General features: G+C 51.5%; 1 protein-coding gene across 2 annotated transcripts; it reads left to right on the top strand.

Moving 5' to 3' along the window:
• Positions 1-20433: 20433 nt before the first annotated feature.
• Positions 20434-38675, top strand: Pdgfb (platelet derived growth factor subunit B). Of its 2 annotated transcripts, none has more exons than XM_051160009.1 (7): positions 20434-20586; positions 29234-29330; positions 31499-31588; positions 32838-33043; positions 34267-34411; positions 37502-37648; positions 37964-38675. In XM_051160009.1, the coding sequence occupies exons 1-6, from the start codon at positions 20524-20526 to the stop codon at positions 37624-37626; spliced, it is 726 nt and encodes a 241-aa protein (XP_051015966.1). In that variant the 5' UTR covers positions 20434-20523; the 3' UTR covers positions 37627-37648; positions 37964-38675. The 2 variants fall into 2 exon arrangements, with proteins under 2 accessions (XP_051015966.1, XP_051015965.1); XM_051160008.1 differs by lacking the exon at positions 20434-20586 and adding an exon at positions 21180-21457.
• The last annotated feature ends 31930 nt before the right edge of the window (positions 38676-70605 follow it).

Below are 70605 nucleotides of genomic sequence, written 5' to 3'. Positions count from 1 at the left end.
TTGTGAGGACACTCAACCATCAGTGGTACCCTGGTTTCTTGTTCTGGCACAGTGCCCAACATTTATGCCTGATTGGACTGATTGGACTTGAGTCCATGTCTCTCCACTCTGTCTGTCCATCCTTCCCTCCACCAACACACTTCTCAGAGACCAGCCCTGTGCCAGTCCTCGGGGTACAGAGGAAGGTAAGACTTACTCTCTGCTCCTACCCCAGGATGCCCAGGGGACAGTGCAGGAAGGACTGGGGTGAGTTCTCTGTGTGGCAGGTCCTGGGGTCCTAGGAAGAGCAAGAGAAGGAGCTGCAGAGACAGTGGTCGCTGGGACCAGTCTGAGGGTCAGTTGCTGGGTCCTCATGCCTCGGGAAGAATGAGTGATGCCACCTGCATCTAGGAAAGGATGTGGCCTTTGCCTTCTCACCCACGATGGGAAGGGTAAGCCGAGGCTAGAGCAAGGAGTAGGTGGGGCCAAGGTCATAAGTGGGGAGGGTAGGGGGAAGCAAGCAGTAGGACCCTGTCATCTTTGACATATCTCCTGCCATTGGCCTTCTCACTCACTTCCCCCTTTTCTTTTTCGTTAATGAGCAAACTGGTTCCCATCACTGGGCCTCTGTACTTGCTCCTCCTCCAGCCTGGAATGGCTTTCTCTCTTAACCATTGTTGTGAAGTCGACTTTTTTTTTTTTTAGTTGGTAACACTGATTGGTCTGGAACTTACAAGATAAACCAGGCTGACTTGGAATTTATGGCGAACCTCCTGGTCTGCCTGATCCGCTTCCTAAGTTCTGGGGTTAAGGGCTGTGACATCACACCCAGAACAACGGCAGATCACTGTCAATTTGTCACACCCAGGAGACAGGCACACCTCTGGGTGCCTGTGTGTAGATGTTGTCAGAGAGAATTAACACAGGCGAGACCTGAATAAAGAAAGTCCCATGAGCTCTAGAGATGCCCTTTCCTGTATCCTGAGTCAAGTGTTTTCTGCTCCTCCTATCTAGACAGGATGGGCTGAACTCTCTGAAACCATGAACAAAAAGAAATCTCAAGCTGGGCGTGGTGGTGTACGCCTTTAGTGCCAGCAGAGGCTGGCGGATCTTTTGTGAGTTCAAAGCCAGCCTGCTCTACAAAGTGAGTTCCAGGACAGCCGGGGCTATACAGAGAAACCCTGTCTCAAAACAAAACAGAACAAAAGCTCTTTTAAGTTATGTGTGTCAGGCTACTTTGTCACAGACACACACACACACACACACACACACACAAAAGAAAAAAGAAAAAAAAGAAAAGCTAACAGAGTTTATGCCCTTCAGTGTCATTTTCACAGAGTCTCTTGACCCCTCTAAGGGGCCTCTGTTGTGGAATGTCCTTTAAGTGAGCCAGCTGGGTTCAGAGTTCAAGTCAGTTACTTGGGAAGTAGCACCAGGGGTCATGAATGGTTGCCTGCAGGGCATACCGTGTCATTCCAATGTTAGACATGAGGAATCTAAGGCACAGAGAGGCAAGCCACCTGTCCCCTTGGCCTGCGCGGTGACTCTGGGCTTTGACCCTGGGTTCTGTGCTCAAACACTGAAACCATGAACAAAAAGAAATCTCAAGCTGGGCGTGGTGGTGTACGCCTTTAGTGCCAGCAGAGGCTGGCGGATCTTTTGTGAGTTCAAAGCCTATGGCTGCTCTCTTTTTGTTTTGTTTTGTTTTTTCAAGACAGGGTTTCTCTGTGTAGCCTTGGCTGTCCTGGACTCACTTTGTAGACCAGCCTGGCCTCGAACTCATAGTGATCTGCCTGCCTCTGCCTCCCGAGTGCTGGGATTACAGGTGTGTGCCACTGCGCCTGGCCTTGGCTGCTCTTGCTCCGGCATTTGTAGACTGTGTGGATGAGTGGGAAGCCTCCTACAGATGATGCCTGCCCCAGGCTTCTTTTCCTCATCTTGTACCTAAATGTCAATATTTCTTTGTTTTTCCTTTCTCCTAGTAGGGATGGAATCCAGGGCCTCAGACACACGAGGCAAGCACTGCATCACTGAGCTGTGCCCTCTAGCCCTTTCTTCACTTAAATATTATTTTATTAATTATTAGTGTTGTGTGTGGATATATATGCATGTGCCCCTGGGCATCTGTGGAGGTCAGAGGTCAGCTTTCAGGAGTCAGAGCTCTCTATTCACTGTGGGTTCCAGGGATCCAACATAGATCTTCGGGTTTAAACAGCAAGTTTGATAGGTTTTTCACTAAGTCAGTCATCCCGGCCGTACACTGCAGACCAGGCAGGCCCTGAATTCTCATCCTCCCTGCCTCAGCCCCTCAAGTAGCTGGAATTGCAAGCCTGGATTTAAATGCTAATTTTTAATTGCCACTGGTTGCTCACAAATATGTATGGGCTGGTGGGATAGTTCAATGCATGTATACACTATGTGCCAATCAGAGCAGGCTGGTTAGTGTACTCACGAAACACATCCAACAGCCGTTAGTTCTTTGTGCAAGGAACATATAAAAGCCTCCCCATGAGGTATTTGTTTTTTGTTTTGTTCTTTCTTTCTTTCTTTCTTTCTTTCTTTCTTTCTTTCTTTCTTTCTTTCTTTCTTTCTTTCTTTCTTTTCCAAGGAAGGGTTTCTCTTATAGTCCTGGCTGTCCTAGACATGATTTGTAGACCAGTCTGGTCTTAAACTCACAGAGATCTGCCTGCCTCTGCTTCCTGAGTGCAGGGATTACGACAGGCATGTGGCAGCATGCCTGCCTTGTTGTTTTGCTTTTCCAGACATATTCCCCTGCATAGGCCTGGCTGTCCTGGAACTCACTATAAAGACCAGGCCAGCCTTGAATTCAGAGATCTGCCTGTCTCTGCCTCCTGGGTGCTGGGAGTACAGGCACGTGCCACAATTTCTGGCCTTTGTTTAAATTGTTGTTGTTGTTGTTGTTGTAGTAGACAGGGTCTCACTCTGTAGACCAGGCTGTCCTTAAACTCAAAGAATCTACTTGCCTCTGCCTCTGCCTCCTGAGTGCTGGGATTAAAAGAGTACATCACCACTGCCCAGCTTTAGCTTTTAAATAGTTGTTTATTCAATTTTATGTGTGCATGTGTGTGCCTGAGAGTGTGTCTGTGTACCACATCCACTCAGGAGCTCACAGAGCACAGAGGAGGTATTGGGGCTCCTGGAACTGGAGTTATAGATAGCTGTGAGCCATCAAGTTGGTGCTGGGACTCAAACCTGAGGAACCAGGGGTCTTAATGGCTAAGGCATCTCTCTGGCCAATAAGTGTGTGTGTGTGTGTGTGTGTATGTGTGTGTTCTGTTCTGTCTGTTTCTGTCTATATATGTCTGTGTCTCATTGTGTGTGTCTGTGTGTGTGTGTCCATGTGTGTCTGTGTGGGTTTGCACACACGAGTGTAGTGCTGCTGGAGGCCAGAAGAGAGCGTTGTATCTCTTGGAGCTGGGTTTGCAGGGGATAAGGTAAGGCACTGGAAACTGCTCTCAGGTCCTCTGGAAGAAAACTATGTGCTCTTGATCGGTGAGCCATCTCTCCTGCCTTGCTTCATCTTTTTTCTTTTTCTTTCTTTTCTTTTCCTTCTTTCTTCCTTTCTGAGACAGGGTTTCTCTGTGCTATCTTGACTGTCCTGGACTCATTTTGTAGACCAGGCTGGCCTTGAAGTCACAGCGATCCACCTGCCTCTGCTGGGATTAAAGGCGTGCGCCACCAGCCACCACCGCCTGGCACCTTGCTTCATCTTAATTGTCAATCTGATGGGATTTAGAATCACCTTGGAAACACGTCTGTGGGCGTGTCTGTGAGGGCTTAGGTTAGCGGAGATGGGAAAACCTACCCCATAAGTGGGTAGTAGCTCCAATGCATGGGCTGGAGTAAAGGAATAAAAAGGACGAGAGCAAGCTGAGCACCAGTGCCCATCTGTCTCCAGCTTCCTTACTGAGGAGGCAGTGCGAGCAGCTTCCTCAAGCTCCGCCCACCACGCCTCTGCACCGTGATAGACAGACCATACCCGGGAACCACGGGCCAGGATGAGCCCTTCCTTCCTTAAACTGCTTTTGTCGGGGGATTTTGTCACAGCCAGGAGTCACTAATAAACCCCACTGTGCGGTCCAAAATTAGAAGCCTTTCTTCCTGTCCAGCTGAACTCCCCGGACCTATTAACCATCCTCCCTCTCCCCTCGGTCTCCTCCCCCAGCCCAGTCTCTGAAGCACTCCTAATTTCTACTCCCACGAGATCCACTTTTTCAACTTCCCCACGGAAGTGAGAACCTGTGGCGTTTGTCTCGGCCCAGCTCATCATCGCACATCACGTAATGACCTCCAGGCTTCTCTGTGCTTGACAAGTCCTCGGCAGCACACAGGTGCCGCCGCTCTTTCCAGACATCAGCTGATGGTACCTGGCTGCCGGCCCTGGGGTTGGTTCCTTGCTCTGGCGATGGTGAATAGAGGCTCAAGGGAGCCCACAAGTCTTCTCTGGCACACTGTTTCCCCTCCTGTGGGCATGTGCACCTAGTGATGGGCTGGCTGCACCGCAAAGTAGGGCCTTGCTGGTTTCCGAGGAACTGCCACACTAGTTCCATGATACTGGCACGAACTCACAGTCCCACCTACTGCGGCTGTCTGTTGGGTTTCTCTCTCTCCATCCCTGGCCAGCATCCATCACATTTTGGGTTTATTTTAGTACGTATGTGTCTGTGTGGTTGGGGGTATAGAGGTGCGTATGCACATGTATGTAGATATCAGGAGGTTGGCAATATGTGTCTCTTCCTCAATTTTGTTGTTGTTGTTTTGGTTTGGATTTTCAAGGCAGGGTTTTTTGGGCTGGAGAGATGGCTCAGAGGTCAAGAACAGTGGCTGCTCTTGCAAAGGTCCTGAGTTCAATTCCCAGCAACCACATGGTGGCTCATAACTATCTATAATGAGATCTGGTGTCTTTTTCTGGCATGCAGGTGTTGCATGCGGGCAGAACCCTGTATACATAATAATTAAAATCTTAAAAAAAAAAAAAAAAAAGACAGGATTTCTTTGTATAGCCCCGGCTGTCCTGGAACTCACTTTGTAGACCAGGCTGGCCTCGAACTCAGAGATTCATCTGCCTCTGCCTATCAAGTGCTGGGATGAAAGGCATGTGCCATCATGCCTGGCTCTATCTTGTTTTTAGAGTGTCTCTCACTGAACTTGAAGTGCATTGGTTTGTCTAGACGAGGTAGCCAGACAGTTGCAGGGATTATCCTGTTTCTAACACGCCAACACTGGGATTACAGACATGCATGGCTTTTACATGGATCCTGGGGAGTCAAATGCAGTTCCTCATGTATTTTATCAGCTCAGCCATCTCTCCAATTAAGAAATTAACTAACCAATTCTGTGTGGTTGTGGTGCAGGTGTGCCTAGGTACGACCATGAAGGTCAGAGGACAACTTTAGGGAGCTGGTTCTCTCTTCCCTTGTTGAAATAGGGTCCATCTTGTTTTGGGTTATGTATTCCAGAATGGCTGGCCTTAGGATTTCTGGAAGATTCTCCTGTCTTTGCCTTGTTTTCACTGTAGGAGTGCTGGGGTTCTTACTGGTTGGGAAAAGTAACCCCAATACCACCAAGAGAAAAATAGGTGATGGATGGACAGATAGATAAAAAGACAGATAGATAGCTGTTTAAAAAAAAAAAAAAAAAGGCAAAACTTGGCTGAAGAGATGGCTCGGTGGTGGTACCGAGCCTGTCGTACATGTGTGAGAGCGTCAGTTCCCCATAACAGAAGGCCAGATGTGGTAGCATGAACATCTGTAATCTCAGTACTCCTATGGTGAGAGTGGAGGTGAGGGGACAGCACACAGGCAAGAGAATAACCACAGGATGTACTGTTTGCAGCAAGGCCAAGAATGTGAAGGGGAGCACAGAAGTGAGGAAGATGGGACCTGCTCCCATTGGCACATCGTCTGTGCCCCGTCTCCTCTCCTCCTCCTGGGGTCCCTTTGGAGGCTGGGTCCCCTAGGTGCCAATGGTGAAGCCAGGCTCCACACAGAGAGGTCCTTGCTGTCTCAGCCCAAGATACCAATAAGGAGGACCTCCCCCTTGTCTGGCTCTCAGGGACGGCTGCTTCTGGCCACCTTTGGGGACAATGTCACCTATCCCCAAATTTTATGCTAGACTGTGAGCAAGGGAGTCACGAAGCGGCAATTGTGGGCATCCTGGGTGCTGGGTGGGTGGGCTCCTCAAGGCTGTCTGTCTCTCCTCCTCAGGAGGTTGTAAAGGATGGAAGGGGTACTGGTCAATTCTTCCCAGGTGCCCAATGTCCACTGTGATACATATATGTCTAGTGTGTATGCCAGCCAGGGGGATGGCAGCTGGCTCTAGACTCTGAACATTAGAGGAGTGAAGGGCTAAGTTGAACGGGAGGGGTGGCATAGGCTCTATGCCTCTCTTGGAGGGAGGGCAGGGCCCCCTGGGCACCAGCGCTGGCCTGGCAAGGGTGACTCCCCTCCCTTTCACCGTCTCTATCTTCTGCAGAGGCTGTGTCCTACCAGCCATTGTTCAAAGGTTTAAAAATAAAGGTTTCTTGGCCTGGGCCCTGCTGGGGATCAGAGGGGCAGTGTTGGCCCAGGGCTGGAGGGCATCTGGCAGGATAAAGGAGCCTTACCTAGCTCTACCACCAGCATCGATCGCTGGGAACGTGGAGGTCCCTTAGCCTCTTTTGGGCTGGCATTTTGAGGGGCTGTGCTTCTTACTGTGGCTGTTGGGGTGGGTGGACCAAGGGTGGAGACGTGCCCTCCTCTATCTAGCAGCTAATGGTTTTATAAGAATGGCCACGGCCCACAAGCCCTGGTGTAGGCGCTGTCACTGTTCCCACTACTCACAAGAGGAAAAAGGCTCAGAAAGGGTTAGCAACTTGCCACGGTCACACAGCTGGACAGTGGGAGAGCCGGCGGGGTCACCCTGAAGTCTGTTGGGCCTGTGAGCTGATGACTTTCATCAATTAACTTGTCACCTCCTGCAACCCAAAGACCATTGCGTTCCCTGGACTCCTCTCATTCTGCACCCTCTCTTAGGAAGATTTCAACCTCTCCTAAGCAGACCAAGGAGAGGAGGCACAAAGTGGGGTGGTGGGGACAGAGCCAACAGGGCAGGGGCACTGGAATGTGCCAAGGCCAGGGCAAAAGCCTGCTGTTCAGTGCTCACCCAGAACCTTGGGGCAGCCTTGGGGAAACAAGGTCAGACAGATGCTCACTGCTCAGGTGGGATCTACGCCCAAAGCATTCTTCTGTAGACAGTGTCTAGAACAACAGTTCTCAACTTGTGGATTGAGACCCCTTTGTGGGTTGAATAACCCTTTCCCAGGGGCCACATATCAGATGTCCTGCATATCAGATATTTATATCATGATTCATAACAGTAGCAAGGGGGCTGGAGAGATGGCTCAGAGGTTAAGAGCACTGACTGGTCTTCCACAGGTCATGAGTTCAATTCCCAGCAACCACATTGTGGCTCACAACCATCTATTAACGTGATCTGATGCCCTCCTCTGGCCTGCAGATGTACATGCAGGCAGAGCACTGTATACATAACAGTAGCAAAATGACAGTAATGGCCAGGCGTAATGATGCACACCTTTAATCCCAGCACTCGAGAGGCAGGCGGATCTCTATGAGTTCAAGGCCAGCCTAGTCTACAAAATGAGTCCAGGACAGCCACGGCTACACAGAGAAACCCTGTCTTGAAAAACCTAAGGGCAGGGGGGCGGGGAGACAGTAATGAAGTAGCAACAAAAATAAGTTTATGGTGTGTGTGTGTGGTGGGGGGACACCACACATGAGGAACTGTATTAAAGGGGTCACAGCATTAGGAAGGTTGAGAATGTTTACTGGGCTCCTTCAGGTGAACCAAGGGACACTGAGGCGCTCCGGGAGTCACCCTACATGGTGAGCAGGAGTGGTCAGGTGGGCCGGTTCCAAAAGGGGACGTCTCTACACGAGTTTCATTCAGCAGGCAAGCAGGGCCCTGCCTTCCTATGGTGGCACGGCTGCCAGCTCCCCATTCCAGACAAGGTCTGGTGATCCCCCATCCGCCCCCGAGGCCTCTGGCGATGCTGACACGTTGGTGCTGGCACCAGAAAGCAACATTCCAGAGCCCCCCCACATTCCTGTTAACCCCTAGATTCTTGGCAACCCAGGAGAGCAGGGTCTTCAGGATATTGGGGTGATAATGTGAGGGGGGAGGGGGATGGGGCAGACCCCTCCCACCCATCAGAGACTAGGCCTCAGGGGCTGCCACTGCCCCCAACCAAGTAATTAAAACCTGCAGGATCAGCAGCACTGGGCAGGTGGCCAAAGCGTTCCAGGGAGACACTGACTCACTGTGTGACTCTGAGCAAGACACATGCCCTCTCTGGTCAGTGATTCAATGAACAACTGATGCAGATACCTGACAAGGTGCCTTCCATCAGCCGGTATAGAAGGCCAGATGCTGTTGGTCCGAGTTTCAGGGACTTACGCTTGCCCAGCCTGTCACCATAGCAACCCTGCAACCTCATCATGGGGGTGACCCTCTCTCCCCTTGACATCCCACCAGTCTACTAGCTGGGCCTCAACCAGGCAAGTGTCTCCCTCCTAGAATCTCCACTTACCCTCCTGTGGCCTTCAGGGAGTGACCCAGCCTAGGACTTCAGCTTTCTGGTCCTTCAGGCCTCAGCTCAAATGTCGCCCTCACAGAAGCCTGCTCTGACCTCTTTCTTAGGCCAAGGCCTCCACCCACTCTGTGTCTGTCGATCAGATTTCTGATTTGTGTCCTCTATGCCACCCTGACACTGCTGAGATAGCCCTGTTCATTCCTTGTTTATTTGCTGACTGTCCTTTCCTTCGGGCTGTCACCTCCCAGGGCGGGGACAAAGCCTGGCTTTCGCTCCCCCCCCAACCCCCCATGCTGGCTTCTGCAAGCATGGGTTATCCCTAAGTCACTTTGGAGAGGTTCCTGAGATTCAGCGGGGTGGGGCCAGAGGAAAGACTCAGGCCCTCCGATGATCCCCGTGGTCCATTTCCCAAGAGCAAGAGACTGCTCGGAACCTGGAAACCCCCTGGGTCTGGCTGCCAAGGCATGCAGTTCCGGGGTGACCTCATCGCCTTGAAAGGAGGGCAACAGGGGCAGGAAGCAGAGGGTGCATCAGACAGACTAAATTTAGAGTGTTTGATTCAGTCCGGGTAGACAATAATTCCTGGAGTCCCTATTGTTTGTGAGGGGCCAGAGGGCAAGCTGCTTGCTAAATGGCAGATCCTGATCCATGCCAACTTGTCTGGGCACATGGGGGGAGGGTGGTGGCTGAGGCAGGAGCAGGGTTAGGGGCCAAGATGGAGCTGGAGAAGAAGTGGGTGGAAGTTAGGTAGGCTCTGGCAGGAGTACCCTTTGGACTAAGGTCAAAGGTGAGAATGAGGGGCCCTGGGATAAAGAAAGGAGCCCTGAGGGTTCTCACCACCAGCTTTTAGCTTGTGCCCTCCCAGCTAGGAAGGTCACGATTCTCCACTCTCTTCTGCCATTGTCCAGGTGGAAGACCTCAGGCTCAGTTCCAGGGACACTGTACCCAAGGTCTCATGGATACCTTGGTGTCCTGCTTGGCCTAGGATTGACTATAGCAACTGTGCCCTAGACTGACATTTGCCTCCTAGTGGGCAGGTGCTGGCTGCTTCCCTGACCCCAAGGTCCTATTGCCCCGTCCAGGGCTGCCTGTCAGGAGGACAGGAGAAACTAGGCCTTCCTAGGCTCCAAACCCATTGCCATGGTAACAAGGATCCAGACCTGTGTGGCTCTGGAGATGGGGGAGGCTGGGGCTGGGATGCCTCTGACCTGGCCTGCCGAAGCTGAGGACTGGGCCTCAGCCCAGCGGGCTATCCAAGCTAATCCCACTGCTGGGCTACATATCCCTCAGGGTGTCCTGTTTCTGTACCCACACAGCAGCCAGCCTCTGAAGGAAGGTGGTCATCGGGGCTGTTCTCATTTAGAGCTAACCTAGTGGGTGATACCTCAGCAGGCCAAGTATGGAGAGCCCAAGACCCACACTCCCACCCTACAAGCCCCACTGAGGACCAGAGATCTATTTGGCCCAGTTGCCCTGGAAATAGGGGAGGGGACCAGAACTTTTTAAAAGCAGATTTGTTTTGTACCCTGTTGTGTGACATGCAGAGGGAGGGGACCTGGTGATGCTCATGAGCTTGGTCCTGCCTCTCTTCACCTCCCTGGCACAGACAGAGCCTTGAAAATGAAGCCACTCCCCTCAGAGTCCTAGTGAGGAATCACCAGGGTCTGACACCACACACTGCTCAGAGGCTTTGCCAGGCAGGGCCTTCTCTAGTGCAGGGTCCTGGGTACCACCCTGCCCAGGGTGGCTCTTAAGTTGTTCGCTGTTCCTCTTGATTTCACGTGGTGACTCACATTATCATGTTCGCAGGGCTGAGTAACCACCTGAGTTATTTATACCCAGGCTAAGCAGGCTTCCTTCCCTCCTCCCAGAGCCTGGCTGGCCAGAGGATGGGTGGGGGTGGGGAGGAACCTGGAAGGGGGAAGGGGGACTGGAAGGAGGCAGCTGAGGCACCCCCACATCCCCTCCCCTGAGGCGCCACCCCCATAAAACACCCAAAAATAGCTAGGACTGTCCCAGCACAACAGGATGGGCCGGACCTATGGCATCAATGCATAGGGTGACAAGGGACTGGGGAGGGGGGAATTCCTCTCCTGAGCGAGTCACCCGTCTGGAAAAATAAAGAAGGAAAAAGCTGAAAATTTTTTCCTTCCATCAAAACAGGAAGGAGTTGGGGAGCTGGGGGGTGGCGGGAGATGAAGGGGAGTTGACTGGAGGTTGAGGTGTTGTTCTCCACCCTGGGGTGGTCTTCTGGGATTGGAAGCCCTTCGGTGCCTGCACACAGGAACCCACCAGCCAGCCTGACCCCCCGACTCCCACCCCAGGTATCTTGGTCTTACCTCTTCCCAAAGTATACATTGATGCACACGTCCCAGGGGCACACTTATCCTCCCAACACTCCCCAACCATATTCCACACAGGGAAAGATCTCATCTAGAGAAGAAAGGTCTATCATTCTGGCAAGATGTGGTGGGGAAGGCTGGTAGTCCCAGCAATCAGGTGGTTGAGGCAGGAGGATCAAAAGTTTGAGGATAGCCGTGGCTACCCAACTAGACTATCACAACCATATTGTTTCCAAACCCTGTTATGAGCCCTGTCAGTGAAGCTTGCCATCCTTGGTGAGGGGTAGCGACTCCTCCCACATACCCTAGTGCCACACACTTGCCTTCACTTACTGCATTAACCCAGGGTCATGACCTAATGTGGCTAGCTTCAGGACAGGACAAACCCAAGTGACACAGATGGGACCTGAGACATGCCACTTGTCACCATGGTAGGATGAAGGAGGTCCCAGAGAGCCCTTGGCACAAGGAGGGCCAAGGGAGAGAGACAGGAGAAGCCCATCTTCCTGGGACTTCCTTTTCTGGGGCCACTGATGGCGGCTCACTGTGGCTTGGTAGCTTGGGCAGGGTGTGTTGGATGGCTAGGATGCATCTTCAGCCACGGAGCTCTGCTCTGCAGCCCTGGGGTTGAGTGCTACTGAGACCACCAGTCACTGGACAGACCTCTACCAGGTCACTGCTACCTGAGTCTAACCGTACAATCATCTAGACCTGTCTTCCTGGGTCTATAAACTGCAGGCCTCCCCGGCCAGGCACCAACACAAAGCAGAAAGCTCTGAGAGGTGAGCTGGCAGTGTCATGCCCAAGCTTTATGAGGAAGCCCATGGTACCACATTCCTGGCACTCACACTGGGTCTGCATTTCCATCCTACAGAGGAGGGCATGGAGGCCTTTGGCATTGCTTCTCTGAGTCAAGATTCCATTTTCCTGCCTGTTCAACAGGGACAGTATACTTGCCCCACAAGGCTGAGAAGTTGAGAGTGTTGATAAATGGAGATAAAGCATATATAATTAGTGTGTTTCACATGTGCTGAGTTTCACACTTGTAATCTCAACATTTGGGAGGCAGAGGCAGGCAGATTCCAAGTTCTTTTGTTTTTTAATTTTTATTTATTTTTTATGTATGAGTGCTCTATTTGCATATACACCTGTATGTCAGATTCCATTATAGATGGTTGTGAGCCACCATGTGGTTGCTGGGAATTGAACTGAGGACCTCTAGAAGAATAGACAGTGCTCTTATCTGCTGAGCCATCTCTCCAGCCCCCTGGATTCCAAGTTTGAGAAAGTCCTGAGTGACATAGTTAATTCCAGGCCAGTCTGGGATATTTACCTGCAGACTGCAAGACTCCGTATCCCCAGAACCTTAGCCCTCAAATAAAAATGCCATGCTTAGCGGCCCAGGCCTTTAATCCCAGCACTGGGAAGTAAAGCCAAGACTGAGATTTCAAAGGTCTTTTGGCTCCACAGTGAGTTAAATCCATTTGTCAGGGCTCCTTGAGACCCTGTCTCAAACCAACCAATCTTCCTAAAAAGGGAAATCAATTTTACTTCTTGAAAAACAATAACAAATCTTCAGGAAGGTATAATGGTAACACTCCCCACCCCCCCACCCCACCCCAGCCCCCGGCCCCAACAAACACACACCTCCCCAGAGACAGAGTTTCTCTGTGTAGCAGCCCTGGCTGTCCTGTAACTAACTCTGTAGCCCAGGCTGGCCTCGAACTCACTGAGATCTACCTGCCTCTGCCTCCCTAGTGCTGGGATTAAAAATATGTGTCATCACTCCCCAGCATGGTGGTGAGTACCTTTAATCCCAGCACTGAAGACCTAAGAAGCCAGGGGCAGGGAGAGCTCTAGGAGTTCAAGACCAGCCTGGGCTACATAAGACGACTTTTGTCTCTGAAAAGAAGAGAGAGAGAGAAAGAAAAAAGACTTTAGAGGCTGGAGAGATGACTCAGCAGTTAAGAGTGGCTACTGCTCTTGCAGAGGACCTGGGTTCAGTTCCCAGCACCCACGTCAGGTGGCTAACACATGCCTTAATTCCAGCTGCAAGGAATCTGATGCCTCGGGCCTTCAAGGACATGGACATTCAAACACACACACACACACACACACACATCTTTAAAAAGGGCTCCACTTACTTGTTTATTCGCTGCACATCCAAGGGAAAGAACAGAGACTAACCATCCATAAAAGTTGAGGGGGGACACACAGTGGTAGAGGTATGTTTTCCTCTTTGCCCTCTGGCATAGGCAGGGCATAGGCTGCACTTTGTCAGAGCTGCTGGAGGCCTTGCTGTCCTCACCTGGGAGAACACCTTGCTCTTGCAGACACAGTGCACCCTAAACGAGTGACTGCACAGAGCAGTCAGGGCAAGCTGCCTGCTGAGCACTGGGCGCCTTCGATGAGAAGCTGGTGACTTCTGTGTCATAGCAAATTTCCTGCTCTTCTCACAGGCCCATCACAGTTACAAATAGTTCTATCAAGCAAGCTGGTACCCCACCGAGAGGGGCCACCTGCTACCTCCTTGTGCCATTGCCTCCTGCCCCGTCCCTACCAGAGTGCTCAGAACATGGCTGAATGAAACTGACTTACGCATCCCCAGAACACAGCTTTTCTCTGGGTGCCTCTCTCCGCAAATGACTCCCTGCCCTAGGTGAGGTGGGTCCTGGGGTACTCTGAATCCTTGGCCTTTCACCTCCAGCTCCCTCCATGGAGTTCATGTTTTCCATACCCCCCATAACACACCGAAGCTGGGCTCCGCTGATCCAGGCAACTTGGGAGGCACAGAACAGAGAGACTGCAAACGAAGGGGCCTTGGGTCACGTTGGCACTGGTACGTCCTTGCTGGGTGATACTGGGCAAGCTACAAGCCTCTCTCTCTGAGCCTTAGTGTCCTCTTTCCTATGAGTGAAGTCAGTCTGCAGCCTTCCAAGGGGCTCAGGGGGGATGCAGCCATCTCCTTGTCCTTGCTTTCTTTTTTTTTATTTTTTTATTTTTTTTTGTCCTTGCTTTCAAAGGGAGTGACTGTCCTATTCCTGCAGTGGGCTCAGGCAAGACAGTTTGCCCAGGAAGTACCTCCAGGCTGACCTGAGCCTGGCGAGAGTGCTGTCAGGAGCAGTCTTCTTCAGAAGGACCCTTTGCACATTCCCAGTGGCAGTGGGCGGATCCCCACCCGGCCATCTGGCCCAGGTCTGTGACACACTGAGGACTCCCTTCCAGACATTTCCAGGTAGGTTGATCCGAGTTGCTGGTCCAAACATCCACATCCTCTTCCTTGTCTGGAGCCTGGAGGATCTAAAAATGTTTCGACTTTGCCTGGTGGGGTAAACAAACACCAGCTTCCCTCACCCTGTGTTCCTGACAGGCCTAAGGCAGCAGGGTGGGCGCCTGTGGGTAGCCTAGACTCATGGTTCATCTGTTTGGTCATCCTGGGCTCTCCCTAAGGCTTGCAGCACTGGGGCCAGCCAGGTGTGGTGGCGCACGCCTTTAATCCCAGTACTCGGGAGGTAGAGGCAGGCCGATGGATGTGAGTTTGAGGCCAGCCTGGTCTACAAAGCGAATCCAGGACAGCCAAAGCTACACAGAGAAACCCTGTCTTGAATAAACCAACACTGGGGCCAGAGCCTCATGGAGGAATCGGTTCTCTCTCCAAAAGGCTCAACAGGAGGAAAAGCCACTCCCAGTACTGAAGGCTTAGGATCCTTCCAGCCTCCTGGGTTTAGAGGTGGGTGTGTGCACGCACGCACCTTGTAGTATTATAAAGGCCAGCATTTGCATAGCGCTCATTCAAACCGGGGAGGGGGTTACTACTACCTCACCACCGATACAGCTACAGATGAGTTAATCAAAGCTCAGAAAGGTTAAGTAATTTCCCCAAGGTCACACAGCTAGCTAAGTCTTTAGATCCAGGCAGTCTTTCACTGCGTGCGAGAGAGAGAGAGAGAGAGAGAGAGAGAGAGAGAGAGAGAGAGAGAGAGAGAGAGAGAGAGAGAGAGAGAGAGAGAGAGAGAGACAGAGAGAGAGACAGAGACAGAGAGAGAGACAGAGAGAGAGAGAGACAGAGACAGATAGAGAGATAGAGAGACTTTCTGGCCTTTCTGGTCTGTAAAACGAGTGTGTGATGACATTCTCTCTCCATCTGGCAGGTCTGAGGTGAAGGAGGACAGCGAGGAGGCCTACCACAGGTCTCCTCCTCAACGAGGTAGGGGATGACTGCCCCACACAGCAGGTAGCTCACGGGCATGGCTGTTACACGGCCCAGGGCTTGAGTGCAAGGTCAACTTGTGGCAGGGGAAAGCAAGCTGGTTAACAGTAGAGATACCAGGATGGACCCCGGGAAGGAACCACCTCTAGCTCCAGCCAGGACCTAGGCAACCACACCCAGGTGAAGATGGTGTGCCGGTTTTTTTTTTTTTTTTTTTTGTCAACATGACATAAGGTGGGGTCACGAGGGAAGGTAGACTATGGAGCATACTCTTGGTTCACGTTTCATGTGAGAGGGTCCAGCCCACTGTGGGTGGTGCTACCCTAGAGCAGGTGGGCCTGGGTTCTATAAGCAAGCAGGTTGAGCAAGATATAGAGGAGCAAGGCAGTGAGCAGCACGCCTCCGTGGCCTCTGCTTCAGTTTCTGCCTCCAGGTTCTCGGTTTACCGTCTTCTCTCTGATGGGCCGTGATCAGGATGTGTAGGCCAGACAAACCTTTTCCTCCCCATAATCCTTTTGGCTACAGTGCTTCATCACAGCAATAGAAACCAATTGCTTTGTAGACCAGGCTGGCCTTGAATTCACAGCAATCCACTCTGCCTCCCCAGTGCTGGGATTAAAGGCGTGTGCCACCACACCTGACTCACAACCCCTTCTTATGGGTCAGAGTGTGGGGTGGAGAGCTGTCGGGGAAGAGGTCCCCACTCCAAAGCCACATGCCATTTCTAGCCTGCGCTCACAGGGAGAATCGGATTCCTTCCTGTCCCTGATGCAGAATTCAGGCCTGACCTTGCCAGGTCAGCGACCTCCAGGTCCTCCACTGTAACAGTGGGAGGGCAGGATGCATCCTGTGCTTGGCTTTTGTATCAAGCCCCTTTTAGGAAAGATCTGATGTCTCTACACAAGCTGGCCAGCGTTAAGAGGAAGAAACAGGCACAGTGTCTGCTCATTTATTTACAGTACCAGCAAATAACTTACCAAGCAATTATTGCATGCTGGGAGCCGAGGCTTCCTTTCACTCTCAGCTCAGATACAAGAACAATGTCAAGTCAACTCTGTGGGGGTGCTCAGAGAGAGAGAGAGAGAGACAGAGAGAGAGAGAGAGAGACAGACAGACAGACAGACAGACAGACAGACAGACAGAGAACAAGCCTTGATCAAGTAAATACCAAGCCTGACAGGCTTCCGGGAAGGCTGCACCAATCCTGGTGGGAGGGAGAAGAGTCCCCTGCAAGGAGGCGCAAGAGGGGCTCTCCCAGCATGCATCTCAGCACCCGCAGTCCCCGTTGCCACTCCTGCTCCTGCCCCATCAGATTTTCAAAATTTTATTTTTACTCTGTAATTTGAGGGGCGGGGCAGTGCCTATGGAATGTCGTATCTCCTGGAGCTGGGGTGACAACATTAAACATTGTATTTTATGTACACTGGTATTGTTGCCTGCACGTATGTATGTCAGTGTGAGGGTATCAGGTCTTGGAGTTCCAGACAGTTGTGAGTTGCCATGTGGGTGTTGGGAATTGAACCTAGGTCCTTTGGAAGAACAGTCTTAACAGTGGAGCCATCTCTCCAGCCCTGGAGTGACACTTTTATGAGCTGTCCACTGTGGGTGGACTGAGAACTAAATTTGGTGAACCATCTCTTCAGTGGGCGTGTACACACATCCTGTTACTTTTTTGTATGGTTGGGTTTTTTCTTTTTTCTTTTTTTGAGAGAAGGATTTCTCTGTGTAGCCTTGGCTGTCCTGGAACTCACCCTGTAGACCAGGCTAGCTTCAAACTCAGAGATCTGCCTATTTCTTCCTCCTGAGTGCTGGAATTAAAGGTGTGTGCCACCACTGCCTGGCTCGGCCCGTCACTTTTAACCTGCATACAGACATTAAGGTCTCTCATTCGGGTCCTGCAGTTGGGTCTCCTCATTCTATTTATTTAAGTGCTTTACCCACAGCCTGCACATAGTAGGTGCTCAAGGTATCTGTCCTGTGTGGGCTCTGTAGCCAGACCCCTGGAGCCCAAGTCGTAGCCCCATCACTTACTGGATTGTGTGACCTGGTCCAAGTTGCTCTCTGCCCCTCTGTGCTCCAGTCTCCACGCTGGTAATACAAGACTAACATACCTTACAGAACACTGACAGGGTGCCCGGGGTCAGCTCGATGGTGATTCCATCACGTACTCACAGATAACAAAATAGGGGAAGAGTTAGGCCAAGCTTACCCAGCTGCCTGGAGAAGTCCTTGTAAATCTCAGAGCCTTTTATTTTTTGGTTTGTAGACCAAGCTGGCCTCGAACTTACAGCGATCCTCCTGTCTCTGCTTCCAGAGTTCTGGGATTAAAGGTGGCTCTCTAAGCTTTTTGGCTCGGGGGTGGGGGGGGTTGGGGGTAGGGGGTGGGGGGTGGGGGGTGGGCAGGGCTTAGTATGTTAGATTATCTCAACACCATCAGGCTTGCTGTCTTGTCTTCCAACACATCTGTCTGTCCTGGATGATTGCTCCTATGGAGGAGTATCATTTGTGAACTTCCCACCACTCTGTGTCACAAGGAGAGCTGCACTGAGGCACAACCAACCGCATGTATGCATCAGTGAAAAACAAAGTCAATGTGTGTGCACACGTATGTGTGCATGTGTGCATGTGTGCACACGTGTAGGTGACTGGAGAACCTTGGGTATCGTCCTTAGAAACACTGTCACCTCCTTTGAGACAAAGTCTCTTATTGGGCCGGGCGTGGTGGCGCACGCCTTTAATCCCAGCACTTGGGAGGCAGAGGCAGGTGGATTGACGTGAGTTTGAGGCCAGCCTGGACTACAAAGGGAGTCCAGGACAGCCAAGGCTACACAGAGAAACCCTGTCTCAAAAAACAAAACAAAACAAAACAAAACAAAAAAAAAAACCCACAAAAAAACAAAGTCTCTCATTGGATTGAAGCTCGCAGATTGGTCTAGTCTCCACCTCACCAACACTGGGATCACAGCATATGCCACTATACCTGGCTGTTTAGATGGATACTGGGGATTGGACTCAGGTCCTGACCTATCTCCTCAGACACGACACCCCTCCCCCAACCCAACCTATGAACCCCATGGTCACAAAGATGGCAAATATGTCCAAAGCCCTAGGATTTTCCTAAGTTCCTTCGAAATTTCTCGTCTTCCAACTGTGTCTCCAAGTTTCAGGAGAGGAGATTAAGGTACCACTGGAAGGCTTAAATAAGCTTCCTAGAGGCCACCTGCCCGAGGCCACTCTGCTAGCTGGAAAAGTGGGTACCTGGGGCCACGTGTAAAGAGGCCTAGGAGGTTCTCTCTCATCCGGCACCACCCTGTCCAGGTCCATGAGAGGCACCAGCACCACTGAGTGTACATGAGGTTGCAGGCTGACATGGTGACCAAGGGTAGATGACAGGCAGCACAAGTGACTGAGGCCAAGGTGCCCTAAAGGAAGGAGGCAATGCAGTGGGTGAGCCTGCCGGTCTTGTGGTGGGTGCTGGGCCAGCAAGCGTGTGCGTGTGTGACTGTGTCACTGTGACAGTGTGACTGCTGAAGGCAGGGACACAGCAGCTCCCTGAGCTGGGGGTGGAAGGCGTTAACTGTGAGAGTGCTGGTGTGGGTGGGTAGCCTCTGGGCCTGGAACTGAGGGGGCATAGGGAGGTAGTAAACACCCTGGGGACGCAGCATCTTGGTGGCAGCGTTGGGAGGATGCTGCCGGGCTGGGGTTGGAGGTGGGGGGTGGGGTGGGGGCTGTGTGACTTTGCATTTCAACAAATTCAAATTCAGCCCATGCTGGCGCATGGCAGCGCTTGCTGTATGCCAGGCAACCAGCAAGGAGAGGCAGACCCAGCTTGTAGCTGAAGGGCTCCTACTGTGGATTTAGTAGCTTCAACCTTGGGGCTGGCCTATATGGCTGGATGCTTCCTGATCGGTCTGACGTTTAATCCACACAGTACTCCGTCCCCCACTTAGAGAATGTATGGTTAAGCACAAAGGAAAGTGACTTGCCCAAGGTGACCCAACTACTCCATTAGACAGAGACTGAATCTACGCTGCCAGGCCGCAGAGCCTCAGACTTTCAGCCTCATGCCTTTGCCAGGCTGCAGATGTCCGGTTCTGGGGTTCAGGGGCCACACTCCTGATCTTGGTCCTGACTCTGCAGACATGCTCCTAAATACAGGTCACTAGGCCATGGTTCCCCTCCAGTTCTTGCCAAGGAGCTAAATTCGCAGCTAGAGGGGGTGCCTGGTTCTCAGAGACCCCTAAAGCTGCAGCCCTTGCCCAAGAACCTCCCTTGGTTCCTGCCCCCCCCCCCCCTCCCGGCGCTGACTCGGGGCCAGGAGAGGAAAGGCTGTCTCCACCCACCTCTTGCACTCTCCCTTCTCCTTTATAAAGGCCGGAACAGCTGAAGGGTGGCAACTTCTCCTGCAGCCGGGAGCAGCCTGCCTGCCTCCCCCGCTGCCTCCTTGAGGGCTCTCCTCCGGCCGCCAGCGCCCATCTTTCTTTCTCCAGAGAGATATTTTGCGCACACACATAGACACACACGCGCAAAAGGGAAAGGAGAAAAAAAAAAAAAAAGCCCACCCTCTATCCTCGTTGCAACAAGAAAACCGGAGCAGCCGCAGCTCGAAACCCGCAGAGGACGCCCAGAGCGGCGAGCGGGTGGGCGGATAGACCGACTGACCCGCGCCGCGTCCACCTGTCGGCCCGGGCCGGCCCAGAGTGCAGTGGGCGCGCCGCGCGCTCGGAACAGCCGTGCCCGCCGCTCGGGCCCCGCGCCAGGGCGCACACGCTCCCGCCCCGCCACCCGGCCCGGGCGGGAGTTTGCACCTCTCCCTGCCCGGGTATTCGGGCCGCTGCTGCAAAGACAACTTTGGAAAAAGTTTTTTTGCGGGGAGACTTGGGCTTGGAGGTGCCCAGCCCTGCGTCTTCTGATCTGGGGGCCCTTTCCAGAAAATGTTGCAAAAAAGCTAAGCCAGCGGGCACAGGAACACGCCTTTAGCGGGCGAGTGAAGAAGAACCATCGACTGCCGTGTTCCTTTTCCTCTCGGAGGTTGGAGTCCCCTGCGCGCCCCCACACGGCTAGACGCCTTGGCTGGTTCGCGACGCAGCCCCCAGGCCGTGGATGCTCGCGTGGGCTCGGGATCCGCCCAGGTAGCGGCCTCGGACCCTGGTCCCGTGTCCAGGTCCTCCCCAGCCCCCCAGCGACGGAGCCGGGGCCGGGGGCGGCGGCGCCCGGGGGCCATGCGGGTGAGCCGTGGCGGCGGCTGCAACGGCCTGAGCGCCTGATCGCGGCGGACCCGAGCGGAGCCCACCCTCCTCCCCAGCCCCCCACCCTGGCCGCGGGGGCGGCGCGCTCGGTCTACGCGTCCGGGGCCCCGCGGGGCCGGGCCCGGAGTCGGCATGAATCGCTGCTGGGCGCTCTTCCTGCCTCTCTGCTGCTACCTGCGTCTGGTCAGCGCCGAGGTGAGTTGCGACGGCGGCTGGGGCTGGGCTGGATCCTTCCCTCGTTGCCCCAGCCCCCACTCCTCGCTGCCCCCTCCTTTCCCTGCAGTGAACTTTGGAGCCCCGCAGCGCGTGAGCCAGGCTCTGGGCAATGGGTGGCCCCGAGGGCTGGGAGGCCAGGTCCGGGGTGCTGTGGTATGGGGAGGCGGCAGCGGTAGGTTCTCTTTCCAGTGGACCAACCCAGATCTCTAAATCTTTTAGCGTCCTGGGTGGTGTGTGTGTTGCCCTGCCCCCTGCCTCAGAAGCCAGAGCTCTTAAGCCCTTCCAGGTCAGGGGAGAAAGTGTGAGGTGGTATCCAAGGTGCTTAAGGCATTGAGACCTCCTAAGTCCACTTCGGAACCAGCCTGGGCTTTGGTTCTGCCTAGGAACCTGGCTTGTCCTAGAAGTGTGTGCCCTAGAACTCAGAATATCCAGAGACCTTTGGAGAGGGTTCTGGTCCCACCCTAGCTTCTGCTCTGGGCTGGGGTGGGCACCTGGAGGTCGTGCTGGGCGGTCCAAAAGCACCTTGTATCTTGGCGCAGGGAGCCCAGAGATAAGACATTAGAGAGACAGGCAGACAGACATACGGTAGGTTCAGACGCTTGAAGTAGAGACAAGACTGGAGGGGAGGGGGCGGGCGGTTCAAAGAATCCAGCCCCCCGGGGGGTGTATGTCTAAGGCTGGGCCATACCTGCGTCCGCGCCCTGCGAGAGGAAGTACCTCTCTCCCGCGCAAGCTGGGTGCGGAGCGCGCGCCTGCAGAAGCCTAGCTGCAAGGGCGGTAGGGTATGGAAAAGTCTGCGGGAACGATCAGGTCAGATCGGTGCCCCTACCCCTCCCAGCCTCACGTAGCAGTGAGTTGGCAAGTCTACCGGGAATCCAGGTGGGAAGGGGGCGGGGCAGGAGGAGGCGCAAGCTGGAGCTAGGCGAGGGCCGGGAGAGCGGTGTGCCCTGGTCCCGTCCTGCCTCCACCCGCTGAGGTCCAGAGCCCACACCTAGTCGACTGCGGGCAGGGCCAGCCGGGTCGCCCGTAGCCAAGCGCAGGGGAGAGGCGGCGGCAGGGAAGGGGTTAAAGCCGAGGGCTCCGAGGCCGCGGCCCGACCTTGGGCCGCCGCCAGCGCAGGTTGTTTTGACCACGAAGGAGCCGTCGCCGTCTCCTTTTGTTCTTGGGGCTCCTCGAGGGCCGCCGACCGACCGCCCTGGGGGCCCCGCCCTTCCGCGGCTGCCCCCCGTGGCCGGAGCCCGAAAGAGAGCAAGCTGGGCTTGGCCAGGCCGCTGCAGGCCCCTTGCGACGCCCCCTCCCCGCCTCGCCTGCAGTCCCCCGGGCCGCGGCCAGCTGTTGGGAAGGGGGACGCCGAGAGGCCCCAGCTGCCACCTCGCTGCGCCGCGCCTCGGGGACCTGGAGGCTGGCCGGGTGCCAGGGCGTCCTGAGAACGGCGGCACCCCGCGGCTGCTCTCTGCAGCCCACCCCGCCCGGCCCCCGACTCGCTCACTCACCCCACGCATGCACACTCCTGGCCGGAGGCGATGCTGCGCTCCCGCGGGCGGGCGCGCTGAGCGACGGGCACGCACTAAGGCGACCAGGTCGCGCGCCCGCCGCCACGCCCGTGCACACGCGGGACACACGCGCACGCGGCCCGAGTACACGTGCGCTCACACACCCACGCACGCACAGAGGCACGCACAATCCCTCTGTACACTCAGTGCCAGGTGCCCGCCCCCACGCAACAGGTGGGCCCTGGCACCTCACCGCCTCTATAACTACCATATTTCCTTCCTGGGGTTGTCTGGAAGGGAAGGACAGACAACCCAGGATCCTGATCTGGACTCTGCAGCACCCATTTTTGGCCTGGTTAGAGTAGTTTGGCCCCCCTCAAACTTTACCTCTCTGTAACGGCTTTTCAATCACACCCCACCCCCACCCGGCCTGGCCAATGGTGATGTTGGAGTGACCCCAGAGTGCAGGCTAGCCTGACATTTTCCCTTTCAAATAAACACACATTTGACCATCAAGACATTGGGATGGATGTTGCTTACCTCATGAGCGTGTCCCCAATACCCGCCCCTTGGCTAATCGTGGCAGGTGTGTGAAGCCCTGCATTCTGCTGGGCGCTGCTGCGTACGGTACTGAACATCTGGATGAGGTTTCCTAGGCCTTCTCTGAACCATTCCAGCTTCCTCCAGCAGCACCCCACCACTCTCATGAGTATTATCATTGAGGGCTGAGGCTCTTGTTCCTCAGGAGCGAGGAGCCTTGTTCCTCTACAGACTATTCTGGGACCCCGGTTACACTGTGTTTTGCATGTTGATGGAGGTCTTTCCTGATAAGCTTGGGAATTATTATTACACTGAAATCATGCAGACATGTCCGGATGGAGGCCAGACCAGGCAAGCTCCAAATCACCAGTGCAGTGAGACTTTAGTAGGACTTATTCTTGGGGAGACCCCGAAGCTGGCTGTGTTTGGATGGAAGCTTAGGGTTTGGAAGCACACTGGAAACTTTGCCGTATACTGGAGGAGAGGCTGAACGGGCTGCTAAGGCCCCATCTCCATCAGCTGAGCTGGCTTCCCAGAAGGTGACTGTCATGTGACTATCTGTCTGCCTCAGCACCCTTCTGCCGGGAAGGAGTGGAGCCCCCACCCCCACCCCCAGCCACCAACTACTTGCTAATGGTCACAGGGGGTGGGGAAACCCACTTGCTGGAATCCCCCTGCCCGGAAGTGTGAAAGTCAAGGTCAGATAGATTCTGGAGGCCCTAGAACAAGAGTCAGGATGTACAAGCGTGGAGGAATGGAGGAATTACCTCAAGCTGTTTACTTGAGGCTCATGATGCCCTTCTTTGTTATTGATGCCCCCTCCCCCCCTTTTTTGTTTGTTTTTCAAGACAGGGTTTCTTTCTTTTTTTCTTTTTGCTTTTTCGAGAGGGGGTCTCTCTGTGTAGTCTTGGCTGTCCTGGAATCACGTTGTAGACCAGGCTGGCCTCAAACTCACAGCCATCCACCAGCCTCTGCCTCCCGAGTGCTGGGATTAAAGGTGTGCGCCACCATGCCCGCCTAAGACATGGTTTCTTTGTGTGACAGCCCTGGCTGTCCTGGATTAATGTGTGCCACCACTCCAGCTCTTTTAATGTTCTTTTTGTGATGTATTTTTCTTGTTCTTCCTGCCCCTAGAGTTACAGGTGCACACTGCTATGCCTGACTAGGACAACTTTTTAAGTTTGGATTTATTTAGCTGATTATTACCCACTTTCTTCCGCCAATCTCAAACTATACCAAAGAGACTTTTTGTCTTGTTTCCCACTGTGTTTAGGGTGGGTGCTGGTAGCCTGATCGCCAAATAAATATGAAAAGAACTGTGAATAGTGGGGTAGGCCCAGACCAGGGATGGTTTTTTTTTTTTTTTTTTTTTTTCGTTTTTTGTTTTTAGGGGGGGGGGAGTCTCTCTGTGTAGCCCTGGCTGTCCTGAAACTCACTCTGTAGACCAGGCTGGCCTTGATCTCAGAGATCAGCTTGCCTCTGCCTCCCAAATGCTGGGATCAAAGGCGTGTACCACCACCACCACCACCTAGCTCTGGGATGCTTCATTAGCATGGCCTCCATGAACCCCAGCTGAGGGCAGCCAGCCACAATACAATCCTTTGTGAGCATGGGGCTTGTAAGCCTGCCTTTCCCCATGGTGAGATAGCAGCTTATACTCTCCTCTGTCTTGCGACCCCGACTGTAAAAAGGGAAGAAAGAAGTGGAAAGTCAAAGAAGTAGGCCGGGGCTCCATTTCTCCTAAAATATGGAGCAGATTGCTCAGTGCTACCAATAATAGGGGACTCGGCACCTTTTGACTTGAGTGGGGCAGGGTGTGTGTGTGTGATTGCAATGGGCCACCAGGATGACACACCTGGGAGACAGGTCCTTTCTTTCAGCTTTGACACTTTTCTCTTGCTGGGCTGGGCAGCAGCACGAGGGGGGAAGCTGAACAGGAGAGTCATCCCAGGAACCAGGAAGGGAAATGCTGGGTAGAAAAGCCGGCTCCAGAGGCCTCCGCTTTGTGCCCAGAGAGCGCTTCTTCAAAGAGCTTGTCTTTGCTATCTCATCTAAATAAGGCCTGAGACGCAACCAGGCAAGCAGGCAAGGCTCTAGGAGGCCTCGTCAGCTTCTGCCTCTGCCAGCCACAGACAACGCCCTGGGTGCTGGGCAGAGAGCCCGTCTGCCTCATTGCAGTGGCAGCAGGCTGTGGAGTGTGTGTTTCTGTGTGTGTGTGTGTGTGTGTGCTGGGCCCAGGTGGAGGGTGGGGTTTGAGCCCTTTTGATCTGCCAGCCTGGCTGGGAGCAGGTAACTCACCTGGCCTCACGCTTGCTCGTGCCTCCCGCAGCTGGCTTTGGGGGGCGGGGCAGGGAGGAGGCTGTTTCTCTTGGCTGCCAGGCTGGCTTGGGCCCAACTGCTTCCACGCCACACCCTTTGCCTACCAGGAGCGCAGGTCTGAGATCTGGGGCAGCTTCTTCAGGCTGCCAGGTGTCCTTTCCTATGTATGGGGATAATCTGCGGGTGTCCACCTAGAGGCTTCCAGAACATGTGGCAGAAAAATCAGGCTTGAGCAGCTCCAAATATAAGGGTTAGGGGGTGGGGGTGTTACAGACAGACACATGGACTCTGTCTGCAAACAGGTGCTTCAGAGTCTCCCCAGAACACTGCATCCTGGAGTGGACCTCGGGCTAACTGTTCACGCCCCCGGACCCGGAAGAGACCCATCAGCCCACAGGGCACCTGGTGGTGTCAGTGCGGGGCTAGGTGCCATTTCCTGTGGCCCAGGGGACAGCAGCTCTCCATCCACCTGTCACCATCCTTGAAAATGTTCTGAGCCAGGACATATGTGTCATTTGCTGCCTTCGTGGGAGCCATAGGAAAGAATTGACAATAATGGCAACAACAGCTTGTTAAATGCCTTTTATTTGGGGCTGCTCTGCTGTGTACAGTTACATTTACCAGGAACCCCTGGACCAGCTGTGGTTAACCCCATTTAAAGGATGAAGAAGACATTCCCCCCCCCCCTTTTTTTGGTTTTGTTTTGTTTTTTTCAAGACAGTGTTTCTCTGTGTAGCCATGGCTGTCCTGGACTCTATAGACCAGGCTGGCCTGGAACTCACAGTGATCTGCCTGCCTCTGCCTCTCACGTGCTGGGATTAAAGGTGTGTGCCACTACACCTGGCCAAAGAAGACATCCTTTGTTCCTTTTTCAGTGGCACTGAGGGCTGAACCTCACCAATGCTAGGCACTTGTTCTGCCACTGAGCTACACACTCAAATCCTTCCACCTCCCCTTTTGTTTTTAGTCTGTGACAGGGTATTGCTAAGTTTCCGAGGCTAGCCTTGCGATCCTTCTGTCTCAGCCTGCCCACTAGCCAGAGGATAGGCCTGTGCTATTACGTCCAGCTGAAAGTAAGGTTTTGATGATGACATTTATTTTGAGCACCCTAGATCTCACTACATGGGGAGCCCTGGCTTTCTTCTGTTGTGGGCTCCTCACCTCTGACCTTGGGGTATTTGGGACTGGTGACGTTGTATCCTGTGTGACATCCTGTATACTGTGGGATAGTGAGTAGCATCTCTGCCTCCACCCACTGATGCCAGCAGCCAGTCCCTAGCCATGACCCACCTCTGCCACTGGCTGGTCATCTAGACCGGGGACTGTGCGTTTCATTTCTCTTAAGCACCAGTTTTCCCATCTGGAAGGTGGGACTAATGATAACGTGTGCCTCAGCATTTCATTGCAGTGGCATGAAGGATCACCCCTGACAGGACCCCACAGGGAAAGGGACAGTCCTTCATGTGTTTTACCAGGTTGAGCTTTTCCCGCCTCCTCCACAGTCCGCATCTGGGGTCTTTCCCCACTCAGCCTAAGGCGTGAGATTGTTTCCGTTTGATGGTCTCCCATTATTTTTTGGCTAAGGCTTGGGGTGTCTGTCCAGGGCTCCGCTTGCTTTGCCTCACTGTCAGCTCCGGCCATCCTGCCACAGACATGTCTTATTCCCTTTGGGCAAGCAAGCCACCATACACATCCTGGCTCTGGCTACCCTCTGCTCCTTTTGCCACCCCCTAGGAAGAGTTAGAATGGAATCAAATCTTCTCTAACCTCCTTGATCCATAGATGTGAGAGAGACAGTGACCAGCTAGCGGCCACACAGCAGACGGTGGCACTGTGAAGCATGGAGTCTAAATCTCTTGAATACCAGTTCTGAGTCTGCGAAAACTCAGGAGCAATGGTCTTCTCCAGACGTACTTGTTTCAGACCGGCTTCTAGACATTGTCCTGCTATCTCTCTGCCCGTCTTTCCTAGTTCCTAGGTTGACCTTGGGCACCAGAGGTGGGCATAGCTAAACCCCTGAAGAGGTTTTCCCAAATATCACCATAAGTGTCAAGGACCACAAAGTGTTTGGGTTTTTCGAGTTGTTTTGTTTTGTTTTGGGTGACACTGGGTCTCTCTCTGTTGCCCAGGCTAGCCTGGACCTCCTGGGCTCAAAAGATCTTCCTGCTATGCATGATGGCTCACATCTTTAATCTCAGCACTTTGTAATAGAGGCAGGTGGATCGAAGAGTTCAAGGCTAGCTTGGTCTATATATCAAGTTCCGGGATAGCCGTCTGGAGACAACATAAGACCATGTCTCAAAAAGACAAAACCAAACTGTCTTAGATTTTTCTGTTGCTGTGGCCAAAAGCAGTTTGGGGAAGAAAGATTCTATTTCAGCTTACGGTCCCACACCATGGTCCATCACTGAGGGAAGGCAGGGCAGGAACCTGAAAGTAGGAACTGAAATACAGGCCACGGAGAGGTGCTGCTCAGGGGTTTGACACCCTGCTTTCTTACACCACCTAGGTCCACTAGCCCAGGGGTGGCACCAGGCACAGTGATCTAGGCTCTCTCACATCAGTCAGTCAATCAAGAAAATGTACCCCAGGTTTGCCCACAGGCCAGTCTGATGGGTGTATTTTCTCAATTGAGATTTCCTCCTCACAGTTGACTAGTTTGTCTCGGATTGACATAAAAAGCAGCCAGCACACAGAGATCTGCCTGCCTCAGCCTTCAGAATAGGGACTACAGGTGGGCACCTGGGCACTATGCACCTGGATCTCAACTAGTACCTGAGACACACACACATACACATCCCAGCTGGCCACGGGCAGGAGCCTCTTTTCCACCTTAGACAGTGAGAGAGCAGCCCCCAGCCCATACACAAGCCGGTGCTCAGTTACTCAAAGCTCCTATCTCAGGGTGGTTCAGTGAACCTAAGGCAGGGCTTCTTTCTTTCTCAGTCCAGGGAAACTGAGGCACAGAGTGGTGCAGACCTCTCAACTTCTCTCAAGCTTTGTGGTCTTGTCACAAGCCTGAATGTGTGCACATGAATTCATGTGCATACTCACACTGACATATGTATGTACTACGTGTGTACACACTCGTCATGATGCCAGGCTTCAGAGGCGCTATGGCACCCTGCACCTTTCCTTTGCTAGGGTAATTTTCCAGTCCCCTCTCTGCCCTCACCTCTCCCCTGGGGCCTTTGGCACCAGGCCCCTGGGACTCCTGGGTCTGTGGGGAAGGTTGCAGCTGTGTGTGTGTGATTGTGGGACCTGTGGTTTCCCTGGAGGAAACTGGCTTATAGTGAAGCCTGTTAAGGTTCTAACTAAGTTTCAAGTGTTTGGTGACAGGCCAGAGGGGTTCTAAAAATAGAATTTGGTTGGGCATGGGGCATGGGTAAGCTTTCAGGTTTCCCGGTTGGGCCTGAGGATTCCCTTATTTCCTCTTTGGCAGGGACTAAGTCAGTAGCACTGGGATACACGGCCTTCTGAGACCATGCAACTCGGCAAGCGTTGTTGAGCACCTCTTGGGTTAGGAGGCTGGACTCCACACCTCACTGTCATTGAGTGAAGCCTTTGCTCACATTGGGTTTGGGGGCTCTGGACAAAGGATGTTACCTATTTGAGCCTCCTATTTTTTTTTTTTTAATCTGTGATGAATTGATAATTAGGTCAGAATGAGTGTGTGTGTCCATGTGGTGTGTGTACACACTTGCAAGAGTAAGTCTTTTTGTTGTTGTTGTTGTTGTTGTTTGTTGTTTTTTTTGGGGGGGGGGTTTCAAGACAGGGTATCTCTGTGTAGCCCTGGCTGTCCTGGACTCACTCTGTAGAGCAGGCTGGCCTTGAACTCACAGAGATCCACCTGCTTCTGCCTCCCAAGTGCTGGGATTAAAAGTGTGTGCTACTACCACCTTGCACAAGAGTTAAGTCTTAGCTACCAGATGCGGAGGGAGCAGTAGTGAGAAATGAGGTTGTTAGAATTTCTTCAGGATCTGCGATCTGATGAGGGAGACAGATGTAGACAAGCAGGTGGAGCTGAGCACAAGCCTGGACATTGTGGAGGGCTAAAGTGCAGTGTCTCAGCCTGGTTTTGCGATTCAAGCCTTTGGGCCCCTGTGTTCCTGGTTCAGCCTTGAATCTCACCTACTCCAGCCTTACGGTCTTACTTGTTGGAACCAGGTTGGGTTGTAGGAGCTTTGTGCAAGAGAAAGCATGTGGTTGGTAAGAGAGCCATGCCTGGTGAGACTTCACCCCAGTTTACTCAGTCCCTGGTGTCTGCCCAACAGGGGGACCCCATCCCTGAGGAACTCTACGAAATGTTGAGTAACCGCTCCATCCGCTCCTTTGATGACCTTCAGCGCCTGCTGCACGGAGACTCCGTAGGTAAATTGGACCCTCCTCCAGAACCTCAGCCTCCACTGGTACTTGAGAAAGTGGGGTGGGGTGGGGGCCAGGTAGGAACACCCCTCTTGACATATAGGGAGCAAGATCCATGGCACATCCCAGTGAAGGCCTGGCCACACCTACCCAGGGTAGACAGACGTGTTGGGGTTGGTACCTGGGACTTGGGGTGTGGCAGAAGCAGCCCCCACGTGCAGCCCTGGCTTGATGCAGAGGGTGGGGTTCCTGGGGCAGGGCAGGCTGGAGAAAGCACTCCAGGCATGCCCTGAGTACTTATCCAGGTGTGGGCCCAGCTGAAGAGGGTAGGGCTAGAGGAGCTATCTCCCTGTCCTTCTGGCCCAGGGCCTGGTCTGCAAGGTCTCCTGGGGACACCTGGCTGGAACCAGCTGGCAGCCCTGCCCGTGCCCAAGAGTGCACTGGGCAAATGGGCACGTGCTTGGTGGCACACACGTGGCGGGGCCGGCAGGCTGGGCTGGGAATGTATTTATAAATGCTGTCTTCAGAGCAAATTCCATTCTATTCTAACCTCTGGCCTGGTCCCTGGGGCCCTGTTCAGCACCCCCACCCCCACCCGCCTGCACCCGCAGGCCCTTGTCCCTCTGGGGTCCTTGTCTCTTTGTCACTTTGTAATCCTTGCCCAGACGCTATCTACGGGGGAACAGCATTTCCTGCCTTTGTTTCCTCTCTCCGTTGGGCCCCTGGCTCCTTCTCAAAAGCATTCCCGGGCCCTTTCAATACCGCCAGGGCTGGGGGGGTGGCAAGGCAGGCAGGAGGGGCCCCAGCTGGGCCCACCTATTGTTCACCAGGGCCCCCACCCGATGTCTCCCACCCGTGCCCGGCTGGCCAACCCTGGCCACACAATGGGGCAACTTCCAAATTTAGCTTTCTTGCTGTTTCTTTCCAAGGCGCTCTGCCGCCCAACTCAGGCAGCCCCCCACACCCCTGGTGGGGGTCGGGATCTTGGATGTGAGGTTTTCAATAGCAGGCCTGTTTCAAGCAACCAATGTGGCTATTTTTTTCCTAATCAACTTAACCTTTCCACAAAGCACATCTCCCCATCTCCTCCCTACCAGGGACATTCCAGAGACGGCAGAGAGAAAGGAAGGGAGTAGTAAGGGACAGACAGACAGACAGGCTGACGTGGTCGACACTGTTGGGCTGGACGGAAGCAGACCAGTCAGTCAGTGGCTGATCCGCAGGACAAATTTCTCCCAACAGGATCCCTGGAATGTTAGATGGGGCAGCAGCTGGCAGAAGCCTTTGTCTCTGATGGGACCAGTGGCTTCGGGAAGACAAATGAGCCCTGAAGTGCCAATAAGGAGGTGGCAGAGGCTCATTTCCCAGCATCCCTCAGTTCGTTTGTTTGTTGTTCCTCACTACTGAGAGACAAAAGGGGCTATCCACCTTCAAGTCCAAAGGCCTCCTTGCCACCCTAAGCTCCTAGTAACAGAATAGCAGCCAGCCCTGGCCAGTTAGTGTCTTGGGGCTAGTGAAATGTGGGGTAGAGATGTCTGTCGCCAAGGAGAGCTGGTGGCGCTGAAAGGAAAGGACTCTAGAGAAGTGACCTGTGGCTTCTGACAGGAAGAGGAGCAAATCTTGGAGAATGGGTAGAGAAGCAATGATGAAAGCGGAGTTTGAGAAAGCAGACTTCGTGTGGCACCGTAGCAGGCCCTCCCACCCCCATCCCTCTCCACCCTTTCTCTCCAGACCAGCGGGGCCATTGTCAGGGCTCCAGAAGGCTGTGCTGGAGCTACTGGCCCCAAGGGGATTCTGGGAATTTCTCCATTCAGCACTTCCTATGGGAACGCTTTGGAGGGCACTGGGAACTGGCCCTCCTGTGCTCTGGGTCCCTGCTCCACCCTGGAGGCTGAGGAGGGTTCGCTGACAGTAGCAAGGGGGACGGGTTATTTTTAACTCCATTGACATGAGTTCTGGCCAAAAATGGGGCTAAAATCCCAGAGTGAGGCTGGAAGCTCCCAAAGATGCAGTTAGGCCCCGCCAGCCCTACTGAGCCACGGGGCTGCCCAAGACTTTGCCTGCTTGCCTCTTCCGAGCCTTTAGAGGATGCAAGGGGTGGGACCTCATACTGTAGAGAAGCCATCTTTGGCCCAGCTTGGGGTCAGCCCATCCGACTATGCTTTCTTTTGCAGATGAAGATGGAGCTGAGCTGGACCTGAACATGACCCGAGCGCACTCAGGAGTTGAGCCAGAAAGCTCATCTCGAGGGAGGAGGAGCCTAGGTAAGACCCAAGGTCCATGTAACAGTCCCTCAAAGGGGGGGGGGGGGGGGGTGGGGGTGGGGGTGATCCAGGGAAGAAAAGCCAGGGCACAGCGCCATCCTGGATTGAGAGTCACCCCCAAAATCCCTTCCCCACTGTTATGGCCGAATGAGAATGTGGCTGTCTTTGACGTTGCGTTGCTGTGCCCTCTGGCCCGTGTTACACTTTGAGAATAGTAGTTTGAGTCTCTTTGTTTTGAAGCAGGGTTTTACTCCATAGCCTTGACTAGCCTGGGCCTCACTAGGTAAAGCAGACTGGTCTGGAATTCACAGAGGTCTGCTTACCTCTCTGCCTTTCCTTTTACACTCAAGGCTTTTCCGCTCCAGTTCTGGAATAGATGTGGTTAACCCCACGGCATAGGCGGGGAAAGCAGAGTGGAGAAACTGGAATGGAAGGACTGAAGTCACTAAACCCAAGGGCTTCTGAGTGGGTCCTCTGTCCACTATGGCCCAGGGCTGCACTGGGGCCTAATGCGGAGATGCCAGGCTGAGCTCAGGACTGCTGGTTGCTCCTTGGCAGAAACCAAACCGGTAGACCTTAGGCCTTAGAAAAGCCTTCTGGAGTGAAGCAGATGGCCACCCGCAGTTTCCAAGCCGCTGGAGATTGGCTGGTAGAACCAACAAGATCTCAAAGCTCGCATCTCCGCCTGTGAACCTTTCCCTGTAGGTGGCTGAGCACTTGCTGAAGGCTTCACCCACCCTCTTTCCCTTGGCTCAGAGGAGAGGCATAGTTCTACAATGACCCCATTTCTTTGAAGGAAAGAGCCACATAAGAATAGACCAACGGCCGGGTGTGGTGGGGCACGCCTTTAATCCCAGCACTCGGGAGGCAGAGGCAGGCGGATCTCTGTGAGTTTGAGGCCAGCCTGGTCTACAAAGTGAGTCCAGGATGGCCAAGGCTACACAGAGAAACCCTGTCTCGAAAAACCAAAAAAAAAAAAAAAAAAAAAAAAAAAAAAAATAGACCAGTGCAGCCAGGTGTGGTAGCACACCTTTATTTATTTATTCATTTTTTTGGTTTTTCGAGACAGGGCTTCTCCGTGTAGCCTTGGCTGTCCTGGACTCGCTTTGTAGACTAGGCTGTCCTTGGTTTCAGATGGGGTAAACTGAGGCTCAGGGTGGTCCAGCCACCTACACAAGTTCAGGTTGTCTGTGGATGGGGGAAGTGCCAAAGAAAACAGTCCTCTCCAGAACAGGCCTCCTTTCCCCAGGTTCTCTGGCAGCCGCAGAGCCTGCCGTAATCGCCGAGTGCAAGACGCGCACAGAAGTATTCCAGATCTCGCGGAACCTCATCGATCGCACCAACGCCAACTTCCTGGTGTGGCCGCCCTGCGTGGAGGTGCAGCGGTGCTCCGGCTGCTGCAACAACCGCAACGTGCAGTGCCGGGCCTCACAGGTGCAGATGCGGCCGGTTCAGGTGCGTAGACTCAGCCCCGCCTCCTCCGCCCCGCCCCCTCCCCGCCCCGCCCCAGCGGCCGACCTGCTGCTGAGGGTTGCAGAGCTTTGCTGGGTGTTGCTGGCTCCTTGTTCCTGGGGCGCTCCCTCCAAAGTCAGCCGGAGCCCAGGATGTGACTGTATGTAAAATGCTAAGCAATGCGTCAATGTCCATTGCTCTACAGGGACACAGTCCTACAGTGGCCCTGTCTTTAAATCTGACTCTTAAAAATATTCTGGACAGCCGCCCAGGTGCCCTCAGTGTTCCATCGTACTCAGAGACCCCTATACTTTGGGACTTCCATCTGTCTCTTTGGCAAGCTTTGTCTTTAGCGAAGGTAGCAAGACTGTTCTCCAAGTGGCAAGCACTAATAGGAACTAGGGCCACCACGGACAAATGGCCCCCTACTGTGGCCACCTTGGTTTTTGTTTTTTGTTTTGTTTTGTTTTGTTTTGATGAGGGGAAGACACGGATACTATTCATAGGAGGGACCCACAGATCCAGGGAGGCCCTGATGTCTTCTAACTCAGAGTGACAGGTCTCTGTATCCTGGTCAGCCTCCTCTTTTCACGTTCCCCTGGGTACATGGCACGGGAGCTCCGCCCAGTACACTAGTTGTGCACCTATGCTCTTTCTGTGCCCTCTTGTCTGTGGCCTCAGGCCTGTCCCTGTGACCCAGAGGACAAATGCTATGCTATGCTCCCCCACCCACTGTCACGGTATCGTCTGTCCCCAGCTTTAGGGACGGACACCTGGCAGCTGCCTTCCCCCTTCCAGCCAGCCTCTCTTCTAGATAAGGCCTCTGTCACTTCCTCCCAGATAACCATCTCCCCGCTCCGCTGAAGCCCCTGGCCTTGGCCAGTGCTCCAGGAATGAGGACCGATAGGACTCAAGCTCTAAACCGGAAATGCCTTTCTCTCACTCTGGGGGGTGTGTGTGGGGGAGGTCAGGGTGGCGGCATCAGGGCCTGCTCTAGCAAAGCTGGAGGCCAGGTCAGCTAGGTCGAAGGGCTTGTTTTGATGGAAAAGCTCCCTGAGAAGACCAGAGGACAAAGCCTTGCTGTTGTTTGGTCCAGAGCCGTCACTCTGCAGTCCAGCCTGGCTTTGGGCTTTCGAGGAAAGAATCTTGGGCAGGAGCCTGCCAGGCGCGAGTCTGCGCCTGCCTGGGGGCCTTCTACATGGGAGCTTTGCTCCTCTGTCCTCCAGGTGCGAAAGATCGAGATTGTACGGAAGAAGCCAGTCTTCAAGAAGGCCACAGTGACCCTGGAGGACCACCTGGCCTGCAAGTGTGAGACAGTAGTGACCCCTCGGCCTGTGACTCGAAGTCCTGGGACATCCCGGGAGCAGCGAGGTAAACCACCTTCCTAGGGGCTGTTCTGTGGGGCTCAACCTACAGCTTCTTTCCCTTGCCACAGCTGGGAAAGAAGGGAGTGTCTCTAAATAGGGGTCAGGAGGAAAGGGAGAGTACTCAGCGAGTAGCGTGTTTGCTGTGCAAGCAAGCATGATGGACCTGAGTTCGAATCCCTGGCACCCACATAAAGACCAAAGCGTGGTTGCTGTGCCTGTCATCCTACTACTGGGAAGCTGGAGAGAGGGAACCCCAGGGGATCACTAGGCACAAGCCTAGCTGTTGGTGAGCTCCTGGTTCAGTGTCGGACTCTGTCTCAGAAAATAAGGCGACGGAGCAATAGAGGAAGAGACTTTATGTCAACCTCTGACTTCACAGCCCCACACACAGAGGCATCTAAACCCACACAATGCATACACCACACATATACACACAGACGACAGACACACACACACACACAATTTAAATGGAGAGCAGATACATCTCAAGTTAAATTTGTTTGAGACTTTTGATCTCACTGAATGAAGTTCTTCCCAGCCATAAATGAGGCTGTAAGCCCTTGGCCTTGCCACTAACCAGTCCCCTTCACTCACAACACCCGCTGGAGATATACAAGTCAAGGCTGGACATCCATATAGCTGGGATGTGGCAAGTGGGCCTAACGTTCAGGCACCCATCAGATGATTCAGTCTTGGATTCTACAGGTGTCTGACAGGTAGGTTTGATTTGGAAAAGTCTCAGAGGCACCCTTTCTGTAGTGGAGGGACCTGAGGTCAAAGATGTCAGGACTTGCTTCAGGTCACACAGCCCCTCCTGGGCCAGCAGTGCTCTGAAATTCTCTTCTTGGCTCTTCCCTCAGGCTAGCCTCTCTCCTAGACCACTCTCTCTGGCTTTCACTCACCTTTTCTATAGGAAGAATTTTAAATTATTTATTTATTTGGGTTTTTTAGAGATAAGGTTTCTCTATGTAACAGCCCTGGCTTTCCAGGACTCACTTTGTAGACCAGGCTGCCCTCGAACTCACATAGATCTGCCTGCCTCTGCCTCCTGAGTGCTGGGATTAAAGGCATGTGCCGCCATGCCCTGATAATTTATTTATTTTTATGTTATGTGCATTGGTGTTTTGCCTGCATGTATGTCTGTGTGAAGGTGTCAGATCTTGGAGTTACAGACAGTTGTCAGCTTCCATGTAGGTGCTAGGAATTGAACCTGGGTCCTCTGGAAGAGCTGTCAGTGCTCTTAACTGCTGAGTCATCTCTCCAGCCCATTTTTTTGGGGTTTTTTTTTTTCAAGATAAGGTTTCTCTGTATAGCTTTGGCTGTCCTGGACTTTGTAGACCAGGCTGGCTTCAAACTCACAGAGATCCACCTGCCTTTGTCTCCCGAGTGCTGGGATCACAGGCGCGCACCACCACACCAGGCTACACTTAACAACTCTTAAAGTAGCAGTGACCTCCTAGGGACATATATGCTCCTTTATCTCGATAGTGTTGGCGAAACTGAGGAAGAGAGCTGTTTGAAAGCCCTGGGATCTGTCTGTGCTTCGTACTTCCAACACTTGGTTGAACTGACAGTTCCCAGGACTCCTGGCCCTGCTGATTCTAACTTCTTTTCCTCCTGGGCTCTAGGAAGCCAGCTCTGCCAGGGAGAGGGCCAGTGCTTCCTGGGAGCCATTGGAGAGTGCCCTTGCATCCAGCTGGTGAGGCTGGGGCCCATCTGCTTGGCTCAGACTGGCTCTGCTGAATGCAGTGTTTTCCTTGACGTGTAGAGATCTGGGGCAGCTCGGATTTACGGAGGGATGACACCCAGGAGGGCCATGGAAAAGTCCCCAGAGAGCTTATACCCCAGAGGCCATGGGCAGGAGGCTAGGCTGGGGCAAGCCTGAGCCACCAATTCATACAACTCACAGCTGATACAGGTTTGGGCCTAAGAATTCCAAAACACCAGCATTGACCTATTCTGTACTAGAGATGAACCTGGAAGTGAGTCCCTCAGTATTCTGAACATTCTAGTACTAACACTTAAGAATGCTTTGTAAGCCGGGCATCATGGCGCACGCCTTTAATCCCAACACTCAGGAGGCAGAGTCAGGCGGATCACTGTGAGTTCGAGGCCAGTCTGGTCTACAACGTGAGTCCAGGACAGCCAAGTATACACTGAGAAACCCTGTCTTGAAAAACAAACAAACAAAAAACAAAAGCCAACCCCCGCCCCCAAAAATAAGAGGTTAAATGACTTCTCACAGCACACAGTACGTGGGATAGCCCAGGTTCAGATGAGGGCTAACCTCCTAACTAAGCTGTGGCCCAGCCTTCCATTCTGCTTCTCAGAGTGCCCAGGAATTTGAATGACAGACCCAGCTCCAGGGGAAATCTAGCCTTGGCGTAAAGCCCAGTGGCCTCTTCATGAGGAGCCAGAGGTTGGTGGCAGCGGTCTCAGTAGGAGTGCTAGCTAGAGAGATGGCGACTGGCCACCACTCACGCTGTACCACGGCTGACCCTCACCCTGCAGTTCTGCGCAAGAACCAGGCTCCCGGAATAGCTTACTTGATTTTTCTGCAGTCTGGCTGTGGCTGGAAGAGACAGCTTACACACCTGGGGTACAAGAGAACAGTCCCCAAATGACCTCTCTAACCAGACTTTTCATCGGGTGAGACAGGGTACCCAAAGTACAAAGGAGAGTTATTCCAGTCCCCTGAAGATAGGTGCCTGGTGTGTACATAACGCCAGCAGGGCCTTCTGTTGGGTAGAGGGATCCAATGCCAGGGATTGGGGGCGGGAAGTCCCATCATCTCTATGTAGTGACAAGGATGTGGGGCCACATGGAAACATAGCCTCCTGTATCAGGCACTGCTTGGCCAGCCTTTTGCCTCACTCCCAGCCGGAGAAACCGAAGCATAGAAAGGTGCCGTGGAGTCTCCAGAGCACGCAGCTGGTGAGCAGTGGGGCTCAGCTTTGACCTCGTGAAGTCTGACTGTGACCCTCCCCGCTGTCCTCTTCCTCGGCCAGCCCTAGGGCTCACAACGGGCATTGAGGTACAAGGAGAAGAACTCACGACCGCTGCTTGCTGACAAACACTTTTTCTTCTTGAGCAGCCAAGACGCCTCAGACTCGGGTGACCGTTCGGACGGTGCGGATCCGCCGGCCCCTCAAAGGGAAGCACCGAAAATTTAAGCACACGCATGACAAGAAGGCACTGAAGGAAACCCTCGGAGCCTAGGGGCATTGGCAAGAGTGGGCAGGTGAGGACCTGGCAAGAAAACCAAGGCTTACACATTCCCTGGCTGTGTCTTAGACTCGGGGTGAGGGGGCCAGCAGGGGCATCTGCTCCCTTCAACCCAGGCATCCCTAAGGTTTTCATCTGCCTAACAGCTTCTCTCAAAGGGCGGGGTGCCTTCTTCACCGCTCTCCCCATCACTCCTCCATTCCAGACTTGGGGCCCTCTGGGAGTCAGCATGGTGACAAGAGCCCCAGTTTCTTGCCTTCGTATGGGGGCCTAGGAGCCAAGGGAACCCCTGAGGCATCTCTGACTACTTGTCCCTCTTCTCTGCCCACAGGGTTATTTAATATGGTATTTGCTGTATTGCCCCCATGGGGTCCTTGGAGTGATAATGTTGTCCCCTCGTCCGTCTGTCTCAATGCCTGATTCGGACGGCCAATGGTGCTTCCTTCACCCCGCGTGCCCGGCCACCTCCACCAGCGGGAGCCCCTCAGCCTGCCCTGCAGCTCCAGAAGCAAAGGACTCCATTTCCTGCTGCTTCTTCCCGTGACCCCAAGAACCTGGGACGAGTGTGCAGGAGCTTCATGGGGGGACTGTGGACTGGCCCGAGGAGCCTGGCACTTGGCCTGAGGATCTCTGCGTGTCCTGCCTGGTTCCCGGACCCCTGGCCAGCCAGCAGGGAACATTTTGAGGCAGGCTAGGGTCCATGGTAGTCCCGTGGCCAGGACCACGTGGGAAAGCACAGACCGGAGGAACCCTCATGGCACCCAGATCTGCCACTCATCTCTCCCTGTCCCCTCAGCCCACAGTGACTTTTCATTTTATAAGTATGAAATCATGGAAGACATGAACTCCTCTGGGCAGGTGGCCACACGCCTTCTCTGATGGATTTGGGGTGCAGTGTGCTTGTGACCCAGGCCACATTCCCCCGCCTTTTTCCATCTCCCCAACATTCACTTCTGTTTCGTTTCCCTACCTCCACTCTGTCTTCTTCCTCATAAGCCCTTCAGTCTGCTCCACCATGGAGTGCTTGGATTCCGACTGAGGCTCTGACCTCATTCCTCCTTAGGATAGGAGGCACGTCTATTATATTCCACTCCAGCCAAGACTGCCGAGTAAGCTTGTGTGGGGTGTGTGTTTCACATGGGCACTGCATGTGGAGAATTTTGTCCATACCCTAAATATGGCCAACTTGCCTATTGCGACTTTCTGGCAGATGGTAGGTCAAGCCTCTGAGGAAAGGGAGCCTTGTTTTAACTCGTACCAAGGCCCTGTGCGGACTGGCTGTGTGTGCCCTGACCCAGCCTGAAGCTCAGCATGAGCCAGGGGTGCTGGGGAAACAATGCTGGTTTTTGCCCATTGCCTCCACTTCCTGGGTCTCGGCTCCAGCTGTTCCCTTTCTGGCAAGTGTGGGGCACTAGGAGATCTTCAAAGGAGGAGCAGCCCTCACTGCCCTCCCCCCTGTTTAAACATTGCCCCTCAGATCTTTTGTGGCGCTACCTGTTGGCTCCTTCCAGGAAGCTAGCAGGTAGACGGGAAGTGGGGGAGAGGCAGGGAACCCTACAGTCCTCACGAGAACCGAGAACCGGGGCTGAGGTGCCCACCTTCCTTGCTTCCCACCTCCCCCTGCACTTCTCCCTCCTCATCCCAGGTCCGCTTCCTTCAGTTTGTAAAGTTGGTGATTATATTTTTGGGGGCTTTCTTTTTATTTTTTAAATGTAAAGTTTATTTATATTCCGTATTTAAAGTTGTAAAAAAAAAAAAAAAAAGCCACAAAGCAAAGCCAAATGAATCTTCCGGAAGTCTTGTCTGCGGTGTGACAGTTAACCTTTCCATGTTGGCAGGATGTGCCAACAGCTTGCTCTGGTGTTCCTTTCACTTGGGGAGGCTAGGTGCCACTGGGCGTCCAGTGTGCACACACAGACACACACTCTCACATGCTTGTGCATATTTGGGCCTGGCCTCATAGCAGAATCTAACACCTGGGTCCTGGGACCTGCTCACTGGGGCGGGCTCAGGCCTAAATCTACTGTGTTGCTGCTCAATGGCCGTAGAAGATGGGAAGGGAAGGAAGTGGTGGCAGCCGAGGTTCGGCCCTGGAGTCCTGTGTTAGAGAGGGGCCCAGCTTGGGCTGTGCAAGCAGCCAACCTTAATGTTCGCTCGGCTCACGGATGCCAGCTTATTATAAAACTCATATTCTGTGTTCTATTTACAATGTTGGTAGGGAGCCCAAGAGAGGGATTCTGCCTCACTAAGGCCACATTGCCCCTGAGTGCTGAGTTCCTTATCCCTTGCATGTGCAAAGGCAGCTGGGAGCTAGCTCGCCTGAGGTAGAGGCTCCCATCCTTATGACTCAGCTCACCCACTCACCCCTTGAGCCCTACCACAAGCATCGGTCCCTGCCGCCACTTTCAGAGCCACATGACGTAAGTCCCAACCTGTGCTAGAGCAGGAAGAGATATAACCCATAGCGATGAGTAGAACTGAGATGTTCTGATATAGAGCCTCTCTTTTCACGAACCCCCCAATACCCAGTTTCCCAGACAGACACTAGAGCCAGTGCTGGCATTTGGGGAGGGGGGTGGGGAACTCATCAGGATGTGGAAATTGAGACAGCTGCAGGGCTCAGGACATGCGACATCTTGGCAGCTGCCAACAGCTGGACTATTTCATGGATGATGGTAGGAACTTTATAGAAGAGCTGTCTGGATCTGCCTTCTTACCCCTGTCCTAGGTAGCCAAGGTGAATCTGTGGACACTCAGGGACCTGGTGGGCTTTTAAATCATCAGGCTTAAAATGACATTCTCCTCAAAACTTCTTGGGAAGTGTCTCCCCCCCCCCCCAGCCCCCCTCTCTCTCCTCTGTGGATGTTTGTTTGTCTGAAGGAAGCAGGCAGGGTTGACAGGATCTCATTATGTATGTAGCCCTGGTGTCCTGGAACTCAACTATGTAAACCAGGCTGGCCTTGAACTTGCAGAAATCTGATTACCTTTGCTGCCTGAGTACTTGGCTCCGCATTCTCTCTGCCTCTCCTGTCTCGGTGGTAGCCCTCTAAGTAAAAGCCACATGATTTCTCTTACTCACTACTCCTTAGCAGCTCACAGGTATCCAATGAGTATGTCACAGTCACCCAGAAAAGAGTGCTGAGAACGTCACAGTCTTATCGGAAGGTTGGAGTGTGTCTGCCCCGAAGCACAGCTCTTCTGCCTGGGCACACCCACTCAGGGTGTCACTGTTGACAAGAGGCTTCAGATTCTCACTAGCTGCTTGCTTGGTCTAGCATCTTCCTTGTAGGGGAGATCTGTGGAGGCCGAGATTGTGTCCAGTACCTTCTATGTGTGTCCAGTGTCATTTCTCTTGAAGTCTGTCCTCCCATATACTGGGCCTCTCATCTACCCATCTGTCTGTCCACTGCCCATTTTTCATTCATCTGTCCATCCATTTGCCCACCAATCCATCATTGATACATCCATGCATCTACCTATTTTCCTTGCCCACTCCAAACATCTGTGCACCCATCTATTCTCCCACCCATTCACACAATCCCTCATCAATACATCCATCTACCCATCCATCCATTCACTTGCCCACCCATCATCCATCCATCCATCTGTGTGTCTACCCATTCATCCAGCTGCTTATCCACTTATCTGTCTACTCATCTACACATCCACCAATTCATCTATCCACTCATTCATAATTCGTTCATCTTCATACCCATTCGTTCATCAGCCTTTTACTCACGTATCCACCCCATCCATTCCGTCATCTATCCCACCCACCCACCCATCTATTCGCTCACTCATCCACATATCCACAAATTCATCCATCCATCCATTTTCCTATCCTTCATCCCTGATCCATCTGCCCCACTTCTTCCCCTGCTGTGTCCCCCATACTATATTCTGCCCTTGCTACCTCATTCTCTTAATCCCTGAGGAGCTTGAAACCCACAGCGGAGAGGACACAGCTTAGCAGTGAACACCAGGTCCCTGTGGCAGCCTCATTTCCTCCCTCTGTGAGACTCACAGAGCTGCCGTACAGGTTAGAGACACAAGGGCAGAGGCCCACCCAGCATGTTTGCCTGGTAAGCGTAGGATTTGTTTTCTGTTTTGAGCATCCCACCACTGGCTAAGAGCAGTGCAATGAGGTGACGATAGAACCTGATAGTGAACAGAAAGATTCGGGTTCACTGCTGCAATACCTCACGACGCATTTGTTCACCACATGTGCTATTCAGGCTACTGGTAGGCGATCTAATCAGTTCCCCGTTTCTCCTCCTCTGGGGCTCTGCTGGTATGAAAAGGCAAAGTCTTCACAGTGTTCAGCTTTTGATAGACCTGACCACAGTCTAAAGTGTCCCCAAGGGCCCTGTAATGACAGGTCCAGCCTCAGCGGTGAAGCCTCAAATATCCATCCATCTACCCATCATCTACACCTCCTCGTCTCTCTATTTGTCCATCCATCATCTACATATTTGTCCATCCATTATCCCTCCATATACCCATCATCTGTCTACACATTCACCCATCCTCCATTAATCACCCATCATCGCTTTGTCTACTCATCATCTACTCACTTACCCATCCAGCATTCCTCTAATCATCATCCATCCATTATCCACCCATCATCTGCATATTCACCCATCTAACATCCATCATCGACCTGGCATCCACCCACACATCCATCCATTCACCATTCATCCATCCATCCTTCATCTACCCACTCATTTATCCACCCAGCACTCATCTATCCACCGTCACCCATCCAACCTTCTATCCACCAGCACTGAAGGATCTGTGTGGAGATCCTGGATTCAGAATATCCCAAAATGCCCCTTACGGGGTTTTGATCCCCCCTGCTAATGATGTAATTCACCGTTCTGTAGTCCAGGCCTGGGTTTCAGCTTTGCCTTTCTGTACTGAGGCTGCCTAGAATTCAGTTGAACGGTCAGAGAAGCCATTAAAAAAAATCCTCAGGGTTTGCTCTCAGTTGTTAGTTCTGTTCTGCTCCTGTGGTGCTGAGGATGGTACCCCAAGTCTTGCCATGCCAGATAAGCTGTGGAGTCACACTCTTTGCTGAGCCCTCAGTTCTTGATCTGAGTCAAAGAATCAGGAGCTTAGGATCTTGTCCCCTGATCCTCCCACTGCCACAAATGGAATTCTTCCTCCCTTTCCTTCTAAGGACCAGAGTCTCCGTCTTCATCTTCAGTGTGCTCTCCAGTCCAGGTGACTCCAAATGGCAAAGCTGACATTTTGTCTCTGGCTGCACACCAGGTGTCCTGGCTCCAGTTGCACACCACAGGCCTCTACCCCTGTCCTAACCATGTGCTCATTCTTACAAATGCATCCCCAGAACAATCCCAGCATTCCCAAGTCTCTTCCCATAGCCACTGCCTGCAGCCAGTCCAGCCTCCAGTTTTTTTTTTTTTTCCCTAAATAAATTGATGTTCTTTATCAACAGGAAGAGAGGATTTTTTTTTTTTTTTTTCCTGAGACAAGCTTTCTCTGTATCCTTGGCTATAGACTAGGCTGGCCTTGAACTCACAGTGATCCAACTGCCTCTGCCTCCCGAATGCTGGGATTAAAGATGTGCGCCACCACACCCGGCTCATCACTAGCAAGAGAAAGCACTGGTTAACGTGAGAAGGAAGAGATGCTTAATTGTGGCTATGCAAAAAAAATGTTGTGTACTTCTCAAGTGGCTAGCAGGTTGCAGAGCTGTGCTCTGGGCACATGCTATGTTGCCCTGTGACTGGCACCTCCTACTTTCAGCAGCCAGCACAGTGCTGCTACCTCAGGGCCCAGACAAGAAGGCCCTGTAGCCTCACTTTGCTTTCACCCTGCCTCAGTGGACCTAGTCAGTCTGAGTACCTATCCCTCAACTGGCCATAAACTCAAGGCTGGGAGAGTGAAGTTCTCTATTGAAGCACTGATCCTGGTGCGTTTTCAGGCATACATGAGCACACAGTAGGTGCTAACTCAATCAGGCAATCAGTTGTCAAGGGTGAGATGAGCGCAGCACTGGGCTCAGGTGCGAAGGCCGAAGGCAGCAGAGCCCTCTGCCATCCAGATGCCTCAGTTCATGCAGAAGTTTAGAAAATTGAAATTAATAAGCCTTTAATCCCAGAAGCAGAGGCAAGCAGATGTCTGAGTTTGAGGCTGGCCCGATCTACATAGTGAGTTCCAGGACTGACAGGGTCTCAAAAAAAAGAAAGGTCTTGAGGAAGCCCTATTCCCAGTTTTCTGAGAAAGCGCCGGATAGATTTCCAAATTGGTTGCACAAGTTTGCATTCCCACCAGCAATGAAGGAGGGTTCCTCTTTCTTCACATCCTCACCAGCATGTGGTGTCACTTGAATTTTTTATCTTAGCCATTCTGATGGGTGTAAGATGGAATCTCAGAGTCGTTTTGATTTGCATTTCTCTGATGACTAAAGACGTTGAGCATTTCTTTAAGTGTTTCTCAGCCATTCCATATTCCTCTGTTGAGAATTCTCTGGTTAGTTCTGAGCCCCATTTCTCAATTGGGTTATTAGTCGGCCCAGCTATCCCACTCCTTGGAATATATCCAGAAAATGCTCCACCACACAAGAAGGACATATGCTCAACCAGGTTCATAGCAGCCTTATTCATAATAGCCAGAACCTGGAAACAGCCTAAATGCCTCTCAGTTGAAGAATGAATAAAGAAACTGTGGTACATTTACACTATGGAATACTACTCAGCTTTTAAAAACAAGGAAATACCGAATTTGTGGACAAATGGATGGGACTAGAGATGGTCATACTGAGTGAGTTAACCCAGAAGCAGAAAGACTCACATGGTATATACTCACTTATAATTGGGCACTAGCCCAAAAGGCATGTCCCATGAAAGTCTTCACTTACCAGGAGATTGGGATAGATGTGAAGACATCTTACTGAGATTCTAGGTAAGAGAAATATAGGAGATGGGGAAATAGAAGGACTCAGAGGGTCCTAGAAACCTACAAGAAGAACATCATGACAGGTAGATTGGGGCGCAGGGGGGTCTGCTCAAACTATTGCACTAACCAAGGACAATACAAGGAGTAAACATCGAACCTACTCTGATCTACCCAATGGACAGGACATTCTCCACAGTTACGTGGAGAGCGGGGACTGACTTTTACATGAACTCTGGTGCTCCATATTTGACCACCTTCCCTTGGTGGGGAGACCTGATGGCACTCAAAGGAAGAATAAGCAGGATACCAAGATAAGACTTGATAGCCTATGACCATATAGCAGGGGAGGAGGTCCCCCTTGGTCATAAAACTAGGGGAGGGGAAAAGGGTGAAAGCGGGAGGGAGGAAGGAACGGGAGGAGACAAGTGATGGGAAGGCAATTGAGTTATAATCTGAATAAATTAATAAAATTTAAAAAAAAAAAAGAAAGGAAAGCCAGGCGTGGTGGCGCACGCCTTTAATCCCATCACTCAGGAGGCAGAGGCAGGCAGATCTCTGTGAGTTTGAAGCCAGCCTGGTCTACAAACTGAGTCCAGAACATCCAAGGCTACACAGAGAAACCCTGTCTTGAAAAAAAAAAAAAAAACAAAACAGGGCAAAGTGCACATGTGCCTCCTGTTGTCCAGGATCCCTATGGCAGCCGGGCAGGAAGCCAACCTCCATTCCCCTCTGGTAAACACCTGTTCCTTGACCAAGTTCAACTCGGTTTTTTTGCTTTTTGTTTTTGTTTGTTTGTTTGTTTTGAGACAGCGTCTCTCTGTGTATCCTTGGCTGTCCTGGACTCAATTTGTAGACCAGGCTGGCCTCGAACTTACAGTGATCCACCTGCCTCTGCCTCCGGAGTGCTGGGATTAAAGATGCGCATCACCACACCCGGGAAGAAAAAAATTTTTAATTGCTTTTAATGCAAATAAATTTAGGATGACCCAAATATTAGAATTTTAACTAAAGTCTACCCTACTCTCAGCTGACTTTTGACCCTAGCCCACTCCCATATTCTACAACTGTCTTGTCCCTGTGCTGTCAGCATCTACACTCCAAGTGTCCACATAGTGTATCAGGTTACTCCAGGCTATCTGTGCCCTTTGTGCGCCATCCCACCCAACCCCCACACACACCTTCACCATCAACCTCAAGGCTGCTGCCAAACTGACCTGAGAGGATGTAAAATGGCAGAGCTACTGCAGAAAACAGGATGGAAGTTCCACATATATAATTATTATTATATCATATTATATGTAAACCAGTGATAGCACAGGCCTTTAATCCCAGCATGCAGGAAGCAAGGTAGGCAGCTCTTTGTGATTTTGAGACCACTGTGGTCTATGTAGTAAGTTCTAAGCCAACCAGGTCTACAGAAAGATCCTGTCAAAAAAAGAATTTATAGAATTATGCTTTGATCTAGTAATTCCATGGCTTGGCTTACGCCAATGAGAATTGGGAGCAGGCCTTCAAAGAGCAGTTTGAACAGTCTTGATCCTAGCAGCATGAATCAAGATAGCTCAGACATCCATCACTGGGTGTCTACCTGCGGACAGTGTACTATTTAGCCCTGAGTAGGAGGGGCCTTCTGCTGAACAACAGAGAGGGCCCCTAGGGCCTAAAACCAGGCACAAAAATCCAAATACAGTCTCACCCCATGTCCCTGAAGTCCCTGGAGAGGTCAGCAAGCCACATGATGGAAGGGTAGCTGCCAGGCCCGGGGGAAGAGAGGACAGGTGAGTACAGCCGAATGGGCCATAGAACTGCCATTTTTGCTACAGTCCTGCGGCTAGATGGGGAAGATTTCAAGGTGGCTGGTGGCGCTGGTTTTAATGAGACACCCCCAGGACCCCTGAACTGTGTACTTGAAAACAGTAAAGGCAGTAAGTCTATGTTTAGTGTATGTTCCCATTTTAAAAGAGGGAGAGGGCACTGAAGACTGCCCCATGGCCCTCTTGGCCAGTACCGGCTCCTCTTCAGAGTCTGTCAAGATGTTCTGACTCTTGAACTAGGAAGGAAGCCTCTCTGAGGCCAGCATCTGTGCACTGGGTTCTGTAACCACACCCCATCCCCTGTCCCCTGTCAGCTGCAGAGCTCTGAGGCTCTGGTCCTGCACTCTGAGAGCAGAGGAAAGCCAGCATGGGGGTGTGTTAATGTGTTGATATGGCCCAGGACTCTGTCCTCCTGCCATCAAAGCTTCAGCCATGGTGTGTGTGTGTGTGTTGTGTGTATGTGTGTGTGTTCATGCATGTAAAGACCAGAGGTCAATGCCAGGTGTCATTCCTCAGGAACCATTCAACTTGTTATTTTTAGACAGGCTCTCTCCTTAAGTCATGGAGCTCAGGTTTAGAGAAACTGGCCTGCCATCGACTTCTAGGGATCTGACTGTTTCCACCTCCCCAGGTTTGGGATTACAAGTGCTCCATTGAGACCTGCTTTTGTTGTTGTTGTTGGTTTGGTTTGGTTTGTTTGTTTGGTTGATTGGTTGGTTTTGGTTTTTTTCAAGACAAGGTTTCTTTGGGTAGCCTTGCCTGTCCTGGACTTGCTTTGTAGACCAGGCTGGCCTCGAACACGCAGAGATCATCAGCTTCTGCCTCCCAGAGTGCTAGGATTACAGGCCTGCGCCACTGTGCCCCAGCTAGGGCCCTGCTTTTTATGTGGTGATGCCCTAGCTCAGGTCCTCATGCTTGCGTGGCCAGCACTTTATTGACTGAGCCATCTCCCCAGCCCTGGTCCTGGCTGGGTATCTACTAGAAAAGTGTCTTAGGCGAGTCTGTGACGCTTGGGAACTGCAAGGCAGGCGAGCTGTTTCAGCTGAGAACCCTTGTCTGTGTGCCGAGTCAGCAGAAATGCTGTGCTCTCAGTCCGGAGATGAATCCCTGTGGATTCCCCCTGGGACAGTGTGGTCGGACTAAGTGTGGCCACGTGACTTCATTCTGCCTAATGAAATGTAAGTGGAGGTCTGTGCTGTTCAGGGGTCCGTGGTGAATGTGGGGGACCCTTCCCCAAGATGGCTGAGCCTTCCGCGGAAGTGGCAAGGTCCACTTCTCCTGCTCTGACTGCTGATATGACGGGAAAAGGATCGGCGGCCATTTTGTATAAATGAGGCAAAAAGGAGGCCGAAAAGGTCAAGGGGGGAGGCATAGTACCTGCCTGTAATGCCAGCACAGAGTAAACTGAGGCAGGAGAATTGCTGCCAGTTCAAGGCTAGCTTGAGCTATATAGCAAGACTCTGTCTCAAAAAGAAAGAAGAAAGGAAGAATGAATGACGCAAAGAAAGAAAGGAGGAAAAAAAAAGAAAAGAAAGAAAGGACAGAAAGCCGGCTGTGATGGGGTGGAGCCGACTGCCGCTACCTCCTAATTTTTCGAAAGATCTTCGGCTCTCTCCCCCACACTGCTGCAAGCAGGGCTGTCTTTTTCTTGCGTTTGCCTGTGACTCGTTGCTGTTACACTATCATGTAGTCTGGCAAGCGTTCGCTTTTATCTGACTTCAAGCTCTTTTCCATCTTGAGAACGATGCACGCTTCTGAGCTCCCGGCCCTTCCTGCCCTGCGGGAGCCGGCGAAGCCACCTGACGCTGAGGGTGGAGGGGACCGTGCTTCGAGGCTGGGAAAGGGGCTGAAGCGTGGGCTCAGAGATTACTCTGTGGCCTCAAGCTTCCGCTGAGAAGGAGGGCTGTTGTAGGCCTGTCTCCTGGAAACCTGGACTCCCTGGGGAAGGGGAGTTCGCTGCAGGGGGAGAAGCCAGAAAGCAGCCTCAGAGAAGAGTTTAACCCCAGTCCTCGGTGATGGGGTCTTGTAAAGGAGATTGAGACTAAGGGCCTCCGCCTAACCAAATTCTTTGGCTCTGGAGTTCATCTGTCTCTGCTCCTTCATTTTATTTATTTATTTATTTATTTATTTATTTATTTATTTATTTATTTATTTTAATTAACAACCAGGAGTGGTGGCGCACGCCTTTAATCCCAGCACCCGGGAGGCAGAGACAGGCAGATCGACGTGAGTTCGAGGCCAGCCTGGTCTACAAAGCGAGTCCAGGATAGCCAAGGCTACACAGAGAAATCCTACCTTGAAAAAATATATATAATTTTGAGACAAGGCCTCACACAAGTATAGCACAGGTTAGCTTGAATTCTCCCACGCAGCTGAGGATGGCCTTGAATCTCTCCAGTGCTGGGTTGAAGGTGTGTGCTGCCACACCTGGATTGTGTGGCTGGGAATGGGGCGCAGGGCTTTGCGCATGCTCCGTAAACATCCCAACAATTGGGCCACAGCTCTAGATCTCTCTTTCCTCTTTTCTTCTTTCTTACTACTGCCCCACCCCACCCCCACCCCGCATGCCCTCTCTCTCTTTTGGAGGGGGAGTGTATGTCTGTCTGTGGTGTTTGAGGTTTTATTTTATAATAATTTTTTTTATTTTTTACATATACATTTATATTATTACACACATATACAATAAACTACATACAGCAAGAACAACCACAAAACAATCAGGAATTATATTAATGTTACACTCATAGTGTTTTGGCTGTTTATATTTGGCAACCTTGCAGAAAACATTTTCTTATCTTGGTGAGTCTAAAATGCTGACTGTAAATCAATATCTATCATATCTCATGTCCCCCACCTTATGCTTTTAGACAGGGTCTCTCACTGATTTGGAGAGGTTGATGGCTGTTAAACCTACAGTGATGCACTTGTGTCCCCCTTTCCAACACTGGGCTTATGGACAGGTGCTGCTCTTCACGTAGCACTTGGGGGGAGTGTCCCAAATTTAGGCCTTCGTTCATGTGCAACAAGCGCTTTACTAACGGAGCCACCCCTCCCTCCACTTTCTGTTCTGGAAGCAAGGTCTCACGTAGCCTGGGTTAGCCTCGACCTCACACCACGTAGCCCAGGATGGCACTGAACTCCTGGTGTTCTTGTTTCTGCCTCCCAAGTGCTGAGGTTCCAGGCGTACACCACTGTGCCTCGCCATAGTTTCTCTCCTACATATTTTTTCTTTTTTTTTTTTTTAGACAGTGCCTTGCTGAGTTTCCCAGGCTAGTGTTAAACTCATCATCCCCCTGCCGCAGCCACCCTGCTACTGAAGTTGCAGGCATGTGCCGCCACACTCGGGTTCCTGTTTCTGGCTGACATTGCCCTGTCATTCACTCAACCTGTCAGCTTTTTATGCTTTCCTGCTGTGTGTCAGGACCTACGCTAGGCACACGGGGCACCCTTAATAGGGGACCAAGACCCTGTGCTGGGGAACAGGAAGAAGATGGGCTTCAGAGAAATGTACACAGCATGCAGGAGGACCAAAGATGACCTACTGTGTGGTAGATACCAGCCCTCACAGTTCTGCCCCCAAAGCATCCCCCTATTGGGGATACTATGAAAAGATTGGCACCCTTTCCCTGTCTGTCTGTGTCTTGGGGGGGGGGCAGAGAGATGTGTGCTCAGCTGTCTGTGGGTGTGGTAGAAGCCTCTGTACGTGTGTGTGTATTTGTGAGCTGCTGGCAGGTGTGTGTGTGTGTGTGTGTGTGTGTGTGTGTGTGTGTGTGTATGTGTGCGTGCGCGCTTGTATAAAGAGGAGGGTAGGGCAAGAAGAGCCTGAGTCAGACCTCCCTGGTGACCTCACTGGCAGCTAAGGCTTGGAGTTGTCCCCCACCTGGCCCCCAGCTCTGGGTAGGGTAAGGGCTGAAGCTGGGGCCCTGTGGGAAGGAGGGCTGGGCCCAGCTGGAGCTGTTTGCCTTTCCTGGGTGACTGATGGCACGGAGCCGCCGCCTTCCCATGACGGATGCTGGAATGCTTTGGCTGATGAAGGCTGAGAGTTCCACCGCGGGGCCTCCCCAAGCACTGCTCCCCCACCTGTCAGGCCTGGGAAACTCTGGGAAACTTCCAGACCCATCCTGACCCCACTCCCAACTTGCCTTGCCTCCCAGGGTATCGGGCTAGTTAGAATACCTTCTCCCAGAGGGACATAGGGAACCTGAGAGGGACTTGGAGTGGAAAGCAAGACACTGGGCAGCTTTCCCTCATGGATGAAACCGGGCTGGGGACTAAGTAGTCATTTGTGATGCCTACTTGAGTCTCAGTGGTGCTCCTAAGTGGTCATCCTGGATCTAGGGCATGGCACCTTGAGGTTGTTGTTTGAAGGGCTGTCACCTCTCCCCCAACCCCCCCCCCCCGTCACTGTACTCAAAGTTTCCTACACTATTAAGGCCTTAGATAGGGAACTTAGGGTGCCGTACAGCTTGTGAGGGAAGAGGACTTGAGCCTCCATGGCTAGAGACTTGCTTTGTCTTTCTAGTTGGTACCCTACATTATTCCTAAATCAGGTCTCTCAGTCCCAGCAAGACCCCAAGTTCCCAAATAAGGTCTGAAGTTTGTTTTTGACTTATGGAGGCTTGGACAGCATCTGTGTGAGCATGTGTATGTGCACGCGTGAGTGTGTGTGTGTGTGTGTGTGTGTGTGTGTGTGTGTGTCTAGACCCCAATGGAGAGGCTGCGTGGTCCCAAGTCATGACAAACTATGTCAGTAATCTGATGTGGGTGCTAATCTCACAGGTGGGGACCCATGGGCTCCTGGGATAGTACCTTGTCTCCAGTGGTGGCTCCAGAGATCAGACTCTGGAGTCTACTTCACAAATATCCCATAAGTTGCTTAATTGGTTAATTAAGCAAATGTATTTGGACTAAAGATGGGCCCTAGGAGTCTCTTCTCAAAGATCCAGCCGCAAGTGAGTCACTGTGACTGTTTGAACAAGATGTCCCTCATGTTCTCAGGCATGTGACTACTTGGTCCCCAGTTGCTGTCCTTGTTTGGAGAGGCAGTAGGTGGGCCTTGCTGGAGGAAGTACGTCACCAGGGATCTGCTTGGAGGTTTCAAGAGACGCGTTGTTCCAGGTTTTCTCTCTCTGCTTCCTGTTTATGGTTCAAGATGTGAGTTCTTTGCTTCTGCCCCTGTGGCCATGCTCCCCTACCACAGTGGACTCCCACAGAAATAAGAACTCTAACTAAGGTAGCCACCCTGGAATACAGACTGTGATTAGCCAGGCCTGGGGCCTGGGACCTCATGCCCATCCTGCCAGGAGAGGAAAAAAGAGTGTTCAGAGAGGAGGCCAGCAGTGGTAATTCTTGGTTCTGGATCAGAGCTGCAGAAGCAGGTTGCCCAGGCAACCATGTGATCCAGGATCCCCTGTGGGGATGGCTGGCAGGCTCAGAGAAAACCAGCCTATTATAAATTGGGTCTGGCTAGTCAGTGGATCAGTGACTTGGAAGCGCTGTTGCCTGAAGACCTACTATGAGCATCTGAGGGGCAGGGGGAGCTCACAGACCTTGTTCTTGCTGAGTGGATGTCAGTGAGGGGAAGTTGTGGGGGATGGTGCAGAAGGGGCCCTCAAAGTTCCACCTTGCTCTTATTTGAAACTAAGGCCAGACCTAGGAGGCCCAACAACCTGTTAAGTGTGTATTCATGTGTGTGTGTGTGTGTGTGTGTGTGTGTTTGTGTGTGCGCGCGGGCACGCGCGTGTGTGCAGGCATACACATGTGTGAAGGCCAGAGATCAACTTCAAGTCTATTCTTTGGATCTATGTACTTTGCTTATGTCTTAATTATAAAGCCACATTTGTTTATTTATCTGTCTTGTGCACATGTGTGTTGTGTGCTGTGTGAGTACATAGGATGTGGAAGAAGACAATTTATAGGAGTCGGTGCTCTTGTGGGCTCTAGGGCTCGAACTCAGGTAGGCAAGCTTGGCAACAAGTGCCTTTACCTACTAAGCTATCTTGACAGCCTTTGTTTTGGTTTTTGAGGAAGAATCCGTCAGGGAGATGTCGAGGCTTAAACTTAGACTGGAAAGGGAGCCCCAAGGCTCCACCTGTGTCTGTCACATGAGCCCTGGGATTACAAGTGTCTGCCATCATTCCAAGCCTGTTAGAAGGTCTTGTTGTGTCTTCTGGTTCTGTTGAAAGCACATAGAGATGCTCAGACGGTGTTAGCGACCTTAGAGTGTTTTAGTACACTGATCCACACCCTGACAGGAGGCAGTACGGACAGACACAAGAGCAGATGCAGATCCCTCATCGGAAATCACATTGGAAGCCAGCTATGTTGTTCACCTGGTAGAGTGCTTGCATAGCATGCATGAGCCCTATAGGCTCCGTCCCCACATGAAACTGGGTGTGGTGACACACACAGGGAATGCCAGCACATGGCAGATGGAGGCATGTTCAAGGCCAACCTGATCTACCTAGTGAGTTCTAGGCCAGCCAGGGTTATGAAGTGAGATCCTGTGCATTAGAAGCCACAGGCTCCTTGGGTATTGACTGGTAATTGTACCCTCTGTGTATAGCAGGAACAGTGTCTAGCAGGAGGTGGTTTATGACTGTCAGGATGGAAGCGGGGGAGGGGATGAGTGGTGGGGCTTTTGAGTATGGACCTGAGTGCCATGGGGCTAGGGACCTAAGAGTGTGCTGTGCATCCCACTCCTCCTTGTGAGGAGCATCACGGGCTCACAGCACCTGTCCTGGTCACGCATCTCAGATGCACAGCCAGGGCCACAGCTGTGGTTGGAAAGAGGCACAGGATGGGGCGCTGGTTATCTTTTTTTTTTTTCTTCCCACTGTTATTTGAGACAGGGTTTCTCTGTAGCCTTGGCTATAGTAGACTCGCTTTGTAGACCTGGCTGGCCTTGAACTCACAGCGATACACCTGCCTCTGCCTCTCCAGTGCTGGGATTAAAGGAGTGTGCCTCCGCGCCCAGCTGTGGCTCTGGTTATCTTGTACCGGGCAAGCCTCTCTTTCTTTCTGACTGGATGCCCACTTCCTAATCCTGGCCATCATGACAGGCAAGCCCCTGCCTTTCTCTGAGAGTCACCACCCTTGACTATAAATTAGAGACATTGCACATGACACCTTTGGCGTCCTGAGTGATGTTAGATGATTCTTTGGTTCTGGCTCCAAAACCTCTGAGGAAAAAGCTAGGAAGAGGAGCTGTGGAGCTGTCTGGGTCAGAGTGATAGGGAACAGAGGGGGCGTGTGAAAACACCCATTCCTCCCATCTGTTCTAGGTTACAGTCATGACTCCGGAGAGGCGTCTCTGAGTTCCCTCACCCCACATTCATCAACCATCTTTGGAATGGCCTAGTTACCCCATCAGCTCCAGTGTCCTTCCCTGAGTTGGGCTGCTGTTTAGTCCTAATTCTGTGTCTTAGCATAGACCCCCCTCCTCCCCCGGAAGTACAAGCCTAAAGCATCAGTGGCCCCGCAACTTCCTGTACTCCGCCCCAGCCTCCCACACCCACTCCCCACCCACTGGCCCTGCACTTCTGGATGCTGATGCTGCTATTGCTTACAGAACACACAGGTACCCCTGATGGCTTGGACGCTCCCTAGCGTTCCCAAGTCACTTGGTCCTGTCTCAGCAGTTTTTATCTTCTGGTGTCAGTGATGCCGCTTTTCAATGTTTCTGTTTGTTTTTTGTTTTAGCGTTAAGATTTGACAGAACCAAGGGACTTTTTTTTCCCCCTTTCCTTCTCAGCCTTCAGAACAACGCAGTCAGCTTTCAGTATCAGACTCTGGCCTCTTCTCGAAGCTTTCTCAAAGATGACCCAGTGGCCCCTGTCTCCTGGCCACAGCTAGACTCCCTGTGTGGCACTTGGTCCTTGAAAGCTGATCTTACACCTCAGTTTTCATGGAGGAGTGAGAAGGAAGTGGGGTGATTCTGGTTAACTCTTCCCCCCAAATCCTAAGGTCTTAGTTAGCCCAGGCTAGCCTTGAAACGCCTACGAACCTGACAATGACCTTGAACTTCTGATCCTCCTCTCTTCACCTCATGAATCCTGGGATTCCAACAAGGCACTACCATGCCTGGTTTTATATGGCTCTGGATTCTGAACCCATGTTTGGGCAACCCATGCTCGGCAAGCACTCCACTGAGCCACATTCCCTAGCTCCTAGCTACACATTTATTTAACTTGCACTTTTATTTATTTAATGTGGGTGCATATGTGAGTGCATGTGTGTGTGTGTGTGTGTGTGTGTGTGTGTGTGTGTGTGTGTGTGTGTGTGTACAAGCATGCCTCCACACATAAGTGGAGGTCAGAGGACCACCTGTAGGGGTCACTTTTCTCCTTCCACTGTATGAGCTCTGGGATTAAACTCAAGGCATCAGGCTTGGCTGCAAGTGCCTTGACCTTCTGAGCCGTCTCACTAGCCCCACACTTTGAAAAAAGTGAGCTTCTAGTGCTGAGATCATTGCAGATGCACATACAGCCATGGGAAATAACATGTCGATCTTGTGAGTCTATCCAGGTGCCCCACCTTACAAAGCCAGAGAATTATGTCACAATTAGACAACCCGAGCCTAGACTACCACCATACCCACCAGCCAAGGGGCTCTTTAAGCTGCCCTTAATCCCACCCAGCTATGCCCCATCCAAGCCACACTCTGCATCCCCCAGGCTCCAATGTTATGTTCATCTCTGCATCTTTGGTATTTCAAGAATGCCACATGAAGGGAACGATGTGGCATGTAACCTGTGGGGGCTGGCTTTTCCCACTCAGCAGAAACCTCTGGAGAGTCATCCCGGGGCCTGTGTACCAACGGTGCACTCCTCTTTATTGCCGAGTAGTTTTCCATAGTGTGGATGTTCCACGGTTTGTTTAACTTTTCATGTGTTGAAGGACGTCTGGGCTGTTTCCAGGTTTAGGGTGTTATGTATAAAGCTGCTGTAAACATTCCTGTACAGATTTGTGTGTGTGTGTGTGTGTGTGAGCATAAGCTCACATTTCTCTGGGAGAAGTGCCCAGCAGTGCAATTGCTGGGTTGTATGGTATTTGCATGCCTAATTTTCAAAGGAAATTGCCAGACTGTTTTTCAGAGCAGCCGTACCATTTTACGCTGCTGCCAGCAAAGTACATGTGATCCTGTTTCTCTGCAGCTTTGACAATGTGTGGTGGTGTCACTATTTTTCTTTTGGTTTTTTTGAGACAGGGTTTCTCTGGGTAGCCTTGGCTGTTCTGGACTCACTTGGTGGACCAGCCTGGCCTCGAACTCACAGTGATCTGCCTGCCTCTGCCTCCCGAGTGCTGAGATTAAAGGTGTATGCCACCACTGCCCAGCTATTTTTCTTAATTTTTATTTCAGCCATTCTGATGGGTGTGTAATGATATGTCATTGTGGTTTAAAATTTGTACTCACTAATGGTTAGTGATAGTGAACATATTGCCATGTGCTTATACCATCTGTACATTCTCCTTGTGTCTCTTTCTCTGTCTCTTAGCCCCCCTCCCCTCCTTTTTGCAGAGCTGGAGATTGATCCAGGGCTTTGCACATGTTAAGCAAGGGCTCTACCAATGAGCTACATCCCTAGCCCTTTAAGATTATATCTATATTTATATCTATCTAGTTTATTTTTATTTTACTGTTTAGTAGTATTTGCCTACGTGTATATGTACATGCCTAGTACCCAAGGAGGCCAGAAAAGGACATCACAGTCCCTAGAACTGGAGTTACAGATGGCTGTGAGCACCATATGGGTGCTGAGAACTGAACCCAGGTCCTCTGCAAGAACAAGTGCTCTTAACCACTGAGCCATCTCCCAGTCCTCTTTAGTTTTAATTTGTGTAGGTGCATCTGTGTGTGTGTGCATATATGCACATAAGTGCAGGTGCCTGTGGAGTCCAGAAGAGGGCACTGGATCCCCTGATGCTAGCGTTAAAGGTGGTTGTGAGCTACCTGACCTGGGTGCTGGGAACCAAGCTTGGGTCCTCTACAAGAGCAGTGTGTATTCTTAGCCACTGAGCTATCTCTCCAGCCTCAGCCCTTGATTTTTTTTATTTTTTATTTTTATTTTTTATTTTTTGGAGATGGGATTACTATGTAGTTCAGACTGACCTTGGACTTTCTCAGCCTCCCTGGTGCTGGAATCACAGGCAGACAGTACCACTTCTGTATGTGTATGCTTTCAATGGCATCTAAAACAGTCCCTTCTGGAAGGGTTCTGCTGCTTTGCCAGAGGCCACCAGAGGAGGCACCACCATCTGTGGCGGCAAGAGTCTGGTAATATGCTTCTTAGATAATCAGATTTGAAAGTCAGAACCAGTCTTTGATCCACCGGCTGCAGAACAAACAGACCGTATGCATCAGTCTCCTGGGAAGCCAAGGGCCTTATCAATAAGCAACTTCAAAATGAAGTTTTCTTTCTGAGAAGCAGGTCCAAAGATAAGCCTAAAAGATTCAATGACTCAAATTGTCTTCCTGGCTCTGAGGCTGGACTCACACAGCTGCACGGACAAATGGATTTAGGAAACATTTTTTTAAAGTGTGTGTGTGTGTATGTGTGTGTGTGGCTGGTTTTTTGAGGCAGGGTTTCTCTGTCTAGCCCTGGCTATCCTGGAACTCACTCTGTAGACCAGGCTGTCCTAGAACTGAGAGATTCACCTGCCTCTGTTTCCCTAGTGCTGGGATTAAAGGTATGCATCACCTCTGCTCAGCTTTAAAAAAAAAAACTTTTTTTTTTTTTTTAGATATGATCTCCCTATGTGGTCCAGACTGGCCTAACACTCATGATCCTCCTGCCTCAGCCTCCTCAGTGCCAGGATCACAGGCACAGGTAGCCATGCACCACAAACATTGTACCTGCAACCCTCTTAAACACAGTCTCTGCACTTCATTCCATCATCTTCCCTCCCTCTCTTCCTCCCTCTCTTCCCCCCCTCCCCACCCCACTCTGCCCACCTCTGTGCTATTGAGCTGTGGGAGTTCTCACATGTTCTAATCACTGGTGGTTGGTTGGGTTAGTGGCTTGTAAGCTTTTCCCCTTGTCTGAACTTTTGCCTTTTCATCCTCTCAACAGTAGATTTTCCACAGAGAAGCGGATTTACATTTCATGGATTCAAAGTTACCCATCTTTCCTTTGTGATTTGTTCTTCATTTAGTTTTGGAAATTGGGGTCTCATGTAGCCCAGGCTTGAGTTTCTGAGCCTCCTGACTCCCCCTCCCAAGGGCAGGGATTCATAGGTATTTGCCATCATGCAGGGTTTCTGTGGTCCTGCAGATGAAGCCCAGGGCTTTGCACACACTAGACAAGCACTCTGTCAGGGCACTGCATCCCCACCCAGCTTCTGCTTTTTGGGTCAAGTACGAAAGCTGTCTGCCCACCTTTGAGAGGCAAATATTCCCTTCTAGTTTCTTTCCATGAAATCGTGTGTGCATCCATGTGTGTAAGTGTACATGTTCATGTGTATGCACATTTGTAAGTAGGTACCCATGTGTGCATGCTTATGGAGGTCAGACATCAATACTGGGTGTTTTCCTCCTTCATAGTGCTTGCTCTCTCTCTCTCTCTCTCTCTCTCTCTCTCTCTCTCTCTCTCTCTCTCTCTCTCTCACACACACACACACACACACACACACACACACACACAATAATAAATAATAATAATATTTTAAAAATATACTTTAAAAGGGTGGCAACTGATTGAGAAAAAGGCACCTGTTTTTCTCTCCCCTCCATACACACCTACACAAACATGCCTGCACACACATTTGCCACGTACAAACAATGATAGAACAAAGCAGTTGTCTCAAGGACGCCACTTGCTTTGGTTTTCCATATGTACTCTAAAATAATCTTTCCTATATTTAAAAAGAATGCTGAGCCTTGTGTGGTAATCACCTGGTGTGAATGGGGAGGATTGACATCATTACAAGGTAGAATCTTTCATTTATCAATGTGGAGTGTTTCAGGCCAGCCTGGTGACACACATATGGAATTCCAGTACTTGGGAAACTGAGGCAGGAGAATCACAAGTTTGAGGCCAGGCTGAGCTGAGAACCAGTCTTTAAAAAACAGAACAAGCTGGGCATGGTCTCAAAAATTAAAGAAAAGAAAAAAAAAAAGAACAAAAAAGTATATATTTATAAGATATGGCTCCATTTATCTGTCTATTTCTTTCACCAATTATTTGTAGTTTCAGAACATGCGCACTTGCATGTGTAGATCTGAAAGCAACTCTAGGGCACTATTCTCTGCTTCCACCATGTGGGCCCTGGACTGAGACTTAGGTCACCAGGCTTGGCAGCAAACACCTTCAACACACAGAGCCATCTCACCACCCCACTCCTTTTTTTTTTTTTTTTTTTTTTTTTTTTTCTATTTTTATTTTGTATTTGTTTTTGAGATAGGGTTTCTCTGTGTAGTCTAGTCTTGGCTGTCCTAGACTCGCTTTGTAGACCAGACTGGTCTTGAACTCATATCAATCCACCTGCCTCTGCCTCCCGAGTGCTGAGATTAAAGGTGGGTGCCACCATGCCTGGCCCTCCAGCTTCTCAAATGCTGGGATTACAGGCGCGTGCCAGCATACTAGGCTGAAATCCTATATATGTATTTCTGTTCAAGAACACGGTGCCAGGTTTTGATGAAATCCTGATGACTTACTACAACACTGAGCAGAAGTAGGAGACACTGTGTAAAAGAGTGTAAAAGGGGCCACAGGACAGATGCTAGTTTTACAAGGACCTCTTCTTGTGGCAATTAACAGTCTCACTGGTACTATGATAATCCCTTATGATCCCAAATGCCTACCAAAGGACCCACGCCCTCCCCACATCAGACGCTGTCACTCGAGGATCCAGCCTCAACAAGACTTTGGTGGGACAAACTGTATTTGAACACAGCGGCTGGAGTAGGGTGTTGCTGCCTGGAGTTCTGTGTCTTTCTGCTTCTTGGAGTTCAGAACAGGTTCTTCTCCTTGGGGCTCTTTATGTCTGAGTCTATCCGTGTTCTGGCTGCTGACTTCTTCAGTCTCTACCTGGGATGTGGAGGCAAAAGGAAGCAAATGCGATCCCAGGCAGGTCGTCACCACCTTGCTCCTTGGTTCCTGACACCCCTGGCTACTTGCATCTCTCGGCCTCCTCATAGCCCTTCACAACACTTATGCTTTGTGCCTGCAGTATTATTTATTATTATTTTAAGTTTTGTGTTGTTGTTTTGAGACAGAGTTTCTCTGTGTAACCTCGGAACTTGCTCTGTAGACCAGGCTGGCCTCGAACTCTCAAAGATCTACCTACCTCTGCCTCCCGGGATTAAAGGAGTGTGCCGCCACCACCCAGCTGTGTCAGCAGTTTTTTTTTTTTTAATGTATTTCTTTCTTTTTTTTTTTTAATATTTATTATTATGCATACAGTGCTGAAAAGGGCATCAGATCACATTATAGATGGTTGTGAGCCACCATGTGGTTGCTGGGAATTGAACTCATGTCCTCTGGAAGAGCAGACAGTTCTCTTAACCGCCAAGCCATGTCTCCAGCCCCTGTCAGCAGTTTTTAAATGCTTCATGGAGGAAGCAGAAAATGAGTGTATCTGTTACTTCTTCCCAGAAGCAGTAAGCTTTTTGAAATTTGTTTTATTATTTGTTACCCAAGCTGACTTCGACTTCCTAGGCTCGAGCAATACTCCTGCCTCGGCCTCCCAGATGCTGGGATTACACCATAAACCATCATGCCCAGCTCTATTTTGTTTTCTTCTTCAAATCTAGACTGCTTGGTTTGCACCATGTCTTTCTATAGAAGCAAGCTGCTGCCCTACCTGTGCCATGCACCCACCACACTTGTCTTTCTTTATTCTTCCCCATCTGTCTTCTTTTGGCTTATCTTATTTTGAGACAGGGTCTCACTCTGTAGCTCAGGCAGCTGACCAGAAACTCGCTGTGTGGAGTAGGCAGGAATCCTCTTACCTTTGCCTCCCAAGTGCTAGGGTAACAACAGGTCCCATGGTCCTAATTGTCAGGGTTTCTATTGTTTCAATGAAACCGCATGCAAAGCAACTTGGGGAGGAAAGGGTTTATTTGCCTTAACCATCGGTTCATATCACTGTTTATCCTCAAAGGAAGCCAGGAAAGGAACTCAGGGCAGGAACTGGAAGGCAGGAACCTATGTAGAGGCATGGCGGGGTGCTGCTTGCTGGCTTACTCCTCAGGGCTTTCTCAGTCTGCTTTCTTATAAAATCTAGGACCACCAGCCCAGGGGTAGTGTCACCCATAATGGGCTGGGTCCTACCCCATTAATCAGTAACGCCCTACAGGCTTACCTACAACCTGATTGTTTTTGGTTTTGTTTTGTTGGTTTTCGGAGACAGGGTTTCTCTGTGTAACGGGGCTCTGGCTGTCCTGGAGCCTACAGCCCAATCTTATGGAGACATTTTCTTTCTTTTTTGTTTTTTCAATATTTTATTTAATTTTAATTTGTGCACATTGGTGTGAGGGTGTCAGATCTTGGAGTCACAGTCAGTTGTGAGCTGCCATGTGATTGCTGGGAATTGAACCCTGGCTCTTCCGAAGAGCAGGTGGTGTCCTTAACCACTGAGCCATCTCTCCAGCCCCCTGGAGACATTTTCTTAGTTGGTGTTCCCTTTTCTCAGATGACTTTGGCTCTTGTCAAGTTGACATAAAACAATCCTGTACAGTCACCATGCCCGGTCATCACCATTATTTCTTTAAATAATTTGTCTGCTTCTTTTTATTAATTGTCATATATGTATTTATTGAGTATTTGGAGTGTGCGTATGTGGGATGCATGCCACAGGACAAGTGTGATGGCACAAGTGCAAAGGACAGCTTGTGGGAGTTGGTTCTCCTTCTACTAGGTTAGTTCTGGGGATCGAGTTCTGGTTGTGAGCCTTGGTGGCAGGTGCCCTTACCCACTGAGTCCCCTCATGGCCAGGCTGTTTCCTTGTGTGTCCCCTCCTGGGAAACACCTAGGCTAGTGTGGCTCTCGGCAGCTTCAGGAGAGCCCCAGAGCCCCCCTTTACCTGGGTGCCCGGTGTTAGGGCTTGTGCCCAAGAGCAGGCTGCCAAGTCATGGGCACCGGCTGCCACAATTGCTCTTGCCTTAGCATCTTGCCTTCTGGGATGCAGCAGCCTGAACAAGCCTGCCCACTGCAAATGCTAAATCCTGGTGGGAAACTAATTAAAATCATCTTAGGAGTCCTCTGGTAAGGAAGAGATTATTCTGGCAAGGTGACCACTCTCCTTAGATCATGTTGGGGCTTGTGCGTCTTGACATGCGGCAATTAATATTGTCAGCCTGACAGGGTTTAGAATTGCCTGGGAGACGAATCTCTGGGCCTGTTTATAAGGGTTTAGCTTGATTAGGTTAATGAGGGGTAGGTGAGTAAGCCACTCTAAACTGTGGGAAGCACCCTCTCTCTCCTTGACCAGTGGCCTCCCCAAGGCCCTGCCTCTATACCCTTCTCATCACGATGGACTGTGCACCCTGGAACTGTGTGCCAGAATGAAGCCTCCCTCCTGAAGTGGCTTTTGTCAGGCTCTTTGCCCCAGCACCAAGAAAAGCGACTGATGTACTGGGTTTCCCTGCTGATAGGAAGGTGTTCTGTTTGGTTCTGTGGTGGAGGACTGAGGTGTGGGGTGGGAAAACACCCAGGAGCAGGAAGAGATCCCAGGAGAGAAACAACCCAGTGAGAGACTTGGCATGAAGGATGGTGGCTCCCAGCACCGCTCCAGCACACCGTAGGTGCTCAATCCTTGCCACAGCAATAAAGTGGTAGCACATACCTGCAGGCCTACCATGAGGATGGTGGAGGCAGGAGGATCAGAAGGTCAAAGTCATCCTTGGCTGCTTATGAGTTTGAGGCCGGTCTTGGGTACAGTGAAACCCTATCTCACAAACAAAACAAGACAAAACAAAACCCCCATTTCCAATGCTATATAAATACCAGTAAATAGCTCGTACACCATAGTGACAAAAAAAAAAAAAAAAAAAAAAGGTATATAGATTGAGAACAAAAGCACTCTGATTCACTAATTGTCTGGAGATGGATGTGGAGTGCTGAGACACTTGGGCCCTGAACTCACTGGGCGGGATGCAATCAAACTGTGTTTCTAAAGGCTCTCCCTAGCTTCAGGGCAGGCTGTGACAACCCCAGGGAGAATGGGAGGTGACGGAGCAGTGCCGTGGGGTGGGGGGGTTTAGAGATGCTTCAGTCAGAACTGATGAGAAACATCTGCCCTGCCATGCGTGTCATGACAGAAAAACAAAATGTACATGGTGACACTCAGGGGGCAGCCAGGCTGGTGGACTGACGAACATTCAGCTACCAGCCGCCCCTGCAGCCAAAAGTGGCTTTGTCCCTCCAGGCCCTTCCCAGGCCTGCTGGTCAGAGATGGTCTGAGGTCACCATCAGGACACTTCAGAGAGTGCTCCGTGGAGAATCTGAGTCTCCCGTGGCAACCGGGACACAAATGTCCCCACACACAGCAGGCTGGTCTCAAGAAGACCTTGTGGCCCAGAAGGGCTGGCAGCTGGGGAATCTGGACTTGGCTGGACTAGACAATGACCCCCCTGTCTGCAGTTTCCTTGCCCCCCATGATCCCAGCCTTGGGGGATGACGTCCTGCTGGACAAGTGTGGAGACAGGCCCTGTAGAAACTGGTCCTGGAGAGCAGCAAGGACAGGGTGGGCAGTAGACTTGAGTTCCTCCCAGGGAGCAGGGAACCTCACGTGGGCACCTGGGTTAAGATTCTGTGGATTTTTACTGTTGTTGTATAGATGTAGGCATGGGGGTCAGAGGGCAAATTTGCAGAGTTGCTTCTCTCCGTCCACCTGCACAAAGGGTCCAGGCATCAAACCAGATCTTCTGCCCAACACGGCAGGCAGTCTCCTTCACCACAGAGCCATTTTGCCAGCCCCCTGTTCAGGTTTTGACAAATACTCCTCAACCCGATGCCCATTATTTGCTTGTGAGAGTTGTTCCTGCACACCCTGTGACTTCTGGGACATGGTTCACTTATGTGTTCCTGGTGCAGCTTTGGGGTGAGGGTGAGAGTGAGGGGACCCTGTTTGACCCAGACTATAGGCAGTGCTGGGGCCCGAACCAGGGCTTCAAGAATGCTAGTCAAGGTTCTGGAGAGATGGCTCAGTGGTTAAGAGCGCCTCCTGCTCTTCCAAAGGTCCTGAGTTCAATTCCCAGCAACCATATGGTGGCTCACAACCATCTCTAATGTGATCTGATGCCTTCTTCTGGCCTGTATGTGTACATGCAGGCAGAACACTGTATATATACATAATAATAAATAAATCTTTTTTAAAAAAATGCTTAGACAAGCACTCTCCCAGCAGAGCTTCGTCCGCAGCCCTATTGACAGGCTCAGTGGCAGCACAGTTGGCTTCCACTGTCGTGCCCATCAGCTTCCCTCCTGCTCTCAACTACATGCTTGGCTCTACAGATGGGAGAGTCCTCCAGTCTTCCTGGGGTGGGGGTGGGGGGATGGCCTCTGATAGACTGATTCTTTCCTTCATCTTCCAAATAGAGATGTTGATTTCCCCAAGTTCAGGAAAACTGATGGGAGCAGGATTTAATCCTGGGTCAGGTTCCCCTCTGTATCTTTGATATCAGGCCTCGGGGGATGTCAAGGGATGGAGAAATGAAAGAGGGGGTACTTGACCAACTTCCAACTTCCCAGTGATGATGGCTACGGCCTCACACATGTCTTGGTGTAGAAATGGGCCTGGCTCAGTGCTGGAGGGAGAGAGGGTTGGGTATTTTACTTATTTTTATTTCATTTTTAAATTAAATTTTTTCTTTTTTCTTTTTCTTCTTTTTTTCTTTTTTCTTTTTTCTTTTTTTTTTTTTGGAGACAGGGTCTCTCTGTGTAGCCTTGGCTGTCCTGGAATCTCCTCGTAGACCAGGCTGGTCTTGAACTCACAAAGATACATCTGCCTCTCCCTCCAAAAAAATTTTTTTTTCAAGACAGGGTTCCTCTGTGTAATAGCCCTGGCTGTCCTGGAACTCTCTTGGTAGACCAGGCTGGCCTTGAACTCACAAAGATTCATCTGCCTCTGCCTCTTGAGTGCCAGGATTAAAGGCATGCATCACCACACACTGTTATATTTGGCTTTTTTTTTTGTTTTGTTTTGTTTTGGTTTTTCGAGACAGGGTTTCTCTGTGTAGCCTTGGCCATCCTGGACTCACTTTGTAGACCAGGCTGGCCTCGAACTCACAGTGATCCGCCTGCCTCTGCCTCCCGAGTGCTGGGATTAAAGGCGTGCGCCACCACGCCCGACTTATTTTTGGCTTTTCTAAACAGTGTTTCTTTGTGTAGTCCTGGCTGTCCTGGAACTCACCCTGTAGACCAGACTGGCCTCGAACTTGGAGATCCACTTCCTCTGCCTCCCAAGTGCTGAGTTAAAGGTATGTGACACCACTGCCTGGCAAAATGTGTAGCCCAGGCTGACCTCAAACTGGTGATTCTTCTGCCTCCACCTTGAATAAATCCTACCAGCGTGCACCACCACAACTGGCTGTTTGTTTGTTTGTTTTTTGAGGCAGGGTTTCTCTGTAGCCCTGGCTGTCCTGGACTCGCTTTGTAGACCAGGCTGGCCTTGAACTCATAGCGATCCACCTGCCTCTGTCTCCTGAGTGCTGGGATTAAAGGCGTGCGCCACTATGCCTGGCACAACTGGCTGTATTTCATTTTTCAAGACAGGGTCTCACTATGTAGTGAGGTTGGCCCAGGCTGGCTGATACTTACTTTGTAGCCCAGGCTGGCCTGAGACTCTGAGATGCACCTGCGGGTGCCTCTGCGTGCTGGGATTAAAGTCAGGGCCACCATGCCTGTGGAAGGGAGAACTCTTGAGAAAGCAAGGGTTTACACTTTGGCCTGTAGTAGCACACGGGGATATTCTCTTTCCTTTGTCCCCCACCTACCTGCCTAGGCAGGGCTCCTTCTACATGCTAGAGCTGTGCTGTCTCTCTTGGCCCCTGAGCACATCCTTTTCGGTTTTGTTTTATTCTGTTTTTTGTTTGCATGTTGTGGGTTGAATGTGGTTTTAGGAAAGTGCCAGTCACTCCCCGAACCCGGACCTTCTCGGGCGTGATTTGTTCAGCTCACTCAAGTCTTCAGCTGCACCCAAGTAGTCCAGGGAGGCCCTGAGTTTACACCAAAGATGGCTGTAGGAATGCAGCACCAAAGGGCAGCTGGCTCTGCGGGCTGGAGTTAGAGCTAATGGGAGATCCCTCCTTCCTGGTGCTCAACCATTTCCTGTCGGATAGAGCACAGACTCTAGTTGGCTCCGGAGCCAACCAAGGACATGTCTTGAGTCCCAGGGACATGCCTGGCGTCTTGAAGCCACAGACTGTCATTGTGGGATAGCCTTGCCTACATTATTCCTCTCCCCTCTCTCATGTGGGATAGCCTTGCCTACATTATTCCTCTCCTCTCTCTCATGTGGCATAGCCTTGCCTACATTATTCCTTTCCCCTCTCTCCTAACAAGATTCCTGTCTAGCAGATGCCATCCTATTCCAAGATGGGCCCTGATTGGCTCAGGCTAATTACTGTATTTACTATCCCTTGGCCAGTATGGAGTTCACGGAAGGACACATGACTCATGCCTGGCCAATCAGAGTAAAGATCTCTATTTGCACTCTGAGAAGCAGGCTTTCCCTGTGTCCACTGAACGCAATGGAAAAGAGCCTGAGATTCAGACCTAACCCGTGGCTGTTTGAGACCTCCTAGGAGGGCCAGCCTGGAGTGAGAGTGAGTCTGAGCACACACTCTCAGTGTGGCTGAGACACGGGAGCAGAAGGCTGAGGACTGTCACCTGGTTGCCCTGTTGGGTCAAACGGCACTTGAAAGCTCAAATGCCCCTGTGCTTTGCAGCTGGTACACAGTTCAGATATTTCTGCTGCTGGCTTTTTGTGACACCTGGAACCTGAACAAAGCCTATTACGTAATTAGGGCCGAGCGTCTTTGGCATCTCCAGCAGGATGGCGGCTCTCAGTCCTGCCCAGCAGGCCATGCCTGTGAGGGGGGTATGACCATAAATGTCTATTTCCTGTCATCAGGCTCTGAGCCACCAAGCTTCTTAGAGACCTAAGGCCTTTGTCTTCATTTTCCAGATGGGAACACCAAGGTTGTTTGTTCCCCAATCCATTGGCTGTATATGACCCACTAGGCTTCAGACTTTGGCCTGGCTTTCTGGGACTACTCCTGTGCTCCCCACTTCAGAGCTCCCCCGAGGCTAGAATCTGTACCCCTAGAGTGCGTGTAGCATGTACACAGCCTGTAATAGCCCTGAGTGAGGCATCCTCCGTGGCTCGCAGTTACCTACAGTGCTGATCGCTTCTATCACTTCTCCTTTACTCTGTCTTCCCCTGCAGAGGGACCATGCAACCTCTTGTCACTATAAAATATGTTGGATGTTACCAAGATGGTTGGTTGGTGTGACAGAGTAATCACGATGTAGCCCATGCTATCTTCAAACTCCAGACCCTCTTGCCTTGACCTCCTGAGTGCTGGGATGACAGACATGAGTCACCATGTTTGTCAAGGGAAAGTCACTTTAAATTTACAACCTTAGCTGGGCATACATGCACTGAATCCTAGCTCTCAAGATGCAGAAGCAGGCAGATCTCTGAGTCTTGAGGCCAGCCTGGTCTACAGAGCAAGTTCCAGGACAGCCAGGGCTACACAGAGAAACCCTGTCTCATAAGACCAAAAATAAAAATTAAATTTAAAACCTTAAGGGCTGGAGATATAGTTCAGTGGGACTAGCTGGTAGGCTAGCATGCCTAAAGGCCCCGAGCTCTGTTCCCAGTGCTGTATAAAATGAACTCATGGTCACAGATCTCAACTTGGTCCTTGGTATTTTTCTAATGAGCCACCAAACTTAGTAAAAACAAAGGCTCGACGGCTCTTTCCTCCTATCTCACAGAGTACACACTTGAGAAGGCTCCGCAAGCTGGATTAGATAAGTGTCTGAGCCTGGGGTGTCTTCTCTCCTCCCACACCCAGAGCACCCCAAGAGCATCCCCTATGCAGCCAGGCCACTGTGGATTTCCTCACAGTATGGTAGCTCCAGCAGGTTCGAAGTTTTGGTACCCAGTATCACTTCTGCCACAGTCCTTAGATGCAACATGGTTCCAAGACTGCCCGGGCTCAAGAGCTGGGGAATGAGGCCCCACTCTTTGATGGCATGGTGGCAGGTTTGAAGCGGTGGCCCTCATCTCCAGGGTTCAAGGCATCTATCTACTTAGGTTTTCCAAGTAGCTTGGCTACCAGCATGCACCACGGTGCCTGGTGAAGAGGTCAACACAGTGAGGGATTTCCCTGGGTATTCTCTGACTCTTGGAGCCTGGTGGAGACAGGGAGGGATGCCAGAGATGACCTTGGTCTTTGCCTTGACCCTTGACCCTTGACTCGTGACCCTCCTCTTTTGATGCTACATGCAGGTGGGAGAGTCTCAAAGTGTGGACATCCTCACAGACGAAGCCTTGTTCATCATCCCCCACCTTAGAACACAGCAGCTGCCCCGGGGAGATCTGGGAAGGATTAAGGACTCCAGTGTGGGGCTGCCTAATGTTTTGTCTGGCTTTTAGGGCTGCATAGCTACCCCATGTGTAGCACATCTTTCACAGGAGCTATCTCCTTCCGCCTTCTGAGTTCCTTTCTCTTGCTCTTCTCCTCCTACACTTGCTACCTCCCTGCCCCGCCTCCCCCCCCCTCCCCGCCACCCCAGGCATTAGCGAGCACTGCACTATGGTTCCCCGCCTGGCTCCGTCAGGAACCCAGCTCCCTAGCTGCTCCTTTGGGCTCCTCTCTTCTCCCTCTTTGCTTCCAGATCGGGATCTGAGCTAGCCTCAGGTGTCTCCCCTGCACCCATTGCCAAGATGGACTCAGCCTTTCTCATAGGGCGATGGTCAATCACAGGCCAATGCTGGCCAAGTGTGTGTGTGTGTCCCAGCTGGGACCTCAACATGTGTATTTGGTGCTTACTGGGTAACGCCTGGCAGGCGTCTCAGATTTAACGTCTGTCATGTCACCCTGATCCTGCCCACCTTCAGTGCTTACTCTTTCTTGTCCCCATTCCAAACCTGCCCCTTCCAAGCTGGCCCCATTCCGTTGCCTGGAGTTTCCAAACCCCTCAACTGGCCTTGACTTTTGCATTATCCAATGGGCATTCTCTCAACCCGCCTTCAAACCCTGGCTCCTGCTGGCTCACCCGAGGCCCCAACCTCAGCACCTCCCTGGCCTCTGCTGCCTTTCCCCCAACACCGAGGACCAGCAGGGACCTGCCCTGACCTCGCTTGGGCTGTGCATCTTCTGAGTTCGGCGTGTGAGCCCCCCTATCCAAAGTGCTACCGGTTGTGTCCCCTACATCATCAGTGAAACCAAGCCACCTACCTCTCTTACAGTGTCCCCACCGCCTCCCTGCCTCATCTGTCACCCATCAGTCTACTGCTCTTCAATGGCTGCTGTCCAGCCTGCACTTGGGAAGACATTTCCCCACAGTACCAGAGGTATGCAGGGCCTGGACAGCTATCCAGAAGTGGCTATTAAATGAATGAGTGAGTAACCTGGTGCTTGAATTCTTTCCGAAAGCAAGAACGCCCACTTGACTTCCAAATCTCTCTCAGGCCAGCACTCCAGACTCCTCTAGAGAATAGGAGCCTGCTTGTCATTCCTGCTGTGGCTAGTGGGGACTCCAGCCATCCAGTGCAAAGCAGTCACCTCAAGTCACCCCCTCCCCCCTGCCCCCCACCACTACCCTCACCCCGCCACATTCATCTTGCTTGGCTCTTTCTGGGTGCCCTCCTGAGGAGAACCACATCTCCCCTGTGTCTGGTGGCTGCGCCATTCTCCTGACAGCAGGTGTCACTTTGCTCAGCCGAGCCTCGCCACATAGAGGTGTACAGGCACCGTTTGCTAAGTGGAGCGAAACATTTGGTTCGGTTTTCTGTTTGTTTTCCATTAAGTCTTAATTTATTTTAGATCATGCTTAATGTTTGGGCCTCCCTTTCATCTATTTCCCTCTCTTTTCTCCTTTCCCCCACCTCCTTTCTACATATGTATATATACATACACATATACATATTATTATTATTATTATTATTATTATTATTATTATTATTATTATTATTATTATTATTATTATTATTATTATTATTAGGCACAGGGTTTCTCTGTGTAGCCCTAGCTGTCCTGAACTTCCATTGTAGACTGGGCTGGCCTCAAACTCACAGAGATCCGCCTGCCTCTGCCTCCCTCAGTGCTGGGACTACAGTAATGTGCCACTGCACCCAGCATGTATGTATGTATGCATGCATATGTATATATATGCTTTTTAAAATTTGTATCTGTGAGAGATTTACCTGCATGTATGTATGTGCACCACACGTATAGCTGGTTTTTGTAAAGGTCAGAAGAGGACATGGGATCCCCTGGAACTGGGGTTAGGGATGGTTATGACCCTGCATTGGGTACTGGGAACTGAATCTGGGTCCTCTGCAAAAGCAGCCTGATTTTTTTTTCCAGACAGTGTCTCATGCAACCCAGGCTGGCACCTAGGTAGCTGGTAGCTGGTTGCAAGGTAGCTGAGGATGACCTTGTGTGCCACCATGCCCCATTTACGTGGTTGAGTCCAGGCAATCTGGATCAGTCTCTACCAACTGAGCTAATCAAACCCACTGTGCTCACATACCCAGGCACTCAGGACCACCACCCCTCCTGCTGGGAATAGAATCCAGATCCTTTCTGGGTGTTCTGCCAATTAGGCACACTCTCAGCCCTCACTTATTCTCTATGTAGCCCTTGCTGTCCTGGGACAGAAACTGTTCTGGATGGTAGACTAGGCTGGCCTCATACTCACAAGAGATCCACCTGCCTCTGCCTCCCAAGTGATGAGATTACAAGGATTGCCTACCCACTATGCCTGGCTGTCATCATCATTACTGTTAAAGGAACACACACACACACACACACACACACACACACAGATGGTTTTTCCAGACAGAGTTTCTTTGTGTAGGCCTGGCAGTCCTGGAACTCACTCTGTAGACCAGGCTGGCCTTGAACTCACAGAGATCTGCTTGCCTCCACCTTTGCCTCCTAGGTGCTGGGATTAAAGATGTGGGCCACTACAGCCTGGCGTTACATATTTTTTAGTTAAAATATAATTATATTGGAGCTGGAGAGATGGGTCAGCAGTTAAAAGAACTAGCAGGTTTG

Source organism: Acomys russatus, chromosome 17 (assembly GCF_903995435.1).
Source record: "Acomys russatus chromosome 17, mAcoRus1.1, whole genome shotgun sequence".
Classification (NCBI taxonomy): Eukaryota; Metazoa; Chordata; class Mammalia; order Rodentia; family Muridae; genus Acomys; species Acomys russatus.
This window is presented reverse-complemented; position numbering and strand designations above follow the sequence as displayed.

Coding starts and splice junctions, on each gene's coding strand:
- Pdgfb (XM_051160008.1), top strand. CDS start 21,392: ATGGAAAAGTCTGCGGGAACGATCAGGTCAGATCGGTGCCCCTACCCC. Junction 31,589..32,837: donor TCGAGGGAGGAGGAGCCTAG/GTAAGACCCAAG, acceptor TCCTTTCCCCAG/GTTCTCTGGCAGCCGCAGAG. Junction 33,044..34,266: donor TGCAGATGCGGCCGGTTCAG/GTGCGTAGACTC, acceptor TCTGTCCTCCAG/GTGCGAAAGATCGAGATTGT.